Genomic DNA, 72,089 nt, shown 5'->3' with positions numbered 1-72,089 from the left:
ATTATTTATAGTTATTTATTATATTATAATCTATGATTTTGTGTTTCAAACTTTATCATACTAGACTCTTGTTTGGACAGATTTAAGTGAGTTATTGCTAAGAATTACAGGCCTACAATATAAAACGCCAAATTTCCATGCAAAACATTGCACCACTTTGAGCATCAAAAATCTGAAATAATCATACCGCCAGGGAGGTTAATCTGTTAAAGGTCTAATGAAACAGCAGGTTGACTATTGTGTGTGTGTGTAAGGCTACTTTCACACTGAGGCAGTTTTCAGGCATTTTACGCTAAAAATAGCGCCTGTAAAGTGCCTGAAAACTGCCTGAAAACTGCCTCCCATGCCTTCACACTGGGGCGGTGCGCTTGTGGGATGGGAAAAAAGTCCTGCAAGCAGCTGCATACAGGGCTCCTACTCTGCCCCTACCCATTGGAATGAATGGGCAGCACTTTGGAATTGCCTGAAAAGCGATTCGGAAGCACCGCAACACGGGCAGTTCGAACCCTTCGGCAGCTAGTGGGGGTTAAAAGCGCCCTCCCCACTAGCGTCCAAAGAGCGTCGCTAATGGACTCTCCACCCCAGTGTGAAAGCAGCCCTAATGGATTCAGGCTCCAGACATCAGGTTCCTCCTGGTATCAGCAGCAGTGACACAGCACAACCACTGGCAAAGTGCATTCCTGAGAAGGGTGTCGTATTGCATTGAGCAGAGGAGATGAGTTTTGAGAAGCAGCAGAAGTAACATTTTCATTGTGTGTGTTAATGGATTCAATATTATTATTATCATTATTATTATTTCTATAGCGCCAACAGTTTGCGCAGCGTTTTACAACATGGGGGCAGACAGTACAGTTACTATACAAATCAATACAGGAGGGATCAGAGGGCCCTGCTCGTTAGAGCTTACAATCTCCCGCAACAACCAACTTTCCGAATTACGATTCGTTATCACAAATATGTATATATATAAATAACGAATTATCCAAAAAAAGAAACAATAAAAAAAAAATTGATTCGTTATAACGAATATCTATACTGTACAGAAATAACAAATTATCTGAAAACAAAATAACGTAACATAACAACTATAACAGAACAAAATGTTGTATTTTACGAATGAAAACTAAACAAAACTAAACAAAATTTGCCGCCGTGCACAAGTGTTCGAAATACTGTCCCATGTAATTGATTTTTGTGAATCCCATTTTGTCTATAGATCATAGAAATCGGAATGCATATATTCGGATAATTCTGAAAGTGTGTGATTCACAGAAAAAGATATGATTCCCTTAAAGTGTAAGTTCACCTTTTCAGAAAAAATAAAATAAAATGTGAACTCACACTCTCTCTCCACCCTTCCAATCCCTGCTAAAGTTACCTCCACGAATGATGAGCTGTCAGAGGAAATATGAAGTTCCTGCTTTTCTTCCCTTCTTTGTGCAGGGCTTCCAAGATGGGTCAGAGTGATTCTTATTGGGGAATATTTCATGGCTGACTCTAAACTGATGAGCTGTAAAGGCTTTTAAAGTGTTGCCTATGGAGAATTTTAGGTACTATAGTTTTTTGCAATATCACAGGTGCAATAAATTTTAAGACTTGACATAGTTTGACTCCGGATAAGAAAACCTCGTCATCATAAATAGCGTTGCTTTCATTTTTGTATTTAAAAAAATCAGGATGCCTACTCATTAGTCAATCAGTACCTTGACAATCATTATAATTTCAAAGACTGGTAATTTTGCTTTAGAATTATAGTAACTAAAAAAATTATATGTGTACAAACAAACAATTCTTTATAACTTTTCTTTGACTGTAAATCATGAACAATGAGTGTAAAGCAGAGAAAATATCAAGGCCCGTTGATACAATGATCCTGAAATAAGACAATCCAAATGTGTGTGAGAATGAGCTCTTGGTATAATTTACTGTGTTATTTTCTATAATTCAATAATAATAATAATTATAATGCTCAGTGAGCTTTTATATATATATATGTATATATAAATATATAAATATTCTTGTGTCCTTGGAATTAATGACTAGTTATCCCTGGCGTACAATTTATATACTCCTCAGATACAATAATCTTGATTGCTGAAATTGTTTAGCATTTTTTGTAATTAACTATGGGATTTTAAAACTGGTTTGAATTGACTATTCATTTCAGTAGGAGGTCAGCAATAGCAGCCTTTATATTTTCTCAAAGAAAAAAAAAATGTAATTTTTTTTTAAATTTTATTTTATACTTTTTACTATACTTCATGTTTTCTAACATATTCTAGCATCATATGCAGACTGAAGTTCATCCCTTTGATCTGCAGGTAAATGAAGACCCCTGCAGTAGATCTTAAAGACAGCACATCCAATGCATGAGAGAATAGCAATCACTATTCAACAAAATAGGTTATTGCAAATTAGAATTCAAGTATGTTCGGATACAGACATACAGTCCATTACAGTTCAGATAGAGACATATTATGCAATTGCAGAACATCTAGTACTCATCGGAAAAGCATGTTGACAGAGTTCCCGAATATAAATTTTCATGGGATTGTCAGTTCCTAGAACAAGAAGATCCACAAATATGTGCAGCATGCTAGAAAGAAGCTAGGGGGTCTATGGCATAAGGGGATCCTCAAACTTTACTGCTCACCCTTCCTAAATACCAACTTGGACCCCCAACCAACGGATTGAGATGAACGTTTCTAATTGACTTGTGTGGTGGCAGGTCTCCTCATTCGTTTTTCATACGACTCACGTTACGATTTCATATGCTATGACATCTCACTACTCATATCACTTGCCTGATACGTCTTTAGGTTTCATAGGCCTGAGTTTACGTTTTTAATTTGCCTGATATGCCTCAGGCAACTCGGCCTTGGTAGTTCTTGAGACTGACACATTTTCAGTCCTGCACAATGTATACTTTGTCATTAACCACGATCATTGTTAGGAGGTTGTTAAAATAAAAAATAATAAAAAAGACAGAGATATTCCGTTCCTTAGAGATAGTTTGGGGTACATTAAGTTATAACTCTTGCTTATGACAGTGTTGTTTTCGGTTGCATAGGTCATGTTACAGGCAGCGAATATCGAAGACTTTGCCTCCATCTCTCCTTCTCTGGCCAGGGGTTCTGAACAGGGTAGCACGCCCTCCTTAAGAACCTGAACCGTCCCAAGACGGAACTGTGACGCAGGGGAATTTCGTACCCGGCTTCGGCTCGCAAAGCGGAACTATTAAGATTATTGTTACTCTGTACTTCAGGCTCTAATACTGAGCAGGTTACCCTACAGGCTGTCACCTCGTCCCTGTCACAGATTCACGCCACCCTGAGCTCGCTGGTGACCTCCTGTCAGGAGTTGCCGGCTGGGTTGAGGCTTTGAAGAGCCAACCAAGTCCAGTCCCAGTGGATCCTGCCTTTCCAGGGACATCAACAGGTTCCAGGACTCCCTTGGTACCAAGCCCCGGGCCTTTATCTTTAGGTAAAGTGCAAGTGCTCACTCCGTTAACCCGGCTCACTTAATTCCTGGGAATTTCAAAAAAGATATTTCGGACGGCAATGATGTTTATTTGGCAACCCTCTTAATTGCCGTTCACGATGTAGCCGACAAGTCGTAAGCTTGTGGTGATGTTTCCATGATTTTAACTGCTTCCCTACCGCCTCATGACGATATACGTCGGCAGAAGGGCACGTACAGGCAGAATCAAGTACCTGTACGTTGCCCTTCAAGAGGCGACTTGCGGGAGCGCCTCCGCCGGGAGCTTAGTGAGCGCGATCGCGGGACACACTTAACCCCTACAGCGCCACCTAGTGGTTAACCCCTTTACTGAAAGTCACATTTACACAGTAATCAATCCATTTTTAATTGCACTGATCGCTGTATGAATATGAATTGTCCCAAAATCGCACCAAAATCGCAGTCACAATAAAAATTGTTGATCGCCGCCATTACTAATGAAAAAAAAAATTAATAAAAATGCCATAAAACTATCCCCTATTTTGTAGACTCTATAACCTTTGCGCAAACCAATCAATAAACGCTTATTGCGATTTTTTTACCAAAAATATGTAGAAAAATACACATCGACCTAAACTGAGGGTAAAAAAATGTTTTTTTATATATTTTTTGGGGATATTTATTATAGCAAAAAGAAAAAAAACAAATCTTGCTATTTTTTTGTTTATAGCGCAAAAAACAAAAAATAAAAACCGCAGAGGTGATCAAATACCACCAAAAGAAAGCTCTATTTGTGGGATTAAAAAGACGTCAATTTTGTTTGGGAGCCACGTCGCATGACTGCACAATTGTCAGTTAAAGCAACGCAGTGCCAAATCGCAAAAAGTGCTCTGGTCTTTGAACAGCTAAATGGTCCGGGGGTTAAGTGGTTAAAGACCAGGGACCACAGGCTCAACCGAAAGTTTCCATCCCAGAGTTTGTCCTGGCTTTCAGTTGTTAGGGAAATTATTTGTTCAGTGAGCCCCCAGAAGAGGGAGGAGCTGGATCTTTACCTCTATGAGGTAGTGGAGTTAGGTCAGAAGTATGGTGGGTCAGTTTTACGATTATCATTGTTTTTCCGCTGCCATTTTGCTCAACACTAGGTGGTAACAGTCTGGAGCAATTTTGACACTAAGCTGTTTTGATAGCATTTTGCTGGGCTGAGGTTGCCAGTTTGTGTGACATGACTCTCATCCTCTCATACCACATACTGGTGCCCAAATACTGAATTTCCCATTCTACCAGGTACGTCCAGGACAAGCCTTTTCCAGAGTGGAATTGCAGTCACTGCTAGGCATGCTAAATTTGCCATGTGATCATTCCCCAGGGTAGATCGGTCATTTCTCGTTGTTGGCCTTGTTCCCCTTAGCCCCTGACTCAGACTCTCGGGTCAAGTTAGATTCTGCGGCTCTATCTGACTTGCATGTGGGACAAGTTCCTTCAACACTGGAACAGGGTCGCCATGTTCATCCTTGCAGAGTCGGTTTTCTCCTCAAGGTTGAGTGATACAGCAGCCACTAAGGGCTATGCGGCTATTTTTGGCACTCACTGTCAGCTCGGCCATGGCCAGGTGAGATCTTGGATAATCCAGGATTTGCAGAGATATCATCTTTGTTTGAGATTCACCCCATAGTGTTGGCAGAGCAGGCGTGGGGTTGCTTTTGGATAGGTGAACTGGTGGTTTTCTCCACGAACAACGATCGGGCTACCTCAGAATTGTTTAACAAGGTAGATCCAGGTCTTTTACTCATTATGTCTTTTGTATATAGGCTGATTTGGCTGTCCCTTCAGTTTCATTTCCACATACACTGTAGGTTCATCTGTGGTGTAGAGTATACAGGAGAGGATGCTCTATCTCATTTTGAACCACCCACTATTTTCCCAACAGGTCCCAGACTCAAACATCTGTGTCACACTGTCCCCGCTTTTCTTGCTACTAACAATGGACTAGATCCCCACTGGGCCGACGCTTATGACACGGCCTGGGATACCTTCCAGGCTTTCCAGTCTAGGTATCCTAGGAGTGATTGCCACAACATTCTATATCTACTTGCTTTCTGCCACTCACAACTCAAGCTGTCCTATAGCACTATCAAGACATATCTGGCAGGTTTCCAGCATTGTTGCCTTTGCGGGACCCTAATAGGCCATTTTTGCAGCACTTTCCATCAAGGCCATTCTCAAGGAGATTCAGAAGAGTAGCCCCCCTACCACGGTTAGCGGACTCCCCATTACAGGGCATATTTTCTGGAGCATGTCTGGTTTACTCTCCAGGTCTCCTTTCGGGCTGCTACCCAGCTTGGTCCTCAAGGCAGTCATGTATCTGGTTTTCTATGGTTTCCTCAAGCCAGGTGAGTTCACTCGTATGGGGACAAGATCCCACATACTCTTGATCTACCAGTTAGTTAGGTACCCCGATCATTTCCGGTTGCATCTGGCCGCTTGCGAGATGCAGCAGTCAGGAGCCGGTACTGACGTTAGATTTTTCGAGACCATCAATACCTAGACCCGGTCACAGTTTCAGATCAGCTCATGATGATTACTGCGAATAAACCCAGGCATAGTCCACTTTTACCTTTCCCTAGTACTCCCCTCTTTACGGCACAGTTAATGAAACATTGCCACACCCTACTGCCAAACCTAGGTTGGACCCCAAAGCTTATTCCGGACATTTTTTCAGGGTGGGGGCAGCTTCCGCTGCTTCTCACCAAGGGGTCCTTGTTCACGTAGTTAAGAAGTTAGGTAGGTGGAATCCAGCATGCTTCTCCATATTTATCCTGGTTTCACATGTGGAGATGTCACGGGCATTCATGCATTTGGCTTTTTTGCTGCATATGGTGACTTTCAATAAATCTGTTTTGCCAGCTCATCCTACTGTCTTTATTTTTGCCCCCTTTAGGCATACTGACCACGTGACTATGGCACACCCCAGGTCACTTCCTGTTTTCCCTTCATGCCTTACCTAATACAGTCTACTAGAGACCCCGAGTACAAATGGGAAGGCTGACCGCAGGTCAGCCTGAATTCGTAGGAGGAGTCGGGCCGTATTTAAGCCCGCCCTCTAGTCTCCAATTCCTGTTGACTTTTCTCTCGTGTCCCACCTGCCCTTTCCCCTTTCTTTCTATTTCTTCTCATTTACTTATACTTGGGTATGCCCCCTTTAGGCATACTGACCATGTGACTACGGCACAACCCAGCTCACTTCCTGTTTTCCCTTCATACCTTTCCTAATATGGTCTACTAGAGTCTCCGAGTCCAAGTTAAATTGTAATGCTGCACAGTGTTCTGGACGGTGGTCTGAGGTGGTCTATAATTCACAGTGCTCTGGACAGTGGTCTGAGGAGGCCTGTAATGCTAAACAGTGCTCTGGATGGTGGTTTGAGGAGTTTTGTAATGCTGCACAGTGCTCTGGAGGTGGTCTGAAGAGGCCTGTAATTCACAGTCCTTTGGATGGTGGTCTGAGGAGGCCTTTAATGCTAAAGAGTGCTCTGATGGTGGTTTGAGGAGACCTGTAATGTTGCACAGTGCTCTGGATGGTGGTCTGAAGAGACCTGTAATTCACAGTGCTCTGGATGGTGGTTTGAGGAGGCCTGTAATGCACACAGTGCTCTGGACAGGATGCCTGTAATGTACACACTCACAATGCTCTGTTCTAGATGGTCGTGAGTCAGGAGTCTCTTTATGAGGCCTGTAATGCACAGTGCTGCTCTGGATGGTCATCTGAGGAGGTCTGTAATGCTGAACATTGCTAACTGCTAAGCACGCTACAAACTTGTTCACTTGCTGGGAGCGGAAGCACACCTGGGCACTACACAGGTGGAGCTCCAGGGAAAAACAAAAGTTCACATGGGTAAACGTCCATTCCTCACATTTTCATCATAGTTTTCGTCAGCTAACAAAAATATGGTGTACTTTTCGTTTCGTTTTCCTCACTGTAAAAAGTCTGCTGACAAAAATGTTGATGAAAACACTGGTCTAAAGATGGGTCAGAGTCATTGCAATAGACAAACATCAGGGTCTTTAATTTCACCAAAAAGACGAGTTTTGTGGGTCAAACTTGCCACTTCCTCAGTGTGGAGGTGATACACAGATGTCTGGAGATACTGTACAGTTACATTTACATATAGCTATCAATGGGTTTTTCCAACTTGCTTCAAGGATATCACACCCCTGATGTATCCTTAAGGATCAAAAACGTAGACTCCCAGAGCATTGAGAGTGATCAACTTTACCCTGAATATTCTCCACTCACATCCACAGAAGGTTGTGTATTCTACAGGGATAGGTTACTGTAACCATGTCAGATGTTGTTGTCTAACTTTTTTTGCACTCTGGGAACAAATATTTTCCCTACACATACTTATTACACTATATGGGCTCACCTGTCTCCTCTCTCCCTTGTTTTTTTACCCTGGATTATTCTGTGGGTCCTCTCCTTGCCCTTTTGGCTCTACCTTATGGACCCCTGGGGACCACTGCCTGATGAATACTCCCTTGAAAAGTGCAACTTTCCTTGCAAGGTGAACAGCCTATTGTCTGGTATACAGTGCCTTGAAAAAGTATTCATACCCCTTGAAATTTTCCTCATTTTGTCACGTTACAACCAAAAGTTGTATACCCCGGATACCCCTAACTAAAGTCTAGTGGAACCAATTGCCTTCAGAAGTCACCTAATTAGTAAATAGAGTCCACCTGTGTGTAATTTAATTTCAGTATAAATACAGCTGTTCTGTGAAGCCCTCAGAGGTTTGTTAGAGAACCTTAGTGAACAAACAGCATCATGAAGACCAAGGAACACACCAGACAGGTTAGGGATAAAGTTGTGGAGAAGTTTAAAGCAGGTTTAGGTTATAAAAAAATATCCCAAGCTTTGAACATCTCACGGAGCACTGTTCAATCCATCATCCGAAAATTGAAAGAGTATGGCACAACTGCAAACCTACCAAGACATGGCCGTCCACCTAAACTGACAGGCCGGGCAAGGAGAGCATTAATCAGAGAAGCAGCCAAGAGGTCCATGGTAACTCTGGAGGAGCTGCAGAGATCCACAGCTCAGGTGGGAGAATCTGTTCACAGGACAACTATTAGTCGTGCACGCCACAAATCTGACCTTTACGGAAGAGTGGCAAGAAGAAAGACATTGTTGAAAGAAAGCCATAAGAAGTCCCTTTTGCAGTTTGCGAGAAGCCATGTGGGGGACACAGCAAACATGTGGAAGAAGGTGCTCTGGTCATATGAGACCAAAATTGAACTTTTTGGCCTAAAAGCAAAACGCTATATGTGGCGGAAAACTAACACTGCACAATACCCTGAACACACGATCCCTACCGTGAAACATGGTGGTGGCAGCATCATGTTGTGGGGATGCTTCTCTTCAGCAGGGACAGGGAAGCTGGTCAGAGTTGATGGGAAGATGAATGGAGCCAAACACATGGCAATCTTAGAAGAAAACCTGTTAGAGTCTGCAAAAGACTTGAGACTGGGGCGGAGGTTCATCTTCCAGCAGGACAATGACACTAAACATACAGCCAGAGCTACAATGTAATGGTTTTGATCAGGGGTGTCCAGACTTTTTTCAAAAAAGGCCCACATTTGATGAAGTGAACATGCGTGAGGGCCGACCATTTTGCCTGACTTGGTCTAAGTGTGTTCGTCTGAGCACTAATACACTGCCCAACAAGAATTCTCTTGCCTTTGTGGCTGTGTGTGGTGAAGAGATAAGCTCAGGCATGTTATTTGGATATACCGTATTTATCGGCTCATAACATGCACCTTTAGTTTAAAAAGGAAGTTTCAGGAAACAAATCTTAAATTTTAAATAAAGAACTGTGAAACAAAATAAGGGTCAGTGCCCATCAATTCAGCCTAATCAGGGCCCATCTGCAGTCTCAAAAGTTCCATGAATGCAGCCCCACCATTGCCATGAATGCAGCACCCACCATTGCAGTGAATGCAGCACCCACGTTGCAGTGGATACAGCGCCCAAGTTGCAGTGAAGGCAGCACCCACCTTGCCATGAATGCACCAAACCCCATTATAATTAATGCAGCAAACCCCGTTGACAAGAATGCAGCACCCCGTTGCCATGAATGCAGCACCCTTATAGCCATGAATGCAGCACCACCATTGCCATGAATGCAGCACCCCCATTGTCATGAATGCAGCAGCCCCATTGCTATGAATGCAGCACCCACATTTCCATGAATGCAGCACCCACATTGTCATGAATGCAGCATCCACATTGTCATAAATTGCGTACCCACATTGTCATAAATGCAGCACCCACATTGTCATGAATGCAGCACCCACATTGTCATAAATTGCGCACCCACATTGTCATAAATTGCGCACCCACATTGTCATAAATGCAGCACCCACATTGTCATAAATGCAGCACCAACATTGTCATGAATGCAGACTCACCATTGCCATCAGTGCAGCCTGATTGATGCCCATCTGCAGCCTTTGAGTAGACAGGGAGGGACGCGGGACGAGTACCAACAGACATACAGGAGAAACTCCTGTTTTCTCGGCAGCCTCTTTAACAGAAAGACCCCCCTCCTATGATGGACAGAACAGTTGTCCAATTGCAGCGCAGGAGACGAGACTTACTTTTACAGAGGCCGCCGTGTAAACAGGAAATTCTCCTGTATGTGCGGCACTCGTCCCGTCCCCTCCAAGGCAGCCAGCATATATATCTTTTGTGGCCCCCGGCACCCGGGGATGCATTGGGGGCCACAAAAAATATACATGTCAAAATTACCAGGCGTGCCGCCCGAAACCGAAACACGGGCCGCGATTGGCCCACGGGCCGGACTTTCAACCTGCCTGGTTTAGATCAAAGCATATTTATGTGTTAGAATGGCCCAGTCAAAGTCCAGACCTAAATCCTATTGAGAATATGTCGCAAGACTTGAAAATTGCTGTTCACAGACACTCTCCATCCAATCTGACAGAGCTTGAGATATTTTGCAAAGAAGAATGGGCAAAAATGTCACTCTCTAGATGTGCAAAGCTGGTAGAGACATCCCCAAAAAGACTTGTAGCTGTAATTGCAGTTAAAGGAGGTTCTACAAAGTATTGACTCCATACAAATGTACCCCACACTTTTCACATATTTATTTGTAAAAGATTTTGAAAACCATTTATAATTTTCCTTCCACTTCACAATTATGTGCTACTTTGTGTTGGTCTATCACATAAAATCCCAATAAAATACATTTACGTTTTTGGTTATAACATGACAAAATGTGAAAAAATTCAAGGGGTATGAATACTTTTTTCAAGGCACTGTACACTACAAGTTTTTTTTTTCAGATAGAATGAGCTCCAGTCGGAGCCCCTGTACTAACTATGCAAAGATATTACAGCAATCTTCCCCGCTGAGCTGGAACGACATATACATAGACCAAATGTCAGACTTTTTTTTTTTAAATGGCCGACGTCTCCCGACATTCAGCCCATGTGTATGGGGCTCATTCGACTTTAATAATTCAATTCCTCAGAGTCTACAGTGAAAGCCATTTTCCATTTCAGTGTTGGCTCTGAATATCCTCTGCCATCCAGTCTTCTTTGCCCTGATCCAACCTAAGATCTTTAGATTAGATTAGAAAATTTATTTTTCAATTTCTACTGCATAAATTGGTGGGGTGGGTGCTGCATTCATGGCAATGGTGGGGCTGCATTCATGGCACTTTTCATGCTGCAGATGGGCACTGATTAGGCTGCATTGATGGGCACTGACCCTTATTTTGCGTCACAGTTCTTTATTTAAAATTTAAGATTTTTTTCCTGAAACTTCCTTTTTAAACTGTATGTTTAGGGTGGTTGTCCCGCTGGAAGATGAACCTCCGACCCAGTCTCAAGTCCTTTGCAAACTCTAACAGGTTTACTTCTAAGATTGTCCTGTATGTGGCTCCATTCATCTTCCCATCAACCCTGTCCCTGCTGAAGAGAAGCATCCCCCCAACATGATGCTGTCACCACCATGTTTCACGGTGGCGATGGAGTGTTCAGGGTGATGTGCAGTGTTAGTTTTCCACCACACATAGTGTTTTGCTTTTAGGCCAAAATTTCTACTGCATGAATCGTTCCAATACATTGAATGTTAAGTGTTATGCTGTGTACACACGAGCAGACTTTTGACGGACTGAACTCTGAAGGACTTTTTGACAGACTTTCGATGGAGTTCCGACAGAGTCCCGACACAACGGACTTGCCGAAACACGATCACACCAAAGTCCGATCGTTTCGAACGTGATGCTGTACGACCGGTCTAAAATAAGGAAGTTCATAGCCAGTAGCCAATAGCTGCCCTAGCGTCGGTTTTAGTCCGTCGGACTAGCATACAGACGGACTGATTTTTCAACTGGACTCGAGTCCGTCGGAAAGATTTGAAATATGTTCCAAATCTAAAGTCCGTCTGATTTTTTGACAGCAAAGCTCTGATGAAGCCCACACACGATCGGATTGTCCGGCGGATTCGTTCCGTCGGACCTTTTGCTGTCGAAAAGTCCGGTCGTGTGTACACGGCATTGCAGGTAATCAGGAGTATATCCAAGTGTTAAAAAACATAAACCAATTTAAAAATTCCAAGGATTTACTAATGTCAAATTACAAAATCCCAAAAGTATAATAATTGTACACACAGGATATGTATTCCTTAATGATGATGACACAGTAAAAGTATAAAAGATCAGTGAGCTTTGCTATCTTCAGAATTATGGGCATTAATAACATAACTGAAGCTTAATGTTTTTGTTTAATTGACCTATTTCTTTTATCAAGGTCCACAGCAATTTTTACAATTGTAGTTCAGACGTGTTTGATCTCCTCTGTTCAGAATTAATGATTGAGATGTGTTTGGTTTACAGATATATTAATATGTACTACAATTCTTTGGCTGATGTCTGATAGTTAGATTAATTGTATTTACTGCACATTATTCTCAGGATGGAGTCTGAAAAGAAAAGAAAATACCATCTATGATTGAGCATTGTCCTCTCAATGGAGCATTGTTTTTATTTTCTAAAATACAAAGCCATTGTCTATATTGTTTGGCTTTGTGATGACAGTAGTGCGGCTTGCTTGATTCCCAACCATTTCTTATTGTATAAGATTTTATCCCTAATGCAGGATTCTCTTTCTGCCTACAGGGCAGGTAAGGAATAACTCCTATCTACCTGTAAAGCAGAGTATTAGGATAAGGCAACCTTTCTCAACCTTTGTACACTGGAACAACCCCTTCAAATATTTTTGAGGTCTTGAGGAACCTGTGCTAAAGTTATTCTGGCTACATTTCAGGGTATTAAAGCATGAACAAATCAATAAAAGAATCAGGAAATTGGCATATCTAGAATATTCAACACCTATGCTCTATATGTACTGTTAATAATAATCATTACAATAAACGAATACAGTAATAATGGCCCAAAAAAGAAACAGACTGTAAAAAGGGTTCTTTATGTTCTGTTGTCAGTAGGAAAGTGGAGAAATGTCTCCTTACATTGGTGGTCAATGGAGAAGTGCCCCTTCACAATGGTGATCATTAAGATAAAGCCCCCTTGCACTGGAGGTCAATGGAAAAGTGTACAATAGAATCCTAGAATTCCTCCAGCGATTGCTAGGGGTTCAATGAGCAGCGACAAATTGATCTCTTTTACAATGACTACCAATGTAAGGGGGCTATTCCATACTGACATTTAATGAAATGTGCCCTTATCAGCCACTTTATTAGGTACACCGGGTTGAACCCCCTATTGCTTTTAGAACTGCCTTCATTCTTTGTGGCAAAGATTCAGCAAGGTGTTGGAAACATTCCTCAGAGATTTTGCTCAATAGTGACATGATAGCATCTCACAGTTGCTGCAGATTTGTCGGCTGCACATCCTTGATGCGAATATCCCATTCCACCACATTCCAAAGGTGCTCTATTGGATTGAGATCTGGTGACTGTGGAGGCCATCGGAGTACAGTGACCTCATTGTCATGTTCAAGACACCAGTGGTGAGATGATTTGAGCTTTGTGGCATGCTGCAAGTATTGTCACCCCAGCGCAGCTTCCACTCATGTGCACTGATTGTGCATGTAGGTTTTTTATTAAAGGGTAACTCCACTTTTGTGGGGACAAAAAATATTAAATGAATTAAATATAATATAGTGTATACAATTGCGAGTCATATTGTAATTGAATGTTGTTACAAATTACCTTTCGTTTTCAATCTGCAGCCGCTGTAATCTTCTGCAAATTTAATGCAATATGGGTACCTGGAGGTGTTCTGTACACAGAATGTGTACTGATTACCTGCCAGAAACATAATTTCCTGCTTGTGTGATTGGCTCACCAATTTTCCCAGATGTCTGCACTAAGATACAAGTCAGATTTCAGGCATCACCTACAACAAAAATTAAAGTTTTGGCGAGATACTCCCAATAGGAACACAGCTAAAGGGATACAGGCCCAGCAGATTTCCTCATTAGGGCTTTGCAGCTGCTGCAGCTGATTGATGATTATGAAAGCACTCCCATTAGACACACTTTCCCACATAGACACAGAGAAACACACAGGGATTTCTTCAGAATAACAAAAGCTAGGAATCTACAACAACATTTGTTAAAATCCTTGCAATGTACAGATATCACCCAGAGTGGAATGTTTTTTATCAACAAAACTGGAGTTACTCTTTAACCACTTTGCATCTGCGCTATAGCCAAAAAGCGGCTACAGAGCGGACCTCGAATGCCGGGAGGGCGTCCATGTACGTTCTCCCATTCTCGTAAGTGCTCTGTAATTGCCGAATATTTGGGACTCAACTGATCACAGAGAAGGGTAAAGGGTCGATCACAATGGGACCTTTACCGTGTGATCAGCTGTCAGCCAATGACAGCTGATCACGGAAGTAAACAGAAGCCAGTTACTGGCTTTTTTGTTATCTTCATGCTGTCAGCGTGAAGAAAAAAATAAAGCCAGTAATCGGCTTCTGTTAGAGGGACATCGGTCCCCCAAATGCCCAGCAGTGCTAATAATCAGTGCCCTCCAGTGCTGCAAATTCATGCCCACCAGTGCCATCTATCAGTAAACATCAGTACTACTAATCAGTGCCCTCCAGTGCCACCTATCAGTGCCCATCAGTTCCTCCTGATCAGTGCCCACCAGTGTCGCCTATCAGTGCCCATCAGTGACGCTTATCAGTGCCACCTATCAGTGCTCATCAGTGCCACATATCAGTGCCACCTATCAGTGCAGTCTCATCAGTGCCTCTTATTCAGTACCCACCAGTGCCACCCATCAGTGCAGTCTCATCAGTGCCTCTTATTCAGTACCCACCAGTGCCACCTATCAGTGCCCATCAATGCCGGCCTATCAGTGTCCATCAGTGCTGCCTATCGTTGCTCATCAGTGCCGCCTATCAGTGTCCATCAGTGCCACCTCATCAGTGCCCAACAGTGAAGGAGAAAAATTACCTGTTTGCAAAAATTTATAACAACATATGAAAACATTATTTATTTATTTTTTTTTTATATATAAAATCGGTCTTTTTTTTTTTTTTTGTTTCAATATTTTTATTGAAGAAATAGCAGGTTACAAATAATTCGACATTGAATTACACTGCATATACACTTGTAATACATCGTTACAAACAAAAGCAGGAACATGAACCAAAAGGTTATATCTATAACTCTCAAAGACACGTATATACGTGGCACAAAGTTTAGGACTGAAACTAAGGCATAAGGCCTGGAGTTATTCTTAGGGACCGGGTGTTAAACCTGTGCCACACGCACCCCCAGCGGGAACTAACTGTGCACGGGCGAGGTTGGAAATGCATAAAATCGGTCTTTTTTGTTTGTTTAGAAACAAATTAAAAAAAAACAGTGGTGAATAAATACCACCAAAAGAAAGCTGGGACCATGGACGCCCTCCCAAAATTGGAAGCCCAGGGCTCAAATGGAAGGGTGGCTTGGTTGAGGAAAACTGGGTTACAGTCATGTGACTTCCTCAGGGGTCCCCTGACGGTAACGACACATGTTGGGTGGGGATTCTAAGCAGAGGATCGCAAGCCACGCGGAAGCCGCGTCCCCACTGGTTTTTAATACCAAGCACTTTGATATCTTTTAAAATATAAGTGCAAACTTTTATGAATAAATTTGGGATTTTAATATACTACACCATGGGAGCTTCTTTGCCTTGAATGAGGTTATCGACAGAAGTACGATTTTTGGATTTGAAGGGCCACACACACTTTATCTGAAGCAGTGCTTTATCGTAGAAAAATACAGAGGAAACAAGAAAGTGCTCAGGAGAGGAGCCTGATTGTATACTCCAGTAAGGGAAAGTGAGTCTGGACTTGGAAACATGTCAAAATTGGAGGAGAGCACAGCGGGGAAAGGTGGTGGAAGTCATTGTGCGTGTGTGTATATACACATGTGTGGATGGATTAATAATAATTGATACACAAAGGTATATGGAAAAAAGAAGAGCTGATTCACAAGGGTGGACTAGTATATAGTATATATGCATTGTGCAGTATCAATGTGGAAGAACACTATTGTTACTGTGTGAAATATACACACATTGTTTTAGTTTTTTTTTATATTTATATATACATATTTATGTTGCTATATCTGTATATTTGTATGTACACATCTGTAATTAGGAATAAAGTGTTATACATTTGATGAGTTGTTGTTTAGGAATATCAATATTTGGCAAGGGTAGGCGCAACCAACAAAGTATATCTATTTATTCCACTGTATATAACATATGTTTTCACTGTGGTAGACCACCCGGTTTTATCCTTATTCATTTGTAATATTTATATTAGTTTACATCTGCTTTAAGTGTGGTAACCCATAATCGTTTTACTTTGTGGAGGTCAGACCCATACAAGAGATATTGTGATTGGGTTCTATGGGTCATGCTTTAGAGTTAGGTGATATTTACCCAGGCCAACATCATTTGAACTGAGAATTGTGATTTTTTTTGTTATGAAAGCTTACCTTATCTAAGAAATCCTAAGCATTTTAGCTTTGTTCTTATGTTGCAGTCAATCAAATTATATAATGACTAACAAGCCATATGCCCCGTACACACGGTCGGATTTTCCGATGGAAAATGTCCGATCGGAGCGCGTTGTCGGAAATTCCGACCGTGTGTACGGGGCATTACACTTAAATATCATGCTTTTATTACTGGTGTTTGAATTCAATACACCTATATTTGAAAGAAAAGGGCATTTGTGCAGATCTATTCCATGAAGTATGCTTCCCATTCAACACTTTCAAACAATATCAACATTCATTAAAAAACAGTGAACAATATCGCAAGTTTCTGAACTAACTATATACCCCTTGACCTGACTTAGCGTTATGCCGCGTACACACGGTCGGACTTTTCGACCAGACTTGTCCGACGGACTCCGACGGACCAAATCCGGCGGACAATCCGATCGTGTGTGGGCTTCACCTGACCTTCAGCGGACTTTTCCAGTCGCAAATCTGATGGACTTTAGATTTGGAACATGCTTCAAATCTTTACGTCGTAACTCCATCGGACCCAGAAATCCGCTCGTCTGTATGCTAGTTTGGCGGACAAAAACTGACGCTAGGGCAGTTATTGGCTACTGGGTATCAACTTCTTTATTTTAGTCTGGTGTACATCATCACGTACGAATCTATTGGACTTTGGTGTGATCGTGTGTAGGTAAGTCCGGTCGTTAGAAAGTCTGTTGAAAGTCTGCCAAAAGTCCGTTGAAAGTCTGTCGAAAGTCTGTCAGACAGGCTGTCAGACTTTTGTAGCTGAAAAGTCCGACCGTGTGTACGCTGCATTATTCAACTTATCCATTGAATCCCTACTAAAATCCCACCATAAAGTGATTACACACACCCTACTCACTGCAAGACATAACATCACTAAACCTGGAAAAACCCCCAGAACCCCAGTCCTGTTCGATGTCATAAAAGTGGTTCAAACTGATCACACGGACAAACTACTGTTAACAAAAGATACTCATATCTTAAGCAGAGTCAACTGTAGTACTCCTGGTCTACACTCAGAGATTACATCCTTTTAATCACACGTGCAAGGAACTCTTCCCCTTCCCACTTTCCACGTTCCTTACCCTTCCTCCAACCTCCATGTCCTAATGTTACCCCCACCAAAATGTTGGTTTTGTGCATGACCCTATTGTATTTATCATGAGCCAATAGGCCAAGGTTGAAGATAATACTTCTTACACTAATTGTTTACTAGTACCTGTTTACTACCTTATTTTCAATATAATTCATTAATGCTTGTACGAACCACCTTGCTTTATTGAATATGCTTGTATTATTGGTATTTGCACAATAAAATATATTGAAACAGAAAAACAGTGAACAAGTACTATAGCTCTTTGAAATTTTATCTGTCTATGCAGCCACTGAAATGATCCTGAATAATGAAAATGTGACAGCGGCAACTGAATTTTTTCTTCTGGGGTTCCCTGGACTTGGTGTATTTAGGTTTCTTTTCTTCACTCTTATATTTTCTGCATATACTGTGACAGTTTTCCTTGATGTTATGATTATAGTGCTAGTGTCAACCAGACAAAGTCTACAGTCCCCCATGTTTGTGTTCCTCAGGAATTTCTTATTGTCAGAGGTGTGCTTTGTGAATGTAGTAGTCCCCAATATGCTACATATCATATGGATGGATGGAGCCACCATGTCTGTCGTTGGATGCATCACTCAGAGCTACTTATTTGTGTCTTCAGGCACTTCTGAAATTTATTTCCTCACCGCAATGTCTTATGACCGATACTTGGCCATATGTAAACCTTTACACTATAACACAATAATGGACCACACCCTTCAATATTTCTTGGTTACCTTTTGTTGGATCTTAGGTTTTCTTTTGACAACAATCACCCTGGGTCTTCTGGTCACACTTAGGTTCTGCGGTCAGAATGTCATTGACCATTACTTTTGTGATCTTGCTCCTTTTGTGGATATTGCGTGTTCAGATACTTCTGGTTTGCAAATTGGTATATTTATACTAACCATCCCTATGGTTGTTGTACCATTTATTTTAATCATTGTAAGCTATGTATCTATCTTTGTAGCCATCCTTAGGATGCCATCTATCAGCAGCAGGAAGAAAGCTTTCTCTACCTGTAGCACTCATCTCTTGGTGGTGGGTATGTTTTATGGAGCCGTGTTAATAGATTATTTGACGCCAGTTGGAGAAAACTCTGTGGCCATCAACAAAATATTATCTGTTATATTTACTGTGGTGACGCCATTGTTCAATCCAATAATATACAGCCTGAGAAATCAGGATATGAATGCTGTCATATGTAGTTACATTTACTGGCGGAAATAAACATAACGATGCTTACAAATATTATCAGAATAAAAATAGTAAAATTTGATTAATCGGGTTTTACATAACTATAATAGTGCAAAGTTTTTTAAATAAAGTCCAACATATTTTTAAATGATAGCAAACTAAATAAATTTTCAACATTTAGATTTGTAATAGTTTTTAAATAGCTTAATTTTTTTTTAAATTCTGAAAGACAGCGTAGAACAAGAGACTAAATTGGTATGTATACTGTCATATTATGTCATACTGTAAAACTGTTTGAACAATTGAGAAGAATGTCTAACTCAGTATTTCTCAACCAGGGTTCCGCAAGAAGTCTCCAGGGGTTCCAATGCAAATCAACATTGTGGCGGATGTGTACCACCAGTCAGTACTGTCAGCGTGCATTGAAAACCGATGGCTCCTCTGTAGTTCAGGCTCCTGTGAACTCAAAGGGAGGCACCGGTAGCAGAGCACAAGCGGAAGCTGAGGGGGGAGGTGTTACTTCCTATTGCACCACTGTGGGAGGGAGCATAGAGCATAAGCCCATGGCTGGATCACGAGGTGAGATCCCTTAATGAGTTTGTGTAGCGGTGCAATGCAGAGTGCAGAGAGCTGGATCACTTTGTCTGTAAGGCAGCAGTCAATACAGACTAGGGTTTGAGAAGAGAGAGGAAGCACTCGGCTAAAGCAGGAGGTGTCATCCAGTGTATGCACAGGCTATATGCTGTGCACTGGTAAAGTCAAGGTATCCATGAGAAACAAAATTGGAGAATAATGAATAAACTACGGTAATAAAACTTACTTCCATATAAACCATGGAGTAACATTTATTGTGTGGCCATGGATAAAGTACAAAGTCCAGATAAATACACAGTCATGTGTGAACAACACAGTCTAATTTAAAAGGTAAAAGCCCAAGTCTCATCCAACCCTAAACACTAAATGGAGGGCCCAGCACTTGTGATGGAAACAGGCTCAAGGTTCACATACCAGCCAGAAGGCTCGCGGGGATCAGCTGTAGGTGTCCCGCAGGAAAGGCACACATGGGTGTGTAGTAAGGCTGGAGCCCACCAAGAGGATGGCTGATCACAGGATGGAGATAATAATCAGGGCAGGGCAAGGGAGATGACATGGCCACTCTGGCAGCCCGTATCAGAGGAAAGGTAGGGACCAAAGGGGCTCTCTCTCCAAGCAGATCCCAAAAGAGATCTATATACTTGTTTTAAAGCTATAAGCTACAGCTTAGAGGTGGAGCAAAATTGATTAAAAAAATCATAAGTCTGACTTGGGTTTGTGAATACATTTGCTGAGCATGTTTGCCTGTAGACATGTGCAGTTCGTTTCATTCTGAATAAATATTCGGACAAATTTTTCTTTATTCGGAGATTCGGATATATCCGAATACACTAATTACAGTATAAATGCTCCAAATAACAAAAATAAATTTGTCCGAATTTGCGAAATTCTAATTGAAATTTAGATTGAATTTTACATCGAATTCCATTCAAATTCAAACTGTAAACATATTTCCGAAATCAAAGACTGATATCAAGGACTTATGCCCTGTACACACGATAGGATTTTCCGACAATAAAATCCATGTTTTTTTTCCGACGGCTGTTGTCTTAAACTTGTCTTGCATACACACGGTCACACAAATCTTGTCGGAAATTCCGAATGTCAAGAACGCGGTGACGTACAACACGTAAGATGAGCCAAGAAAAATAAAGTTCAATAGCCATTGTGGCTCTTCTGCTTGATTCCGAGCATGCGTGGAACTTTGTGCGATGGAATTGTGTACACACAATCGGAATTTACGACAACAGATTTTCAGAATGTAAGAACCAGCTCTCAAATTTTGTGTGACGGAAATTCTGATGGAAATTGTCCGATGGAGCCTACACACGGTCGGAATTTCTGACAACAAGGTCCCATCGAACATTTTCCGTCAGAAAATCCTATCGTGTGTACAGGGCATTAGAGTACCATTGCAAAATAATGCTGTTTTTGTTATGCAAAAGGTGATTTAAAGAGTCATTTTAAACATCTGATGAAGATTTTTCTTTTGTTTGTTCAGTTTGCCACATTCAAATCGAAAACAATCTAATATTTTCGATTCGACTGATTTGAAATGTATTGATTCAAACATTTCAAATAGAAAAAAATATATATACATTTGAAGGTAATTCGGAAAACGATCAAACAAATTCAGAACACGAATTGATTGAATCAACCAAATTTAACGAAACAAAATAACTAGATTAACTAATCTTAACAAAATACATTTTTTTGTCTATTTGCCTGGGTAGGCAGAGAATGACAACAAGAATATGTGAAGGCGTATATTTTGGTGAAGGCATTAAGAGTTATTCTTTAGTTTTTTAATTGTCAACTGTTAATTTGGATTTTTTAAAGGACTGGTTTAGTGAAAACAAAATATGTAAAAAAAACTTTTATTTCCATTAAGTAATAAGGTCTTGCTGTTAAAGCTATTGAAAAAAAAAACCCTACAAAGTAATGATAAACAAAAAGGAAAACATTTTCATTCTAAACCAGCTCTGGGCAAACCTTTGACTACTGCACTGGAGCTAGATTGGGTACATGGGGTGTAGAAGCAACATGACCCTGTATTTCCTACAGATATGCTCTGCTGAGTACATTTCTTTATGATAAGGGAATATATTATTTGACAAACCTTGGCTAGGGGGGCTGGATTCATGTCCTCCCAGACATCTCCAGCTAAACCAGTCACATGCAGGATCTGCTGAAATCACTGCTCAAAGTTATTCAATATGCAGATTCCACATACAAATAGCCTTTTCACCTACAGGTTTTCAAGCAGAATAGCACCTTTCACCTCCATTCACCAAAACTACTTCCTGCCTTTTTCTGATTCCTTCAAGCCCATACAATTCCTGCCCCAACCTTGCTGGACTTTCTAAATGACCAGTATGGCCCCCATTCTCTGCAGCCTTGAGCACAGATGAATCAGTGCTTCTGTCAGCAGTTTACTTCCTGGGAGTCCTCTAGACCAGTAGTTGTCAACCTCAGTCCTCAAGTACCCCCAACGGCCATGTTTTGGGAACTTCCCTTAGATAAAATAGCTCTTATCAATACCTTGTGATTGATATTGATTTAAAGCAGCTGTGCAAAGTAAAGGAAAACCTGAAAACATGGCCGAGGTATTAGAGGACTGAAGTTGAGAACCACTGCTTTAGATCAGATCCAGCTTCCACGTTCTTTCATATTTAGCTGTTTGATATTGCGTTACCCCATTTCATAGCAGCTCAGTTGCTTAGCAGAGATAACCTCACAACTCATACAGTTGTGATGTCACACTTACCTTCTCCTGTGACCACAACACAGAACGTGTGTGATCCTGCACTTATAGTGAGGGGAGGTCCATGACAGTCCATGACCCGGCAATAAAGATTGAATACCTCCACACAGACCCTTCTATTTCATGGGAACAGTAGCAGCCCATCTAATGCACCCAGATGGATCAGCAGAACCTTTTTCAGCTGCCACCACCTATAAGCCTCTGCATGCATAATACTGCAGACCCCAGACCCTGCATAAGGTTTAGGCTATAGTTCTGGCAACAAACAAAGGACATTGTCATCTGCCTTGTCTGAACCACACCAATGGGAAAGGAAGCAGGCAGTGGTCACTGCCCTGCAAAGTTGCACCCAGAACCTACAAGCTGTTTCTAGACTCTCCTCTCCAGTCAAAGAACTCTGTAGTATAAAGGAATAAAAGAAAACTTATTCCATTTGTCTACTGCAAAGAGATTGATCCAGGGGCGGACTGACCATTGAGCGACTAGGGCACTGCCCGAGGGCCCTGGGCCACTAGGGGGCCCCATCAGGGTTGCCAGCCTCAGTAAAACCAGGGACAGTATGTATAAATCTGTGTTTTTTTTACATCTGTCTGTGTATACTGTGTGTACATGTATGTGTATACTGTGTGATTGTATACTGTGTGTGTGTATACTGTGTGGCCCCATAATCTCTGATTGCCTGGGGGCCCCATAATCTCCTATTGCCCGGGGGCCCCATGAGTTATCAGTCCGCCCCTGGATTGATCCTCAAGTAGGAGTTATGCCTAGAAGATAAAAAGGTATGATCTTTATCATTTGCGTGTTGGCATCGTCATACATCAAAAACTTCCACAGAATAGAAAGAGGATGCAAATATGGTCTGCATTCAGGAAGCAATTTGAGGAGTCCATAGAGTAGTCTGGTGTAAGGTTGAAGTCCCTGCAGAGGATGAGGGATCCTTGTTTAATAGAAGCATTTTTACGAAAGTGTTTTCACAAGAAGCTGTGCTGATAGGAGTTGGGTGCATAGAGAGTCACTAGAGTATATATGGTTTGGAGTTGATTTAGCACAAAAGAATGATGTATCTTCCATCAAGGTCTAAGATAGAGTTCAGTAAGGTGAAGGCTATAGAGCTGTAATGGCAATTAAATGGCAGGCAATATAGAGGTGTGCAAAAAAATGTATGTGAGCAGTGAGGAGTTACGTTGGCCTGAAAGTGGGTTTCTTGTATGCAGAAAATAATAAGACTTTATCTTTAGCAACTAGTAATCCCAAGCATGACAACATGTTAAAATCTCATAAAAGTGTTGGGGTTACTAGTGGCAACTGATAAAGTCCTGTTTTCTGTTCTTTTCAGTTTTTTCACGTTTTACAAGGATGCGGTGCCATGATATACAGGCTATGTCTCTAAATTCTACTTAAAAACTCAGACACTTACAATGTTACACTCACTTGTTTTGTGAAATATCTCCCCCAATGTCCGGTTTCGTTCAAAAAACGTAGTTTAAAAATGTGTGGATGGAAGGTTTCATCTTGCGTGTGGGTATGTGAAGCCCACAAGCATAAACTTCCTGGATACAGTGAATGCTGAGCTACCAGCATTCACCGCTCGTTTCCACGCATGCTCAGTCTTTATGGCGCGGAGCGCCGTAAGCCTCCACGTTGCCATCACAACGGGCAGCGTCGTCTAAGTTCCCACCCCATTGTGATGGCAACAAAGAGAACAAACACAGATGAAGGCCGGCGTCATCGCGTCACTTCCGGTTTTGGGATCTCGCGAGATTTAGCGGCGGCCATCCGCACTGACTCCTGGGAATACTGACACTTAACTCCCAGGAGACAGTGCACCACCGGGGATGACGATGATACATACCCATACCCGCGGGGGTCAGACACAGGAAGTAACATACAAAAGAAGGCTAGACAGGTACCCAGTAAGAAAACATTTTTTTTAAATTTCATTTGAACATCTGTGACATGCGAGGATGGGATTAAGGTGAACTTAAAAATTGTGTGGACCTCCGCTTTAATATTGTATGCAGAAAATATCACACTGCAAGGCCCAGGCTTCCTTCCAGAGGGAGAATCTCTTGGCTGGATGGTTTAATCCCTGAACATTTAGGAATGTTAGTTTAAATCTCATGGAAGTGTAAAGGATTCGTTATACTGAAATATTGGTTGTTATGTTTCGATAGTTGGAAAGGCAGAGATGGGGGTCTGTGTGTGGAAGCATAAAATTGTCCAGAATGTCTTGGTATGCTAACGCCTTTAGAGTTCCCTTCACTGGAACTAAGGGGCCAAGCCCAACCTCTGAAAAACAACCCCACATCATAATCCCCCCTCCACCAAATTATTTGGACCAGTGCACAAAACAAGGTCCATAAAGACATGGAAAAGCAAGTTTGGGGTGGAGGAACTTGACTGGCCTGCACAGAGTCCTGACCTCAACCCGATAGAACATATTTGGGATGAGTTAGAGCAGAGACTGCGAGTCCTTCTCGGCCAACATCAGTGCCTTACCTCATATAGTATCTCACAAAAGTGAGTACACCCCTCACATTTTTTGTAAATATTTTATTATATCTTTTCATGTGACAACACTGAAGAAATGACACTTTGCTACAATGTAAAGTAGTGAGTGTACAACTTGTATAACAGTGTAAATTTGCTGTCCCCTCAAAATAACTCAACACACAGCCATTAATGTCTAAACCGCTGGCAACAAAAGTGAGTACACCTCTAAGTGAAAATTGGGCCCAATTAGCCATTTTTCCTCACTGGTGTCATGTAACTTGTTAGTATTACAAGTTCTCAGGTGTAAATGGGGAGCAGGCGTGTTAAATTTGGTGTTATCGCTCTCTTATCGCTCTCACGCTCTCATACCGGTCACTGGAAATTCAACATGGCACCTCATGGCAAAGAACTCTCTGAGGATCTGAAAAAAAGAATTGTTGCTCTACATAAAGATGGCCTAGGCTATAAGCAGATTGCCAAGATTGCCCTGAAACTGAGCTGCAGCACGGTGACCAAGACCATACAGCGGTTTAACAGTACAGGTTCCACTCAGAACAGGCTTCGCCATGGTCGACCAAAGGAGTTGAGTGCATGTGCTCAGCGTCATATCCAGAGGTTGTCTTTGGGAAATAGACGTATGAGTGCTGCCAGCATTGCTGCAGAGGTTGAAGGGGTGGGGGGTCAGCCTGTCAGTGCTCAGACCATACGCTGCACACTGCATCAAATTGGTCTGCTTGGCTGTCGTCCCAGAAGGAAGCCTCTTCCAAAGATGATGCACAAGAAAGCCTGCAAACAGTTTGCTAAAGACAAACACACTAAGGACATGGATTACTGGAACCAAATTCTGTGGTCTGATGAGACCAAGATAAACTTATTTGGTTCAGATGGTGTCAAGCATGTGTGGTGGCAACCAGGTGAGGAGTACAAAGACAAGTGTATCTTGCCTACAGTCAAGCGTGGTGGTGGGAGTGTCATGGTCTGGGGCTGCATGAGTGCTGCCGACACTGGAGAGCTACAGTTCATTGTGGGAACCATGAATGCCAACATGTACTGTGACATACTGAAGCAGAGCATGATCCCCTCCCTTCGGAGACAGGGCCACAGGGCAATATTCCAACATGATAACGACCCCAAACACACCTCCAAGACGACCACTGCCTTGCTAAAGAAGCTGAGGGTAAAGATGAAGGACTGGCCAAGCATGTCTCCAGACCTAAACCCTTTTGAGCATCTGTGGGGCATCCTTAAATGGAAGGTGGAGGAGCGCAAGGTCTCTAACATCCACCAGCTCCGTGATGTCATCATGGAGGAGTGGAAGAGGACTCCAGTGGTAACCTGTGAAGCTCTGGTGAACTCCATGCCCAAGAGGGTTAAGGCAGTGCTGGAAAATAATGGTGGCCACACAAAATATTGACACTTTGGGCCCAATTTGGACATTTTCACTTAGGGGTGTACACACTTTTGTTGCCAGCGGTTTAGACATTAATGGCTGTGTGTTGAATTATTTTGAAGCTGTACACTCACTACTCTTCATTGTAGCAAAGTGTCATTTCTTCAGTGTTATATTATAAAATATTTACAAAAATGTGAGGATGTACTCACTTTTGTGAGATACTTTAAATGCACTTCTGGAAGAATGGTCAAACATTCCCATAGACACACTCCTAAAGCTTGTGGACAGCCTTCCCAGAAGAATCGAAGCTGTTATAGCCGTGAAGGGTGGGCCTTCTCAATATTGAACCTCACGGACTAAGACTGTGATGTCATTAAAATTCATGTGCGTGTAAAGGCAGACATCCCAATACTTTTGACAATATAGTGTATGTTTATCATCACCACAGTTGTAAAGAGTGTTATCTGAGCTACCATAGTCTACCAAATCCAATCAGCCTGGCCATTTTCTTCTAAACATTTTTATCAACAAGGTGTGTCTATCCACATACCTGCTGCTCACTGGATTGCCTTTGATTTTCTCATCATTCTAAACAAACTGTAGACATTGTTGTCGGTGAAAATTCAAAAAGTTCATCCAGTATAGAAATACTCAAACCAGCCAATCTGGCGCTAGAAATCATGAGTTAAAAGCCCTGAAACCACATTAATCCCAATGCTGTTTTTTTTATATACACAGTAATTGGAGCTTTTGATTAGCATTTTTTAATGAAGACCTGTACACCTAGTAGTACATTTTGAGTCTAAGATCAGATCAGTGGTAGTATGGCTAAACTTATTGAATATGCGGGGACAACCTTTCCTATGCTATGGATGCTTTGGATTAGTTGAGTCAAAAAAAGTGGGCTGAAGGGGACCTGTTCCAAAGTTGTCATCATAAATGTGTACTAGTCAATCATATTGGATTGTAATGTTTATTTACAAACCATGCTTCTTTAAACATGACATATTCATTTAATTATTATAAATGCATTTGAAATATTTTTTTTTATGTAGTCACATGTCTTATTGGTGCTAATGTGACCACTCTACTAGGTCTGTCTGGAAAGTATCCAGCCAAGTAATATGAAACATAGAAACATTTATTGAAGAAGACACAAGATACAAGAAACGTTGTACATAGGACAATGATGTCCCAGTCCCTTTTAAACTCGGAACCTTGAGACTTCATACAGTTCTCTTCATCGTATTGCATCTTTCTAAAGAACATTGAGGTAGTACTCCTTATAAATTGGCTGGTCCGGAGGACCTTTTGAGGAGGTCTTGATCTTTCTGTGACTTTTGCCACGGTTTCTTCAGGCATGGAGAACCAGGTAATTTCCATTGGGACGACTGGGCCTTTATTTCTGGATCATAGCCGTAGACCCATGATTCACCTCAGGTTATGACTTTCAAATCTAGTTCATTGGTAACAGATGTTCAAGCTTAACCCAAACTCTGATGCAGATTTGTTGCTCTACTTGCTCAGTCATTTTGAATGCTACGGCCATACTGTACACATGCTCGCTCAATGTACACACCATTCTAGCTCTACCGGATGGTGGCGGAGTCTGCTACTGACCAACGCCAGGTATCCCTGCAAGGAGCCACTGTTAATCAGGTTCTGCAGGACTGAGCAGAGGGCTTAGTGGGCAAAGCTGACAATGGGTGGTACAGTCATACCAGGTATTGCCATGGCATCCTACAACTCCTAGCAACAAGATCAGATATACAAGCTGACCACGCCAGCACAGATCTGCTTGTGTGCTCAATGTGGTCAGATTAAAAGAGGAAACAAAGGCAACTGGCAGGATCACCAGGTAATATACAGCAAATGAAGAAAGAAAAACATAACAGGGTACATATACAAAAAATTATATAAATGCAAAAACAAACATATGTAATGCTTATTTTTGGAGTAACATACACTCGGGTGGCAGAGGGGATATGGCCCCAAAATTAAACCAATGTGTGCTCAGCAGATGGAGAGAAATCCGGAGCAGCTCTGCAGAGAAAAAAAGTCAGCCTCCGGGTTTTATTGCCAAAGCTTAAGCGCTTGCGGGCTGCCCACCATACATTTACTGCGGAAGGATGGCAGCTCTGTGCCAGATTACGTTCCTAGTATGTTTATGTTATCTGACACTTCCGGGTTCGGGGCTCCCGTGAGCACCACGGGTGGCAAGCTACTGCTGTGATTATACATAGCGGGAGTAAGCTGGAGTAAGCAATGTAAGCCGGCGCCTGCCGAATACACAGGACACAGGCAGAACAGCAATCTGCCTATGTAAACAAGACAGACCGCCATTCTGTCAGAAGGGAAGGTATTGATCCTGTGTTTCTGCAAAGCAGGAATACAGACCTTTGCCTTCCCCTAGTCAAAGCACCTCCCCCACAGTGAGTAAGCACAACCTAGGCATACATTTAACGCTTTGATCGCCCCTATTGTTAACCCCTTCCCAGCCAGTGTCCTTAGTACAGTGACAGTGCATATTTCTTAGCACTGATCACTGTATTAGTGTCACTGGTCCCCAAAAAGTGCCAAAAGTGTCAGTTAGGTGTCCAATTTGTCCGCCGCAATATCGCAGCACCACTATAAGTAGCTAATTGCTGCCATTACTAAAAAAAATAAAACATTTAGGCTCAGTTCACACTGGAACCCGCTGCGGATCGCACAGGAGCGCTGTGCATCCCTGTTCCCCATTTCAGGGATGAATCAGGGCCGAATCTATGCCTGAATTAGGCCCTGAAACGGAGCCAGAGGCGCACAGTGTTTCTGTGCAGTGCGCTCCACGGCCGCAACGGAGATATGTGAACCGGCTCCATAGGGAGCCAGTCACATTCTCCTGCTATGTGAATTGGATGCGAGAAAAAAAATAAATCCCATAGTTTGTGGTTTGTGCTATAACTTTTGCACAAACCAATCAACATACGCTTAGTGGGATTTTTTTTTACCAAAAATATGTAGCAGAATACATATTGGCCTAAATTTATTAAGAAATTAGATTTTTTAAATATTTTTATTGGATATGTTTTATAGCAGAAAGTAAAAAATATTGTTTTGTTTTTTTTTCAAAATTGTCAGTCTTTTTTTGTTTATAGCGCAGAAAGTAAAAACCACAAAGGTGATCTAACACCACCAAAAGAAAGCTCTATTTGTAAGGAATTGTATTGTGTCGCACGACTGCGCAATTTTCAGTTAACCACTTGCCGCCCGCCCTATTACAGAATGACGGCGGCAAAGTGGTTTGATATTCCTGATCGGACGTCATATGACGTGATCAGTAATATCTAGCCGCTGCGCGCCCCCGGGGGCGCGCATCGCGGCGATCGTTGTTGCGGGGTGTCAGTCTGCAGCAGCGATCTAGGTAAAGACGGAGACTCTTTACCATGTGATCAGCCGTGTCCAATCACGGCTGATCACGATGTAAATAGGAAGAGCCGGTGATCGGCTTTTCCTCACTCGCGTCTGACAGACGCGAGTAGAGGAGAGCCGATCGGCTGCTCTCCTGACAGGGGGATCTGTGCTGATGGTTTATCAGCACAGCCCCCCCTTGGATCCTACCCAGGGCCACCAGGGATGCCGCCCAGGACCACCAGGGAAGCGATCCACACTGGACCACCAGGTATGCCCCTAGACCACCAGGGAAATGTCACTGTGTGCCCAGGCAGCTGCCAGTCAGTGCCCACTGCAATGCCTACCACTGCCAGTGCCACCAGGGATGCCCATCAGTGCGTCATTTTAGTGCCGCGTATCAGTGCCCATCAGTGCCACGTATCAGTGCCCATCAGTGCCCAGCAGTGCGGCCTATCAGTGCCCATCAGTGTCCAGCAGTGCCGCCTATCAGTGCCGCCTATCAGTGCCACCCTATCAGTGCCTAGCAGTGCCCAGCAGTGCCACCTTTCATTGCCCAGTGTCGCCCATCAGTGCCAACCAGTGCCACCCATCAGTGCCCATCAGTGCCGCCTATCAATGCCCATCAGTGCTGCATATGAGTGCCACCCATCAGTGCCGCCTACCAGTGCCCATCAGTGCCGTATTTCAGTGCCCATCGTCAGTGCCCGTCAGTGCCCGCTCATTGGTGCCACCTCATCGGTGCCACCGTATCAGTGCCTGTCAGTGCCTGTCAGTGCCGCCTTATCAGTGCCCATCAGTAAAAGAGAAAACTTACTTATTTACAATTTTTTTTTAACAGAAACAAAAGCAAAACTTTAATTTTTTTCAAAAATTTCGATCTTTTTTTATTTGTTTAGCAAAAAATAAAAACCACAGAGGTGATCAAATACCACCAAAAGAAAGCTCTATTTGTGGGAACAAAATGATAAAAATTTAGTTTGGGTACAGTGTAGCATGACCGCGCAATTGTCATTTAAACTGCGACAGCGCTGAAAGCTGAAAATTGGTCTGGGCAGGAAGGTGTCTAAGTGCCTTGTATTGAAGTGGTTAAATTAACGCAGTGCCATATTGCAAAAAAATTATTTAATTTAGTTAATTGAACAAGCTGAAGTTAGAAGCTGATTAGCTTCCATGTACAGCTGCACCAGATTTTGCACTCTCCAGTTATAGTAAATCAACCTCAGTGCTTCCAAGAGGATTCTTCAGGAAGGCAAGTATTTATTGATCATAAGAACATGTTGAAACACACCATTAACATACTTTAAAGCGGAGTTCCACCATTTTTTTTTTTAAATTCAGCAGCTATAAATACTGCAGCTGCTGACTTTTAAAATATGGACACTTACCTGTCCAGGGCGCCCGCGATGTCCTCACCCGAAGCCGATCTGTCCCTCGGCTCTCGGGTTGAGGCGCCGCCATCTTCGGTAAGGGAATCAGGATTGCCTTGCGGCTCCACAGCCTGGTTTCTTACTGCGCATGCGTGAGTCACGCTGCACGATCCCACTGGTCCCTGCTGTCTTCTGGGACCTGTGTTTCTCGCAGAAGACAGCGGGGGGGGACGGAGGAGGCGCCGGATATGGCATATATATCTGCGGATACTGCGGCTATCTATGCCTGGAAGTGGGAGCAAATACCTGGATTATACAGGTATCTGCTCTCCCCTCTCCCCCTGAAAGGTGCCAAATGTGACACCGGAGGGGGGAAGGATTACGAAAAGCGGAAGTTCCATTTTTGGGTGGAACTCCGGTTTAAGCTCAACTGCAATACAGTACATGCAAATTGAATTGCCAAAGACCTGTGTGAAGTTAAAAAGCAGATTTTGGTGCAATACTCACCTGCACTGTTCCCTTCAGACACCGTCGGTCCTATCACTAATGTTGTTTGAAGTTCTAACTTCACAGATTTTGCAGAGACTTTGCAGTACGTCTATGTAGGGTAAATCTTTTTATTTAATTCTGTCTATTTGAAAAGCTACTGTCTAAGAACAGGCATATGAAGCTGGACACTGCCATGGAGTACATGTAGCAATGCTAAAAATGTAAAAAACATGCATAATTGTTAGCTCTGTCTAAGAGCTGAAGTGAAATAGAAGGGATGATTAACTCAGCCTAATGATTGGCTCTTGTAAATCTACTGACCAGTGGCAAAGGATATGTACTGTCGTTCCTTATCTCTGGTTGTGAACCTGCAACGTTTTCAGCCAAAGGTTTTCCATTCACAGACTTCATGAATCCCAGGGACTGACCATGAACCTATGCCAGCAGCAAACCATAACCTCATCCCATCTAGTGCCGGTGATCTTCTGGACTGAATAATGCCCAGTGTCCCTTAGTGGGCTGTCCACCTTTTTTTTCTACACTTTGTTTTTCACACCTTTAAGGTTATCAAGGTACCTAACAGAGCTTGGATTTCTTTATTTTTATACTGTATATAAAGGGATTGACTAAAGGTGTTACCACTGTGTACATAATTGATATCATCTTTTTAAAATTCTGTGAGGTAGCAGGAACCAGAAAGATCATATTCAGGCTTCCGTAAAACATACTTACTACTGAGAGGTGAGAACTGCGGGTGGACAATGCCTTCTTCCTCCCAATACAAGATGACATGTCAAAGATGGCTAATAAAACACAAGTATAGCTCACTAAGACCAAAATAAATGGTATGACCATAATGGGAAATGAGAGGACGTTTGGTTTTATCTGCATAGCCCAAATATCTGAGCAAGCAAAGTCTACAAATGGAGAAAGACCACAGAAGTAATGATCAATGTGGTAAGGCCCCCAGAATTTAAGCTGAGTAAGAAGGCTCATTGTGATCAATGTTGTTGAAAAGCCAAACATCCAGCAAAAGGTAACCAGAACATACTGAAGATTTTGGTTCATTATTTTGTTACAGAGCAAAGGCTTACAAATGGCCATGTACCGGTCATAGGACATTGCTGCAAGAAGATAGCTTTCCGTACTAGCTGAGGCACAATAAAGATGACTCTGAGCGAGACAACCAGGAATAGATATGAAGGCTCCCTTCAGCCATATGATCCTCAACATATTGGGGACAATGAGGGTCACTACTAACATTTCTGAAAATAAAAATTGTTTGAGAAAAAAGTACATGGGGGGAGCCAAAGTTTGATTTGGTTGAGAGCTATATGATAGTTAAAGTATCAATAACGTTTGTTGCAGTATAAGCTGCAAGTATGAAAGTGAAGATAACAATCTTGAATCTGCCCATGTCTGGAAAACCCAGAAGAAAAAAATATGCTATTTCTGTCCCATTTTGTTCTCTCGTCATTGACTTTATGTGATCACAGAAACAAAAAAATCATATTTTAGAAATGAAAAAATATCACTTTGTATGATATTGTGTCATTAAAAATGTTGCAAGAGTACAAATGTGAAACTATTGACAAGGCATGATAAACTCAATGGATTAGAGGGCTAAAGTGAGAGGGATTCATCTGAAAGAGTGCTGCATTATGTCTACTGAGTATAATGTAATAAAAATGGAAATTGAAGTGCCACACCACTGCTATAAAGTCCAGATACAATTTTGTTCCAATGAAATTCAGAAGGACAATCCAAAGAGTATATGGAGATATATGGGGGAAAATGTCTCTGCGTCTTATGGAGCCATGTATGCTAGGCACCGCCCCCCCCTTCCCCCCAAGAGGATGTAATGACATGAGGTCAGTCTGCATTTATGTGCAATGGTCATGGCAATGGTCAGGCTAAATTTATGTGCAATGGTCATGGCAATGGTCAGGCTGCATTTATGTGCAATGGTCATGGCAATGGTCAGGCTGCATTTATGTGCAATGGTCATGGCAATGGTCAGGCAGCATTTCATGGGCACTGGTAAATATTTTAGGACACCATTTGGTTCAAAATATTTTTTTTCTTGTTTTCCTCCTCTAAAACCTAAGACCTCTTATGGTCAGGTGCGTCTTATGGAGCGAAAAATACGGTACTTTTATTTAATTTCAACTAGCTACTGTTGCTGGCATGCACTCCTTGCACCTGAACTTTTTCCATTGTAAATTGAATGGTTTGTTTTACAAGGTGAGGGTTTACATATACTTTAAGGACGGCTTTATGTGTTTGTGGTTCTGCAATGTATCATCATTAACCATTTTGATTGGTAACCCAACATATGTCTGTTGTTGCGCACCAGAGGGGGAACCATCTGTTTGTTGCGGTGGTGTTCATGAAAATATAAAAGGCTCTTCTACATGTCTATTTTTCATGTTAAAAAAGGAAGTGAAGGTCAACTTGCTGGATATGTTTTTAGAAAGTTTATAAAGCAAGTGTTACCTGATAACAGAGGCAACATTTTTTAGTTGACATTTGAAACATCTGCCAATGTTCTAATGACTTACTGTAACATTTTATACCTATAACTACAATTAATACTTCTACTCACCTGTGCCTAATTCTGGCAGATCCACACGGTGTGACTTATTTTTTGCGATATGGGGCTGCAGGCGGGGGACCCGCGGGCACGAGAGACAGAATGGGGATCTGTGTGTGTAAACACACAAATCCCGGTTCTGTTAGGAGTGGAGAGATATATTGTGTGTCCCTATTAGGAACAGCGATATGTCTCCTCCTCTAAAACACACACAAGTGGGAACACATTTAACCCCTTGATCGCCCCCTAGTGTTAACCTCCATTTTTAGCTCTGATCGCTGTATAAATGTCACTGGTCCCAAAAAAGTGGAAGAAAAAACTAAAGTAGATAAGGCGCTGTTCTTATTGTTTGGAGGGGCTAATTAGAATCACTGACATTACCAATTAGTGGAATGAGTTGGGTTAACAATAGGGAGAGAAAGGTAGATTACAGTTAGTGCTACTCTACTAAGTGCCTGCTAATATATACTGCTAGTTAAACCCCTCTTTAGGGTAAGCAAAGGTGCCTGCTTAAACAACTTAATCTCCCAATTTGAACAAAAAATAAATAATTAATTGTGAAAATGAAAATAAAAATAAAAATAAAAATTAAAAATAAACTTAAACAGGTATGGTGATACTAATAAATTAATTAGACATCAAAGTGTATATAATACAAATCCAAAATAGTGGTATCTATACGTATTTAGATACTATGTGTACTGTGAACACAATCTACCATGCCCTATTTATCAACATAAATAAAATGGAAGTATTTAATGAATGATAAAAATTCACCTGTATGTAAACTTTCAGACTGCGAATATGGCTATCCTAACATAATAGTGCAATTTGGATAAATTCAATAAAGTGCTATGTGCTACTAAAAAACGACTGTACTGATATTAATGAAACCAATAATCCAAAATTATTTGAAATCAATAAAGTGCTCTTGTGCCAGTGAAAAGTCCACATTTGATTTGATTCATTATCCCCTGAGTGATCACACCTTATTCGTGCTCCTATTATGGCTGCACTCACCAGATACTTCACCCCCTCCTGGGGTCTGAGGCATCCACAGCATATGCCACTGTGTAGCAATTTAGGGTATATCTCGTCCTTCTTGTTGGTTACGGAACGATCCCATCATATACCAATCATCATAAAAAGAGAGAGGGAGCCCAATAGTGTAATACTGTAGCAAACAGTTTATTGCACAAATAGTGGAAAGGTACTCACATTTAATTGGAAAAAAACAAGCATATGTTGCTGACACCAGCGCCTGTGACCGGAAATGATGCAAGGACGTATGCTGACTCCGCCCTACACGTTTCGCCACTCTGAGTCATCTGGAGCATGCATAGTGCCTGCCTCATTCCCTATTTATAATGCTCTGTAATTTGCATGTCTCTATGATAATTACGGCCACCATTTTATCTAATTAGCCCTCCAAACAATAAGAACAGCGCCATATCTACTTTAGTTTCTTCTTTCATTTCTCATTTACTCCACCTAGTGGTAGTAATTTGGTAGAGGCAGCAGTTCCATTAATCAGTTCCAACCCTTGAGCTGGTACTTACTTCTTTGTGCGGATACAACTCTTTTTCTTTCTGGTCCCAAAAAAGTGTCCAATCTGTCCGCCGCAATGTCGCAGTCCCCCCCAAAAAAAATATTTGCTGATCGCCGCCATTACTAGTAAAAAAAAACTAAAATAATAAAAATGCCATAGATCTAACCCCTATTTTGTAATTTATGATTATTCCATACTTTTCCCCTCCCTATACACAAATGTGTCCTTTTGTATTAATCATGCATATTTTATACAAAAATATTCATTTTTTTGAAGGGCATGTGTATATAATATTTTAATTTTATTGATTAATTTATTGGTATACGGTTTGTGTATGCATATCTCGCTATTTATATAGACACATTGTACAAATTACTTCCAATGTAGAGTTCTCTATATTTATGTATGGAGAGAAATTCTCTCTCTCCCCACCAGATGGCAGCACTCACAAGGCACATAAAAGGCTGTTTTCAGCCAAAATCCCATTGGCTTGAGAAGGGGGGTGTCTATGACGAAGTCTGAAGTGACGAAACGCGTCTGTACGTGGCTACACAGCAACGCTGAGATGGTAACTCCATGTGTACAATGGAAGCTATGAGTAGATTGCAACACCTGGCATGTTTGGAACAAGGCGATTTTGAATCTTTTTGAATCTTTTATGATGTAAGTGTATTACTTTTAATACTTATTACTTTAAGGTGTTTTTACACTATTGGAGGCTCTGTCTTCTCCGCAGGATGTGGAAACCTTGCAAAAAGATCTGAACAAATTAATGGGGTGGGCCACTACATGGCAAATGAGGTTCAATGTAGAAAAATGTAAAATAATGCATTTGGGTGGTAAAAATATGAATGCAATCTATACACTGGGGGGAAAACCTCTGGGGGAATCTAGGATGGAAAAGGGCCTGGGGGCTCAGCAATGGCAGCAATAATACCAAGCTGCTGCTAACAAAGCAAACAGAATATTGGCATGCATTAAAAAGGGGATCAGCAAGGGCGTGGCCTGGGCGAGACCCGAGATGGCCGCATAAACGGAGCTCTCCCGCAGACCGAGAAATAATCTGCCTTTTCTCGGGACCCGGAGCCAGTAATACTGAGATGGGGAAGCCCAACAGGAGTGCCTCCACCCCCCCGCACGGGGACCCAAACGGACACGCAGCTCAGCCACAACATCCCGGATATCTTCCGGACCCGGGGCTCAGGCAAGTCCGCAGCTTCACAGGCCTCACAGGCCTCACAGGCCTCTGCACCACACTCACCGAGTAGCGGCTCTGACATGCAGGCAGACAAGGAGGACACAGGCACCGAGAGATCTTTCCTCCCTGTGAGCCTCCCTGACCTACAAGCTGTAGCACTGGATATTAAAAGTTCCCTAGCAGAAGCTATATCAGACCTAAAAGCTGATGTGCAAGCAATAGCTCACCGCCTAGATACTGTGGAACAAACATCACAGTTATACACAGCAGCCATTAAACAAGTGCAGCACACATATGATGCTCAACTACCACATCTTCTAGAACTCCATCGCCACGTAGAGGATCTTGATAACTGCGGTCGCAGGCATAATGTACGTGTGAGAGGGGTCCCAGAGGTGATCGAACCAGCAGCCATACCGCAGGCTATATGCTCCATTTTCAATGATCTCCTGGGACGCCCAGCAGACTCCCCTATTGAAATGGAGAGAGCCCACCGTGCACTGCGACCCCCACCCAGAGACTCTGAACCCCCGAGAGACGTCATATGTTGTATTGTGAACTTTCCACTTAAAGAGGAAATTCTCAGAAAAGCAAGAGAAAGAGGGCGTATTCTGTACAACGGCGCTAAAATCAAACTTTTTCAAGATCTGTCCCAAATTACATTGCAAAACAGGCGAGCATTGCGCCCGCTTCTGGAAGCTCTCCGCTCATGTAATATCCAGTACAGGTGGAAGTTCCCATTTGCTCTGTCTGCTTCCGCCAGGGGCAGCTCTGCACTGCTACGCACACCAGAAGATCTGCATTCATTCTGCGACCAGCTTGGCCTACCTCAAATTGAATTGCCAGAATGGTATGCCTTCTATTTTCCAAATGAACCCTGGTGCCAAGTTTCAGCTATCCCATCACCGAAAGCCCAAAGACACCGCTCGAGGCGCCGCAGACTGGATCCTACTTCACCTGAACCTCGCGCCATGCACAGACACCTGAATCACCGAAGTCCAGGAACCCCACGCAGAGACCGGCAGGATTCTTAAAACAACGCAGTGACACGCAAGTACCGCTCTAGGGGTACCACCACTACTGTTATCCGAAATGTTTCTTCCCTTCCTGTTTTGGGGGTTTTCTTTTCCTTTTTTTTTTTCCCTCGCACTTCTTGTACACAACTAACATTACTTAAGCAACCCGAATCTCCCCCGTGCCTTTGTAAGATACATAGAGGTACAGTGTTCTACTTGTTGAGCCTACCCAGAACTGCGCAATGGAGAAAATTGACAGTTTTCGACCTACTCACTCTTGACACCTTATTTTTCAGCCAAATAAGGACCTAAACTCAAGGACTTGATCCTAATAAGATGACTACCTCCAAACAAGTGAAATTTTTTTTTTTATTTTACTAAGAGAATATGCTGGTATATGGTGGGGAGGGGGCGGGTGTGGCACTGACCCTATTCCGGACAGTCTGGCACATCATGGCAATACAACCTCCCATAATATAAATCTATATTAGCAAATCTAAATTAGCAGGCATTGGGCCGCCTATGGGATTGGTACCCCCAATCTGCGGATTATTCAAATTCCAATCTTTTAGCGCCTCCAACGTGAGATACTGCAGCGCTTATGCCATATAGCATGCAGGACCATGCCATTTTCGGACAGGGCTTTAAGCCGCGCCCTTTCCCTCCACCAACGATGGGAATAGATGCTAACATAAACCATGATACAATTCGTCTTAGCAATATTAGAGTGTCAAAGCTTTCAGTTGTGGGTTTTTTTTTTTTTGTTTTTGTTTTTGACAGCAAGACTAGACGGAAATTAACCTCTTGCTAATGACTAACCCCTTTCTCCTGAAGAACAGTGCACACAGAACAGTCAGATATCTTTAGAGTGAAATATAAAAGGAAAATGTTGGTTTGGTCTTTGGTTATTAGTTTAGAAATATTACATAACATCAACAAGAGTTGGGGGTGGATAATTCGGGTTTATGTGGCAAGAAATTTGCGAAATAATGTTTCTACTGTTTACAGTAAATTTACAGTCAATTTTATGTTGCTGGTTTATTATTTGTTATTGGCCTTGTTATCCCATGGTTCAGGCTTCCGGGACTCACCTTTAGATCATATACACTTTTAAGTCCTTGGTATTGCGGGATCTTGTCGGTCTCGCCCATACTATCGTTCCCTGAGCGGCAGTATTTATACTGCTTTAGCTACCCTACCGGCTCTATTCCCCTCATTTATCTAGGTGATATAGATTTGCTATTTTCACCTCCGGTATCTACTCTTTCACAACTTTACTTTTTTCTCTTCATTTCTCCTAACTAACCCAGTTCTCTCTCTTTTTTTTTTTTTTTTCTTTCTCTTCCTCTTCTTTTTTTTTTCCTCGTTCTAACCTTCCTTCCCTTGTGTTTGAGACACCCGACCCGCCTCTGCTCCCCCCTAGATAAGCCCTCGGCGGAGACTTTGAGTCTCTCCTACTCCTTGACATACCAAACCCTTTTAGGACTTCGCTACAATAAATCATGCAGAAGATTCCAAAAAAAGAATCTCCCCAAACACTAAAATGCGTTTCGCTCAATGTGAAAGGGTTAAATATCCCAAAGAAAAGGTCACAGGTCTTGTCTGCACTCTCCAAGCATAAGGCTCAGTTCATTTTCCTTCAAGAGACCCACTTTAGATCCGACTCTATACCCAAACTTACCAATCACCTGTATCAGACAGCAATTCATTCGACTAATGTTTCCGCGAAAACTAAGGGAGTATCCATTCTGATTTCCAAATATGCCCACTTTAATATGACAGATTCCCTCATAGACCCAGAGGGTAGATACCTTTTTATCAAAGGTCAACTCCCCTCCAAACCGGTAACACTAGCCAATATATATTGCCCAAATGAACATCAAGTCTCATTTATGAGAAAAGTATGCAACCTACTGTCCACTTTTAAAGAGGGGGTGATCGTCCTGGGAGGGGACTTCAATGTACCGCTGAACCCTGACATAGACACCTCATCAGGCACATCCACATTGACTTACAGGGCCCTACATCAGATCAAACTGCAACTAGAATCCCTAAATTTACATGATACATGGCGCACATTATTCCCTACAGAAAGGGATTATACGTTCTATTCTACCCCTTTTCAGAAGTACTCTAGGATAGATTACTTTTTTCTCTCCCAAAGAGATTTAACCTACCTTACACAGGCATCGATAGAGCCAATGTTCCTGTCGGATCACCATCCGATCTCATGCACTTTGACCTTCCCCGAAACAGAGTGCAGAACTAAAACCTGGAGATTAAATCCCTCCCTACTGAAAGATCCTCAGAATCTTTCTAGACTCAAAACACAAATTCAGCAGTACTTCACCGAAAATGACACACCGGATATCTCACCAACCTCATTATGGGAGGCTCATAAGTGTGTGGTCCGGGGGAGAACTATTGGCTCTAGCAGCGGATGCTAAACGGAAACATCAGGAAACAATCCAGACATTGACAGATAAAATACACAGACTAGAAACGCTTCACAAACACTCGCGTTCTCAAACAGCATTGCAGGATCTCTTACACACTCGCTCCCTCTTGCTAGAGGAACTGGGGAAACATACAAAACGTCAATACGCACTCCGTCAGAAAGTATTTTACGAGCACGGTAATAAAAGTGGAAGACTTCTAGCAAGGGCAGTGCAAGCCTCTAGAAATTCTCTCACAATTCACCACATACGCGACTGACATGGTTTGTTGCATGCAACCAATGAGGACATAGCTAAAAGTTTTGAACATTACTATTCTGGGCTGTATAACCTAAGGTCAGAAGACGCAAACCCAATATCCCAGGAAACAAGGAGGGCAGAAATTGATAATTTTTTAACCCAATTTAGCCCACGTACAATTACTGAACAACAGGCGAAGGAGATGGAGAACAGGAACTACAGATCGCCATGAAACAGATGAAACCGGGCAAGAGCCCAGGCCCTGATGGGTTCTCACTACAGTATTATAAATGTTTCATGGACGTTCTGTCTTCCAGGATGCTCTCTACCTTTAATGCCCTCTCAGCACCCAACGTACCCACAGGACACATGTTAGATGCACATATAACAGCCATCCCTAAGGAAGGTAAAGATGTCACGGAAGTATCAAATTACAGACCAATCGCTTTGCTTAATGTGGATATAAAGCTATACGCAAAGATCCTGGCCAATAGATTGCTACCCCTCCTTCCCGGCCTCATCTCCTTAGACCAGGTGGGTTTTGTCCCAGGCAGAGAGGCTAGGGACAACACTATACGTGCATTGAACGTTCACCACTGGATGACATCATCTAAAACACCAGGATTTTTTCTGTCGTTGGACGCGGAGAAGGCGTTCGACAGAGTGGCCTGGGACTACATGCGCGAGGCCCTGAAAACGATAGGTCTTCGATCCGCATGCTGTCTCAGATTCTAGCATTATACTCTAACCCTACCGCGCATGTGCGGGTGAATGGCCACCTGTCGGACGCCTTCACCATAGGCAACGGCACCCGCCAGGGCTGTCCCATGTCCCCCCTGATATATGTCCTTACCTTGGAACCTTTTTTAAGCAAACTAAGATCAAACGCTGATATTAAAGGAATTCAAATAGGGGACAGGGAATTCAAGGTAGCCGCTTATGCAGACGACATCCTGCTATCACTCAGGTCACCTCTCATTACCCTTCCAAACCTATTGAAAGGCATAGAACACTTTGGGGCTCTGTCAAATTTTAAAGTTAACTACGCGAAATCACATGCATTGAATATATCACTCTCCACACAGGACACAGAATGCTGCCAGAGCTCTTTCCCATTCCGATGGGAGAGAGATGCTATCACATACCTGGACATCCGGATTACCACTAAACTGGCAGGCCTGTACAAATTCAATTTCCATGTACTTCTGAATAAAACGAAATCAGATCTAAAGGACTGGACAGGACTAAATGTCTCTTGGTTTGGCCGCTCAGCCTTGCTTAAAATGACTATTCTCCCACGCTTTCTATACTTGATGCAAACCATCCCCATACATCTCCCGACAACATTTTTCACGACATACAGACAGGCCTGTTCACTGTTCATTTGGAAGAACTCTCCACCACGCATCAAATATACTCGACTGACCTGTATTAAGACAAAGGGAGGAATAGGCTTACCCGATCTTTACAAATATTACTTGGCCTGCCACCTCACCAGGATTGTAGACTGGAATATCCACCAAGATAAAAAGTTATGGGTGTATATAGAAAACTCCTTCACACAATTCCCAGTACAAGATCTCCCCTGGCTCTCGCCTAAACACTGGCCAATAGTACTATTGGCACACCCACTTGTTTACCCATCTTTGATAGCGTTTACACGGGCAGGTAAATTAACACCTCTCTCCTCGGTTCCGGGGCCCTTAACCACGTTAAAAGGAAACCCAGATTTCCCACCAGGTAATGCAGGCACATTTCTGAGCCATGAATGGCCCTACAAAGATATGAGGGCGCAACGCTTTTTCTTGAAAGGCGACCCCTGCTCCTACGACAACCTGGTTGATGTTTCTTTAACCAAATCTTTCCCCTTTTGGTCATATAGACAAATATGCAACTTCCTGACTACACAAGCAACACATTCCACATGGACAAGACAGCTCACATCATTTGAATCCCTCTGTACAAGAAATTTGCCACAAAGGCATTTAATATCCCTCATATACACAATGTTATCTGAAGAGACTAACATTAACAGAGATCCCGCATGCCTTGCATGGGGTAAGGAACTTCAGATTTCTTTATCTGAGGAGGAGTGGGAAACTATACACGAATATGCACACAAAGGTTCCATGAACGTAGCCATCCAAGAAAACTGTTATAAAATCGAAACGCGGTGGTACAGAACTCCCTCCTTACTCCACAAATTTTCACCATCTATACCCAACACGTGCTGGAGATGTGGTAAAGCAGAAGGTACTATGCTCCATGTCTGGTGGGACTGTGATTTGATTCAACCATTTTGGAAGAAGGTGCATGACATCATCTCACAGGTCACCACGTATACATTAGATTATGCTCCAGCACAATATCTGTTGCACCATACCACGCTGTCTAAAAGTGCCTATTACAAATCTCTGGCCATGCACATGGTGAATGCAGCGAGACTGTGTGTTCCGACACACTGGAGATCCATTACCCCACCAACAATTAGAGAATGGTTCGCTAAACTTTATGAAAACGTAATCAAGGAGACTTTGGCCGGGGTGGCGGGGGGGTGCAGAGGCGAAGGGACTCAATACTTTCATTTGTTAATATATAATTTGCGGACTCCTCTTTACAGTGTCCCTCTCTCTCCCTTCTTCCCCTCTTCTCTGCTCTGCTCTCCCCTTATTCCTCCCCTCGCTTCTTATTTATTCATTTATTTATTTACTTTTTCTCTCTCTCTGTCTCTATTTCTTTCTCTCTCTCTCTTTCCCCTTCTTTCCCGCTCTCTTTCTCTCTTCCGCCCTCTTTTCAGTCTTTATGCATATTTTCTTACTAACGTTTTCCCGTGTTCGTTTTCGAACTCGGGCCCCTGATATCATTTATGTACCAGACAAAGCAGGGTAACTGAATATATCTATAGAACAACGACTAAACGCATTATCAATGTGCCAAAAGGAGTTTAGGCTCCTATAACTCCCTGTTTGTTGTGCATCCTGTCTCCCTCTCTGGTACAGGCGATCACCTAAATAACTTTGTTATTAACAATATTTTTGTTTTCTTGTATGTGATATACAATAGGCATGTGCATTTCGTTTCATTCCGAATCGAAATTCGGACGAATTTTTCATTATTCGGAAATTCGGATGCATCCGAATTTCCGAATGACAAAAGTAAAGAATTTAAACGAATCCGAAAAAAAACGAACGAATTCGAATCGAATTCGAAAACATATTCGAATCGAATTCGAAAACATATTCGAATCAAATTCGAAAACATATTCGAATCGAATTCGAAAACATATTCGAAAACGTATTCGAATCGAATTCGAAAACATAATCAAATTAAAAAAAAATAGAAAACATTTTTCTAAAAAAAACAATAAGGTAGAATATAAAATAATAAAGCAATAGAATATGTATAATATATATATATATATATATATATATATATATATATATATATATATATATATATATTTATATATATATATATATGTTTTTTTATGCTTTTCTTTTCTATTATTCTATATTCTATAATAGTATTTTCAATTCAAATTCAAATTCATTCTATACGAAATTCGAATTTCGGAACATGGCTTCTGAAGTTTGAATTTCGTATAGAATGAATTCGAATTTGAATAGAAAAGATTAGAACAGAAAATAATAGAAAAGTATAGACTATAAAAACAATAGAACAGAATAGAAGAAAATATAATATATATATTATATTTTCTTCTTATCTGTTCTATTGTTTTTCTAGTCTATTCTTTTCTATTATTTTCTATTCTATTCTAATCTTTTACATTAAAATTTGATTTCAGTCTATATGAAATTCGAATTTTGGAAGATGTTTTATATATATATATATATATATATATATATATATATATATATATATAATTTTCTATTCTGTTTCATTGTTTTTCTATGCTATTCTTTTCTATTCTATTCTAAACTTTTCTATTCGAATTTGAATTCATTCTATACGAAATTCGAATTTCGGAAGATGGCTTCTGAAAGTGGAATTTCGTATAGAATGAATTCGAATTTGAATAGAAAAGATTAGAATAGAAAATAATAGACTAGACAAACAATAGAACAGAACAGAATAAAATATAATATATATCATTTATTCTATTCTGTTCTATTGTTTTTTTAGTCTTTTCTCTTCTACTCTATTCTAATCTTTTCTATTCAAATTCGAATTCATATTATAAGAAATTCAAATTTCGGAAGATGGTTTTATATATGTATATATATGTGTGTATATGTATAATATATATATATATATATATATATATATATATATATATATATATATATATATATATATATATATATATATATATGTGTGTGTGTGTGTATATGTATAATATATATATATGTATATGTATAATATATATATATATATATATATATATATATATATATATATATATATATATAAAACCATCTTCCAAAATTTGAATTTCTTATAAAATGAATTCGAATTTGAATAGAAAAGATTAGAACAGAGTAGAAGAGAAAAGACTAGAAAAACAATAGAACAGAATACAAAAAATTATATATATTATATTTTATTCTGTTCTATTGTTTGTCTAGTCTATTATTTTCTATTCTAATCTTTTCTATTCAAATTCTAATTCATTCTATACGAAATTCCACTTTCAGAAGCCATCTTCCGAAATTAGAATTTCGTATAGAATGAATTCAAATTCGAATAGAAAAGTTTAGAATAGAATAGAAAAAGAATAGCATAGAAAAACAATGAAACAGAATAGAAAATTTTATATATATATATATATATATATATATATATATATATATATATATATATATATAACATCTTCCAAAATTCGAATTTCATATAGACCGAAATCAAATTTGAATATAAAAGATTAGAATAGAATAGAAAATAATAGAAAAGAATAGACTAGAAAAACAATGGAACAGAATAGAAGAAAATATAATATATAATATATATATTATATTTTCTTCTATTCTGTTCTATTGTTTTTCTAGTCTATTCTTTTCTATTATTTTCTGTTCTAATTCGAATTCATTCTATAAGAAATTCAAACTTCAGAAGCCATGTTCCGAAATTCGAATTTCGTATAGAATGAATTTGAATTGAAAAGACTATTATAGAATATAAAATAATAGAAAAGAAAAGCATAAAAAAACAATAGAAGAGAATAATACAAAAAAATTACCGTATTTATCGGCGTATAACACGCACTGGCGTATAACACGCACCCCAAGTTTAGGAGGGAATTTTAAGGAAAAAAAAACTTTTAGGAGGTAAGTTTAAGGGAAAAAACTTACATTTAAATGCCCATCATTGCAGCCTTCTCAGTGCAGCCTTGCCCCAGTGCAGCCATGTCAGTGCAGCCTTGTCAGTGCAGCCTTCCCAGTGTCCATTGCAGCCTTATCCCAGTGCAGCCTTGCCCCAGTGCAGCCTTGCAGCTCGCAGTTTGAAAATCCTGTGATCCCCTGCGATCCTGAGCTTCAAAATCGCCGACCGCGATTTGAAAATGGTGCCGCCGGCGCCAAAATACACAGAGCCAGTCCTCGGCTCTTCTCGGCGGCTCTCGTTTACTTTCGGCTCCACTCGTAGTCCCGCCCGGGATGGGCGTGACTGTGAGCGGAGCTATCCGAACCTAGCCGAGTACACTCGGCTAGGTTCGGGCAGCACTCGAGTGAAGCCGAAAGTGGCCGAGAAGAGCCGAGGACCGGCTCTGTGTATTTCGGCGCAATTTTCAAATCGCGGTCGGCGATTTTGAAGATCTGTCAGCTCAGGATCGTAAGGGATCGGCGTATAACACGCACCCATGATTTTCCCCTGATTTTAGGGGAAAAAAGTGTGTGTTATATGCCGATAAATACGGTATATATATATTTATATATATATATTTTTTATTTTTATTTTTTTTCTATGCTGGTCTATTGTTTTTCTATTCTTTTCTATTCTTTTCTATTTTATTCTAATCTTTTCTATTTGAATGCGAAATCATTCTATACGAAATTTGAATTTCCGAAAATGGTTATACAGAAACAGAATGAAATAGAATGAAATCGAATTCTAATAGAAAAGACTAGAACAGAAAAACAATAGAACAGAATAGAAAAAAAAAAAAAAAAAAAAATATATATATATATATATATATATATACACACACACATTTTCCGAAATTGGAATTTGGTACAGAATGAATTCAAATAGAAAAGATTAGAAAAGAACAGAAAATAATATAAAAGAATAGCATAGAAAAACAATAGAACAGAATAGAAAAAAATATAAAATATTCTATTCTAATCTTTTCTATTCGAATTCATTCTGTACCAAATTCCAATTTCGGAAGATGGTTTTATTTATTTTTATATATATATAAAATATTTCTTTCTATTCTGTTCTATTGTTTTTTTATTCTATTCTTTTCTATTAGAATTTGATTTCATTCTATTTCTATGTAACTATTTTCTGAAATTCGAATTTTGTATAGAATGAATTTGAATTCAAATAGAAAAGATCAGAATATAATAGAAAATAATAGAAAAACAATAGAACAGAATAGAAAAAATATTTTTTATATATATATATATATAAAACCATCCAAAATTCGAATTTCGTTTAAAATTAATTTGAATAGAAAAGATTAAAATAGAGTAGAAAGAATAGACTAGAAAAACAATAGAACAGAATAGAATAAGATATAATATATATATTATATTTTATTCTGTTCTGTTCTATTGTTTTTCTAGTCTATTCTTTTCTATTCAAATTCAAATTCATTCTATACGAAATTCGAATTTCAGAAGCCATCTTCCGAAATTCGAATTTCGTATAGAATGAATTCAAATTCGAATAGAAATGTTTAGAATAGAATAAAAAAGAATAGCATAGAAAAACAATGAAACAGAATAGAAAAAAATATATATATTATATTTTATTCTCTTCTGTTCTATTGTTTTTCTAGTCTATTCTATTTCTATTCTAATCTTTTCTATTCGAATTCGAATTCATTCTATACGAAATTCTAATTTTAGAAGCCATCTTCCGAAATTCGAATTTCGCATAGAATTAATTCGAATTCGAATAGAAAAGTTTAGAATAGAATAGAAAAGAATAGCATAGAAAAACAATGGAACAGAATAGAAAAAAAATATAATATATATATTTAACCATCTTCCAAAATTGGAATTTGGTACAGAATGAATTCGAATTCAAATAGAAAAGCTTAGAATACAATATATTATATTTTTTTCTATTCTGATCTATTGTTTTTCTATGCTATTCTTTTATACTTTCTATTCTATCCTAATATCCTAAATTCTATACGAATTTCAAATTTCGCAAAATGGTTATATATAGTTTACTTTTTCAAATTCAGTTATTGTTTTTTTCGAATTTTATAGTTTTTTTCGAATGTGGTAGAGATTTTTCGAATTTGACAGTTTTTTTCGAATGTGGTAGAATTTTTTCGAATTTAATATTTTTTTCAAATGTAGTAACATTTTTTTTGAATTTGATAGTTTTTTTCGAATGTGGTAGAATTTTTTCGAATTTAATATTTTTTTCAAATGTAGTAACATTTTTTTTGAATTTGATAGTTTTTTTCGAATGTGGTAGCATTTTTTCGAATTTGACAGTTTTTTTCGAATGTGGTAGAATTTTTTCGAATTTGACAGTTTTTTTCGAATGTGGTAGAATTTTTTCGAATTTGACAGTTTTTTTCGAATGTGGTAGAATTTTTTCGAATTTGATAGTTTTTTTCGAATGTGGTAGAATTTTTTCGAATTTGATAGTTTTTTTCGAATGTGGTAGAATTTTTTCGAATTTGACAGTTTTTTTCGAATGTGGTAGAATTTTTTCGAATTTGACAGTTTTTTTCGAATGTGGTAGAATTTTTTCGAATTTGACAGTTTTTTTCGAATGTGGTAGAATTTTTTCGAATTTGATAGTTTTTTTCGAATGTGGTAGAATTTTTTCGAATTTGATAGTTTTTTTCGAATGTGGTAGAATTTTTTCGAATGCGGTCGAATTTTTTCGAATGCGGTCGAATTTTTTCGAATTCGAATATGAAACGAAACGAATTCCGAAAACGAATGTAATGAATGCAACGAATTTAACTAAACGAATTAAGTTAAATAACGAATCGAAACGAAACTAAACTAAATGAATTTTTTCATCCTGCACATGTCTAATATACAATGTTCAATTTGTAAACATTCACTTATATTTGATATTCAATAAAAATTTATGGAAGAAAAAAAAAAAAAGGGGATCAGCTCCAATGATAAAACGATAATTCTCCCGCTCTACAAGACTCTGGTCCGGCCGCACCTGGAGTATGCTGTCCAGTTCTGGGCACCTGTCCTCACCAGTCCTCAGGAAGGATGTACTGGAAATGGAGTGAGTACAAAGAAGGGCAACAAAGCTAATAAAGGGTATGGAGGATATTAGTTATGAGGAAAGGTTGCGAGCACTGAACTTATTCTCTCTGGAGAAGAGACGCTTGAGAGGGGATATGATTTCAATTTACAAATACTGTACTGGTGACCCCACAATAGGGAGAAAACTTTTTCGCAGAAGGGAGTTTAACAAGACTCGTGGCCACTCATTAAAATTAGAAGAAAAGTGGTTTAACCTTAAACTATGTAGAGGGTTCTTTACTGTAATAGCTGCAAGAATGTGGAATTCCCTTCCACAGGCGGTGGTCTCAGCTGCGGGCATTGATAGTTTCAAGAAACTATTAGATAAGCAGAATATAAAGAAAGTAGCCGCGCTTAGGACAAATAAAAAATACAAAGTACAAAATATAAAATGTACAATACGATAAAAGTAGAATAGAAAGTGAGAGGAATTAGGTAGCTGCCTCCCCTAATAGAGCTCCCCTAAGAAGAGCTCCAGACAATAACAGGAATAAAAAGAAAATGGGGGTAGATCCCAACCGTATTCCTTGGATTCCTGATATCTCGGATGTAACCAGTAATGTGTACCTTTCCTTCTTTAGTCTAAAGGTGAACACAGAAGGAAAGGTACACATTACTGGTTACATCCAAGATATTAGGAATCCAAGGTATACGGTTGGGATCCACAGTATATATACCCTGGTGGATTGGCACCCTAGAACACAACAGCTACACGCATTACCCCTGCAGGGGTGATGGGATGAGGTGAGTGGGGACCCTTGAGGGGGAGCACTTAAGTCACCTGGATATACCTTGCAAGTCACTTATGATGATTTCTGCCATCTCAACCACACTACCTGACCAATAATCATATGTGGACTGTTTTCTTCTATATACCTTCACTATATAACCGTGTATACATGGTGTTTTGGATTCTGGACACTAATTAACCTTTGTATTTTTATTTTTATATAGTTTTTATTACTTTTGTTTTTTTTTTTTTTTAAATATATTCTTTATAATTTTTATTTTATTTTTATTATTATTTTTTGAATGCAACACCTGTGGACACATATATTTCTCAGTGTTCAATAGCACATTTTATGCAATTCCCCTTTTTAATGTGTTGAGAGACTTTAGGTCTTTTACATTTTTTTGGTGATATCTATGCAATACATGCACTTAGCATATTATATTTGTAAAGGTACCCTTGTGATACTTTATTTTTATTTACGTATTTGGATGCACTTAGCACATGCACTTTTAGGGCAGACCCTTGGTTTTGCAATTTAGGATCAAATTAGTTACCACAATCATTACTCTTACCATTCACATGACCTTCTAGGTGTGGTGTTTATCACTATTTTTATTACCTCTGTCCTTCACAATAGATATTGGGTACACGATTTGAGGTTACTGGTTAAAGTACATGTAGGGCTAGTCCCCACTAAACCTTCAAAATAGCCCCTTTTCCTTGTAATGTATGGGTAAGCGCCACATACCCCCATTTTCTTTTTATTCCTATTAGATAAGCACCTGAAGGACCACAACATACAGGGATATACAATATAATACTGACATATAATCACACACATAGGCTGGACTTGATGCACTTGATGGACCTCACCTACTATGTAACTATGTAACTATGTGTAAAAGCGGCTCTTCAATAACATCTAATAAGGTGATATTTTCCAGACACGAAAGTGAATGGCAACAACATCTAGTGAGCTTTATTCTTAAGGGAGTGGAATTGGCACACATCACTTTGGTGAAGGATTTTGGTGGATCAATGAGATTTTGTTTGACAATTTTTTCATCACTTTAACTTGTACTGTATTACCATATTGATTTTTTGGATATGCCATATGGACACTTTTCAATATGTATGAGTGTTTTATGTTGATCATTTCACAATGTTAATATTTAAGAGTTTTGTAGATTAATTTAGTGCCCTACTGTGGAGTTATTTGTCTCTCTCTCTTTTTTACACTTGTTTCACTTCATTTGCATATTTAATGAATATTAAGTGACATCACAGATAGGCGATTTTCATTGCGCACACATATACATACTCACAGGCACCTGTGATCTGTATCTCTCTCTCTCCCTCTCTCTCTCTCTCTCTCTCTCTCTCTCTCTCTCTCTCTCTCTCTCTCTCTCTCTCCATGTTTGGAGTTTGCTTCCACTTCCCCTGCAAGGCTTGCCCTGACACAGTGGACTGTCCTCTAATACAGAGCTGGACTTTTAATGGACTTGTGTTATATCCAAAACATCCAATAGGCTGCACCACTATCCCATGTATTTTTCTTAAAGTTAATAAGGGGGCTGGAGGACCTCAAATATGAAGAAATGACTAGAAGCACATTCTCTATGGAGAAGAGACGCTTGAGAGGAGATACAATAGCAATATAAAAATAAACTGTTCAGTCTCAGGGAATGTAAGAAGACATGGGGCCACTCAATGAAACCGGAGGAGAAACTGTTTTACCTTAAACTACGTAGGGGGGTTTTCACTGTCAGGGCGGTAAGGATGTGGAATTCACTTCCACAATCGGTGGTGTCAGCAAGAAGTATTGATAGTTTTTATTAAAAAAAAACTTGGATGTGCATCTTAATGAGCACAGTATACAGGGATACGGGAAATAATAATGAACACGCACACCTACACAGGTTGAACTGGATGGACTGTATGTTTATTCAACCTTACCAACTATGGTGACTATACATTACTATATTACTCTTTACTCCAAAAATTGGTGAAAATCATCATACCCATATCAAGTGTAACCTGACATTATGTCAATTTTTACAATGAATTCCTGAATTATATTTATAGACAGAACATTATAAAATACTAATAAATTGAGACCGTTTCAAAATAGCTTAAGATAATAAAATTATTATTTAATTTTAAAATAATAATCCGTATTTGCATACTTCAAAAGTCTAAGGTGTTGTAAGGGCTCTGATGTCACAAAAATTATTCCAGATGTTACATGATATATGGACATAGCTAAGTGATTAGTTCACATGTTGATGTTTTTAATTCATAAGGGACACTGTCAAGAATTTAAAAATGGTCTCTCCATGTCTGCTTAAGATTCCATAAAACAACCATAAAAGTGTAAAAAATAAAACAGATACATTTAAAGTAAACACCATTTTTGAAAAAAATGTTATTAAAAATCCCCAGAAAAGATGTAATTTCATGCTTTTAAAAGGTCCGTGTATTAAAATCGACATAAATAGTATAAACTCAATGCTGATGGAATACTTTATCAAAAGTCAAAATCATTTTATGCTCTGTTTAAAAAAAAGGAAATCCAAAGCAGATGGTGTTATCAATCTTTTTGTTTTTTAATTCTTGTTATGTATTGGTTGCTGAATAATTAATGCACGTATGACTGCTCGAATATCCTGATTTCTTATGCTATATATGAAGGGATTAAACAAGGGGGTCACCACTGTGTAAACTACTGATATCATCTTGTTAAGGGTTTGTGAGCTTGATGGAACCATATAAATTATTATTATTAAGTAGGGATGAGCTTCGAGTTCGAGTCGAACTCATGTTCTACTCGAACATTGGCTGTTCGCAAGTTCGCCGAACAGCGAACAATTTGGGGTGTTCGCGGCAAATTCGAATGCCGCGGAACACCCTTTAAAAGTCTATGGGAGAAATCAAAAGTGCTAATTTTAAAGGCTTATATGCAAGTTATTGTCATAAAAAGTGTTTGGGGACCCGGGTCCTGCCCCAGGGGACATGGATCAATGCAAAAAAAAGTTTTAAAAACGGACGTTTTTTCAGGAACAGTGATTTTATTAATGCTTAAAGTCAAACAATAAAAGTGTAATATCCCTTTAAATTTCGTACCTGGGGGGTGTCTATAGTATGCCTGTAAAGGGGCGCATGTTTCCTGTGTTTAGAACAGTCTGACAGCAAAATGACATTTGGAAGGAAAAAACTCATTTAAAACTACCCGCGGCTATTGCATTGCCGACAATACACATAGAAGTTCATTGATAAAAACGGCATGGGAATTCCCCACAGGGCAACCCCGAACCAAAATAAAAAAAAAAAAAATGATGTGGGGGTCCCCCTAAATTCCATACCAGGCCCTTCAGGTCTGGTATGGATATTAAGGGGAACCCCAGCCAAAATTTAAAAAAAAAATTGACGTGGGGTTCCCCCTAAATTCCATACCAGACCCTTCAGGTCTGGTATGGATTTTAAGGGGAACCCCGCGCCAAAAAAAAAAAAAAAAACGGCGTGGGGTCCCCCCAAAAATCCATACCAGACCCTTATCCGAGCACGCAACCTGGCAGGCCGCAGGAAAAGAGGGGGGGACGAGAGTGCGGCCCGCCCCCCTCCTGAACCGTACCAGGCCACATGCCCTCAACATTGGGAGGGTGCTTTGGGTAGCCCCCCAAAACACCTTGTCCCCATGTTGATGAAGACAAGGGCCTCATCCCCACAACCCTGGCCGGTGGTTGTGGGGGTCTGCGGGCGGGGGGCTTATCGGAATCTGGAAGCCCCCTTTAACAAGGGGACCCCCAGATCCCGGCCCCCCCCCTGTGTGAAATGGTAAGGGGGTACTTACCCCTACCATTTCACTAAAAAACTGTCAAAAATGTTAAAAATGACAAGAGACAGTTTTTGACAATTCCTTTATTTAAATGCTTCTTCTTTCTTCCTTCATCTTCTTCTGGTTCTTCTGGCTCTTCTGGTTCTTCCTCCGGCGTTCTCGTCCAGCATCTTCTCCGCGGCGTCTTCTATCTTCTTCTCCTCGGGCCGCTCCGCACCCATGGCATGAGGGGGGAGGCTCCCGCTCTTCTCTTCATCTTCTTCTCTTCTTCATCTTCTTCTTCATCTTCTTCTTCTTCTTCTCTTCTTCCTTCTTCTGTTCTTCATGTCTTCTCCGGGCCGCTCCGCAGCCATGCTGTGGCATGGAGGGAGGCTCCCGCTGTGTGACGGCGTCTCTTCGTCTGACGGTTCTTAAATAACGGGGGGCGGGGCCATCCGGTGACCCCGCCCCCCTCTGACGCACGGTGACTTGAGGGACTTCCCTGTGACGTCACGGGGAATGCCACAGGGAAGTCCCGTCATGTCACCATGCGTCAGAGGGGGGCGGGGTCACCGGGTGGCCCCGCCCCCCGTTATTTAAGAACCGTCAGACGAAGAGACGCCGTCACACAGCGGGAGCCTCCCTCCATGCCACAGCATGGCTGCGGAGCGGCCCGGAGAAGACATGAAGAACAGAAGAAGGAAGAAGAGAAGAAGAAGAAGATGAAGAAGAAGATGAAGAAGAGAAGAAGATGAAGAGAAGAGCGGGAGCCTCCCCCCTCATGCCATGGGTGCGGAGCGGCCCGAGGAGAAGAAGATAGAAGACGCCGCGGAGAAGATGCTGGACGAGAACGCCGGAGGAAGAACCAGAAGAGCCAGAAGAACCAGAAGAAGATGAAGGAAGAAAGAAGAAGCATTTAAATAAAGGAATTGTCAAAAACTGTCTCTTGTCATTTTTAACATTTTTGACAGTTTTTTAGTGAAATGGTAGGGGTAAGTACCCCCTTACCATTTCACACAGGGGGGGGGCCGGGATCTGGGGGTCCCCTTGTTAAAGGGGGCTTCCAGATTCCGATAAGCCCCCCGCCCGCAGACCCCCACAACCACCGGCCAGGGTTGTGGGGATGAGGCCCTTGTCTTCATCAACATGGGGACAAGGTGTTTTGGGGGGCTACCCCAAAGCACCCTCCCAATGTTGAGGGCATGTGGCCTGGTACGGTTCAGGAGGGGGGGGGCGCACTCTCGTCCCCCCCTCTTTTCCTGCGGCCTGCCAGGTTGCGTGCTCGGATAAGGGTCTGGTATGGATTTTTAGGGGGACCCCACGCCGTTTTTTTTTTTTTTTTTTTGGCGCGGGGTTCCCCTTAAAATCCATACCAGACCTGAAGGGTCTGGTATGGAATTTAGGGGGAACCCCACGTCAATTTTTTTTTTTTAATTTTGGCTGGGGTTCCCCTTAATATCCATACCAGACCTGAAGGGCCTTGTATGGAATTTAGGGGGACTCCCACATCATTTTTTTTTTTAATTTTGGTTCGGGGTTGCCCTGTGGGGAATTCCCATGCCGTTTTTATCAATGAACTTCTATGTGTATTGTCGGCAATGCAATAGCCGCGGTAGTTTTAAATGTGTTTTTTCCTTCAAAATGTCACTTTGCTGTCAGACTGTTCTAAACACGGGAAACATGCGCCCCTTTACAGGCATACTATAGACACCCCCCAGGTATGAAATTTAAAGGGATATTACACTTTTATTGTTTGACTTTAAGCATTATTAAAATCACTGCTCCTGAAAAAACGGCCGTTTTTAAAACTTTTTTTTGCATTGATCCATGTCCCCTGGGGCAGGACCCAGGTCCCCAAACACTTTTATTGACAATAACTTGCATATTAGCCTTTAAAATTAGCACTTTTGATTATTCATGTTCGTGTCCCATAGACTTTAACGGCGTTCGCGTGTTCGAACGAATTTTTTTCCTGTTCGCATGTTCTGGTGCGAACCGAACAGGGGGGTGTTCGGCTCATCCCTATTATTAAGGACCCATAATACATAATTACTACGGAGAGGTGAGAGCTACAGGTTAAGAAAGCTTTCTTCCTCCCAGTAATAGAGGACATACGTAGAATGGCTATGATAACACAACTGTAGCTCACTAAAATCAAAATAAATGGTATGACCATGATAGGGAATGAGAGGATGAATATTTCCATTTCAAGAGCTGAAGTGTCTGAGCAAGCAAGGTCAACAAAGGGAGCAAGATCACAAAAGTAATGGTCAATGATGTTGGGTCCACAAAATTTAAGCTGAGTTAGAAGACTTATTGTTATCAATGTTAATGTAAAGCCAAGCATCCAGCAAAAGATTACCAGAGAATACTGAAGTTTCTGGCTCATAATTTTGTTATAGAGCAAAGGCTTACATATGGCCAAGTACCGGTCATAGGCCATAGCTGCAAGAAGATAGCACTCTGTACTACCTGATGCACAGTAGAGATAACTCTGAGCAATACAACCAGGAATGCATATGAAGGCTTCTTTCAGCCATATGATCTTTAGCATATTGGGTACAATAAGAGTTCCCACCAACATTTCTGAAAACAAGAAATGTTTGAGAAAAAAGTACATGGGGGAGGTAAGAATTGTTCTGGTTGAGAGCAATATAATAATCAAAACATCAATAAAAAGTGCAGAAGTATAAGCTAAAAGTATAAAAATTAAGATAACAATCATTAATCTACCCAAGTCTTGAAAACCCAAAAGGAGAAATTCTGTTATTTCTGTCTCATTCTGTTCACTCATGATTGGCTTTCTGTGATTACAGAATCAGAAATCACGTTTTAGAATATATTTTAATTTTGTTTATTGTATTATTAAAAATGTTGCTACAGTACAATTGGAAAACTATTGACCAAGCTCAAATAAATCAGTGGGCCAAACTGAGCAGAATACAATTTGAAAAGGGCTGGATTATGTATACAGAGATTCATACCTAATTAATTCCAATAAAAAAAAAAACTTACAATAATTTGATAATTGAAATTACAGTAAAAATTGCCACCTACAAGGTTTTAATGGTAAACTGTTTTTTTTTTTTAATTTTATCAATTGGAGGGCAGAAGGGGCTTCATGAAATTTAAATTCTTCAATTACTGCAGGCCAGAAAAAAAGGGACAAGAAGGCCGTATGTGGCCCAAAAAACACATGTCTGCTAGATACAATTTGCAGTGAAAATGTTTGCCTTCTTTGAAAGCTAACCATTCTTTTTTTTGTTGTTCATTTTTATTTATTAGTGGGACTGCTTCAGCAGTCCCACTATTGTTATTGTTATTCGTTTTTATTTATTTTTAATTAAAATGTAATTATTATTACATACGGTTTTTTGACTCTTCTGCATACTTTCAGCTATTAAAACCATTCAACTTTTAAAATGTTCAACTCTTTCAGCTAATGATGGGACTTCTTCAACTGAAGTGAATGAGAGCATGCTTCAAATCCTTAAAATCTTCTTTCAGCTCCTTCATACTTTCACCTACAGATGCCAAACAAACTTTAAAATGTTCACAAAATATTCTGCTATCTGGCTATATCTTTTCCGTTTGATATCTTTTACAGTTTTTGTGAAAAAGCTGTTTAAGTTTAGTGATCATTTCAGGAAATGTTATCGATTAAACAGAGGGTGTATTGGGCTGCTTAGAGTGGATTATGTCATAGCTAGAGCACAGAGTGTCAGAGGAATAATAGGAACCTTATCTGCCAGTATCGGCGCTTCCCTTGCGCATGCATGGTAGAGTAGTGTAGCGGCGCATACGGGTGCACAATCCAACAGGCCGGAGCACGTGGGTGCATGATGCGGCGCATCTACGTGGGCAGCGTCGCTCTGAACGTTTCCAGTCTTCACGGCCTACCTGGATGCTACCTTGGATTCCTCCTGCTCCCGCACCTTCCACGGTCCCTTCCTCTTCCTCTGACAGTGAGCCCATGCAACTGGGTCTGGTTCAGTCTCCACTCACCCCTGATGAGAGACTGCGCCGGCGCCAAGCCAACCTTTGCCTTTACTGTGAGGAAGCAGGCCATTTCTTACGCAACTGCCCTGTGAGACCCAGTAAGTACCATTTGCAGTACGCTATGAACTTTCAAGTTGCTGGTTCAACTTAATCTCACCTTGTCCTCCCGGTCTCATTACAGGTGGTGGAAGAGAAGGTTCGGCTGCTGACCATCATTGACTCTGGAGCATGCAGCTGTTTCCTGGATTCCTCCTGCTCCCGCACCTTCCACGGTCCCTTCCTCTTCCTCTGACAATGAGCCCATGCAACTGGGTCTGGTTCAGTCTCCACTCACCCCTGATGAGAGACTGCGCCGGCACCAAGCCAACCTTTGCCTTTACTGTGAGGAAGCAGGCCATTTCTTACGCAACTGCCCTGTGAGACCCAGTAAGTACCGCTTGCAGTACGCTATGAACTTTCAAGTTGCTGGTTCAACTTAATCTCACCTTGTCCTCCCGGTCTCATTACAGGTGGCGGAAGAGAAGGTTCGGCTGCTGACCATCATTGACTCCGGAGCATGCAGCTGTTTCCTGGATGCATCACTTGCCCAAAGTCTGCACATTCCTCTTCAAGACAAAAACAGTTCCTCCAAATACACTTGGCAGATGGGTCCCTACCTAGTTCGGGACCTGTCACTCAAGAGACCAGACCCATTCTCACCTCTCATCTCATCGCTTTACGACTGCCCTATTAATCTCTTGCCTGGTTCCGATATCCCGTTCGGCCCCATATTCCACCTGTCTGAGTTGGAAGCCCTCCGCTCCTACATCGATGAAAATCTTGAAAAAGGATTCATCCTTCTTCTTCCCCAGCTGGAGCGGGTATCTTCTTCGTTGAAAAAAAAGATGGATCTCTAAGACCATGTGTGGACTATAGGGAACTCAATAAAATCACTATTAAGAAACGATACCCGCTCCCTCTCATCCCTGAACTTTTTCAATGTTTCTGAACTGCCCAAATGTTCACCAAACTGGATTTACAAGGGGCATACAACCTTGTTCGGATACGTGCCGGAGATGAATGGAAGACAGCTTTCAGATCCAGGTTTGGTCACTTCGAGTATTTAGTGATGCCCTTTGGGCTCTGCAATGCCCCGGCTACATTTCAGCACCTAGTCAATGACATCTTCCGTGAGTATCTGGATAACTTTGTTATTATCTATCTTGATGACATTTTGATCTTTTCCACCACAGTAGAATTACATGGAGCTCATGTAAAGAAGGTACTCTCAGTTCTCAAGAAACACGGTCTGTTCTTGCTTGAAAGGAGAGAAATTCGAGTTCGAAAAAACTACCATCCAATTCCTTGACTTCATCATCACTACTGAAGGGGTGGCAATGGAGCCACAAAAGGTTAAAGCCATCCAGGAGTGGCCAGCCCCCTCAGACAAAAAGGGAGTTCAGCGATTTGTTGGCTTTGCCAATTTTTATCGCAGGTTTATTAAAGCGGGGGTCCACCTATCTATCTTTTTTTTTTTTTGGAGTTCATTCACAAACTTTTCTTCTCATGATTATCTACTCACATGTTCTGTGTAATAAGTCCACCTGTGTCCGATTTCATTGTAAAGAATAACTTATAAAATTCACTGAAGGCGGTTTCCATCTTCATTGTGGGCATTTGAAGCCCACAAGCATGTATTTCCTGGATGCGGTGAATGCTGTGCTCCCAGCATTCACCGAGATGTTGTGATGACGCTGTTGCACAATGCATGCTGGGAAGCCTGAGACTAGCTCCCAGGGGACTGTGGGAGGTCTGGGAGAGGCTAGAAACACGCCTACTCCCATGGGAGGAAAACCAGGAAGTGCTAAGAAGATTAGAAAAAAAAAGGTAATTACGCCGATTTAAATTTTTTTACACAGCATGTCAGCATCTAGGCAAGGAAGAGAATGCATAGAGATAATGTTCAAAATTTGGGTGGAACCCCGCTTTAAGGGGTTCTCTTCAATCATCTCTCCCATCACCCAACTGACCCGCCAGCAGATCAAGTTCCAATGGTCCCAGGAAGCCCAGGATGCTTTCCTCAAAATAAAGAGACTTTTCACGTCAGCTCCCTGAAGCACCCTGATCCAGTCCTACCTTATGTACTGGAAGTTAATGCCTCGGAGTCAGCCACAGGAGCAATCTTGTCCCAGAGAAGTGGCCCAAAAGCACTTCTCCATCCAGTAACCTTTGCTTCTTGCAAATTAAGCCCTCCTGAGAGGAACTAAGATGTTGGTGACTGGGAATTACTAGCCATAAAATTTGCTCTAGAGGAATGGAGATACTTACTGGAGGGTGCTTCCCAACCCATCATGATCTTCACGGACCACAAGAACCTGGAGTATCTCCGAACAGCCAAGCGTCTTACACCCTGACAAGCCCGATGGGCATTATTCTTCTCCAGGTTCAATTTCCACATCTCCTATTGACCTGGCTCAAAGAACGGGAAAGCGGACACACTCTCCCGTATGTTCCCGGAAGCTAATGAGTCATAAGAACCCAAAACCATCTTATCCCCTCATAATTTTCTCCATCTTATCCAGCCTAATCTTCAATCTGCCATTAAACAGGCCTCTAGCCAATGCACAGAATCCGAAGTACAGTGGGGCAAAAAAGTATTTATTCAGCTACCAATTGTGCAAGTTCTCCCACTTAAAAAGATGAGAGAGGCCTGTAATTGTCATCATAGGTATACCTCAACTATGAGAGACAAAATGTGGAAACAAATCCAGACAATCACATTGTCTGATTTTTAAAGAATTTATTTGCAAATTATGGTGGAAAATAAGTGTTTGGTCACCTACAAACAAGCAAGATTTCTGGCTCTCACAGACCTGTATCTTCTTCTTTAAGAGGCTCCTCTGTCCTCCACTCATTACCTGTATTAATGACACCTGTCCACAACCTTTAACAGTCACACTCCAAACTCCACTATGGGGAAGACCAAAGAGCTGTTGAAGGACACCAGAAAAAAAATTGTAGACCTGCACCAGGCTGGGAAGACTGAATCTGTAATAGGCAAGCAGCTTGGTGTGAATAAATCAACTGTGGGAGCAATAATTAGAAAATGGAAGACATGCAAGACCACTGATAATCTCCCTCGATCTGGGGCTCCATGCAAGATCTCACCCTGTGGGGTCAAAATGATCACAAGAACGGTGAGCAAAAATCCCAGAACCACATGGGGGGACCTAGTGAATGACCTGCAGAGAGCTAGGACCAACGTAACAAAGGCTACCATCAGTAACAATATATAAAAGAACCGCGCTAAATACAGATCATTATTGAATAATTAAAAAATACCATCAGTAACACACTACGCCGCCAGGGACTCAGATCCTGCAGTGCCAGATGTGTCCCCCTGCTCAAGCCAGTACATGTCCGGGCCCGTCTGAGGTTTGCTAGAGAGCATTTGGATGATCCAGAAGAGGATTGGAAGAATGTCATATGGTCAGATGAAACCAAAGTAGAACTGTTTGGTAGAAACACAACTCGTCATGTTTGGAGGAGAGAGAAAGCTGAGTTGCAACCAATGAACACCATACCTACTGTGAAGCATGGGGGTGGCAACATCATGCCTTGGGGCTGTTTCTCTGCAAAGGGAACAGGACAACTGATCCATGTGCATGAAATCATCCTTACTAAAACCGGTGGTCCCCACTCTTTTTCTGGAAGAGAAGAACTACCACCTCCACCAGTTGAGGTTGAAGGTGAAGAAGAGTTTGAAGTGGAGGAAATCATGGACTGTAGAAGGAGGGGCGGATGGATTCAGTACCTAGTTAAATGGAAGGGGTACCCCCGGAAGATAACTCCTGGGAACCTTCCAGTAATGTACATGCACCTCGTTTGGTGCGAAATTTCCACAGGAGACACCCAGGGATGCTAGCTAGGTTGGGCAGCCGGAGGCTGCCCCTTGGGGGGGGCACTGTCAGAGGAATTATAGGAACCTTATCTGCCAGTATCGGCGCTTCCCTGTGCGCCTGCTTGGTAGAGTAGCGCAGTGGCGCATACGGGTGCACAATCCAACAGACCGGCGCACGTGGGTGCACGATGCAGGGGATCGACGTGGGCACATGTGCACCATAGCGTGCACAATGTGAGATCCCCCTGGCGGGCCTATAAAAGGCAGCTCTGCCCCTTGCTTAATTCCTGGTTTGTCTCTTCAGCTCCAGTGTTCCTGTTCCTAAAGTTCTGTTGCTTGCCTGTGCCTGCCTGCTGTGACCCGGATCGTCTTGACCACCTCTAAATCTCTCCTCTACTTGACCTCGGCTTGCCTAACGAACTTCTCTTCCTGCCAGATCTCCATGTTTGACCCCCGGCTACTCTAAGAACTTAAAAAAATATCTTAGTTCCTTCTCTATAAATTGCACTCATGCCCACAAGATCTACTTGTCATACACAATTTATACATCAAAACGCAGGTATTTTTGTCTAATTTCAGACAATGTGCTCAGTTTTGTGGTTTGCCTTTTACTTTTGGCTGGTTGAGTTTCCAAATGACAAGAGTTCTAAACTTTCTTCCATTGACTGTCCTGTATAAAATTCTTCACATTTCCTAGCAAAACGCACAGCCAACTTCTTTTTTAAATTGCTGACATGCCCACATTTTTAAGTTTATCAACATAAATTTTATACCGATACGTTCACAAAGGCCGTGTGTCTCTAACGGTGAAGTCTCTGTTTCCATAGTATGTACTGTTGTGGATTTATTAAGGCTAGTTTGAAGGGTTCTCTCACGCTGTCTCTCACTCATTAGGTTTGGGGATTAATGATTAAAAAGCTTTTAAAAAAAACCTTTAAATGTTCCACATCTTTCATACATTAGTGGTGTTGTTAAACTTTTTTAATGAAATTCATGTTTATTTTAAAACCATTCCTACTTTTCCAACTATTCTCACTTCTTTAACTTTTTCTTATGGATTTAAGCTATTCATCCAGTTGGCTTTAGCAATTCAGCTTTTCAGCATTCCCACTCATTTCTCCAGGAAATTAATTTTCTAGTTTTTAATTGTATTATTCCGTACGTTTTTTGGCTCTGCGTAACTTCTGCATGCTTTGAGCTATTAAAACCATTCAACTTTTAAAATGTTCAGCTCTTTCAGCTAATGATGAGACTTCTTCAACATTTTTTCTACTATTTATACTTTTTAAAATATTAAGCTTTTTAACACTTTTTTTTAACATTGAAGTGAATGAGAGCATGCTTCAAATCCTTAAAATCTTCTGCTCCCAAAAGTTTCAGCTCCTTCATACTTTCACCTACAGATGCCAAACAAACTTTAAAATGTTCACAAAATATTCAGCTATCTGGCTATATCTTTTCAGTTTGATATCTTTTACAGTTTTTGTGAAAAAGCTGTTTAAGTTTAGTGATCATTCCAGGAAATTTTATCGATTAAACAGTGTGTATTGGGCTGCTTAGAGTGGATGATGTCATAGCTAGAGCACAGAGCCTTAAAAAAATATCTAATTATCTTATGATCCACTTGTCATACACAATTTATACATCAAAAAGTTGGTATTTTTGTCTAGTTTCAGGCAATGTGCTCAGTTTTGTGATACGCCTTTAACTTTTGGCTAGTTGCGCTTCCAAATGACAAGAGTTCTACACTTTCTTCCATTGACTGTCCTGTATAAAATTCTTTACATTTCCCAGCGAAACGCACAGTCAACTGCTTTTTTAAATCGCTGACATGCCCACATTTTTAAGTTTATCAACATAAATTTTATACCGTTCACAAAGGCCGTGTGTCTCTAAGGGTGAAGTCGCTGTTTCGATAGCATGTACTGTTGTGGATTTATTAAGGCTTGTTTGAAGGGTTCTCTCACGCTGTCTCTCACTCAGGCAGCTAGCAGATAGTGAGGAGATGTTTTTGACAGTGTGTTCAGGGGACAGACAGCTAGCAGATAGTGAGGAGGATGTTTTTTTACAATGTATTCACCACTCATTTTCTCCAGGAAATGCATTTTCTAGTTTCTTTACTAAGATTTGTTCATAATTATTGTATTACGTTTGAGATCTTAGTCAGCAAATAAACATGATGTCCCTGAAGCTGATGTGTTGAAAGCAGAAAAAATAGGAAATTTGTTGTATACAGTATGGGACTGCATAGCTGCAGGGTGCCCACGCTGACCTGTGTCCTAAGCCAAAAGTGCCTACAATAGATATGTGAACATCAGAACGTGACCATGGAACAATGGAAGAAGGTGGTCTGATGAATCACATCATGAGAATGGCTGGGTGTGTGTGAGTCATTTACCTGGGAAAGAAATGGTATCAGAAAGCAATTTTGGAAGAAGGCAAGCCAACAGTATGATGCGTTGGGCAAAGTTCTGCTGGGAAACCTTGGGTCCTGCCATTTATGTGAATACTCCTTGATACATACTACCTTCCTAAACATTGTTCTCTTCATGGAAACGGTCTTCCCTGATGGCATGGACCCAAAGAATGGTGTGAGGAACACAACAACGAGTTTAAGGTGTTGACTCCAAATTCTTTAGATCTCAATCCAATGAAGATTCGGTGGCATGTGCTGGAAAAACAGAGCCAATCCATGGAGGCACCACTTCACAACTTATAGGACTCTAGGCTGGGTTCACACTACCGCACGGTGCGGCTCACAGCAGTGGTCCGGTGCATCCCTGTTCATCGTAGCGCATGAATTCCATATGTGCGGGAAAAATGTTTAAATTCTCAAATCTTTTAATTTGAAAACACAGGCCAATAGAAGGAGGATTAGGAAATTTGCCATAATACAGTGAACAATAGTTACTATAAAAAGTCCTTACAAATCTAAAACCGAAAATGGAATGTTGTTTATAAATATCAAGACTTCTAGCTTCTAGCTGCAAGGAATCTCAGCTATTTATTCAGTCTTTATGTGGAAGCTGGATGAAAAAAAACACAAGGAATTATTTTCCCAATGGTCATAATTGTTGTGTTGATTAGAGGCTGTGAAACTTTTATTTATTTAGGAATACATTTGTGCAATTTCTTTAGGGATGTATACCTGCTGGTTTTACCACAGCTTTCTCTTTATTTTCTTTTGTCAAGCCAATAAACATAAAACAGTGGACTAGGATAGCAAAAAACAAAAACAAAAAACAATGAAACAAGATGACCTAGAACCCAAATCTTACCATCAGGTGTTTATAATATAAAACGTCTATGGCTGCAGCACTCACCTTCTATTCACTACTGTCCCCCACAATAAATCCTTTCTACCACTAGAAGTTCTTAGTGATTTGGGTTTACATACCTGGATCCAAGAAGACTTAGGACATCAGGATGTTGTGGACCTACCCTTGTTCACTTACAGAGTAATGATGCAGAGTGCAACACCAATAGACATAGGTTCAATTTCAAAGAGGAGCATCACCACAGGGTGGCACTGTGGATGTGAAAACATAATCAACAGTGCCATGTCCTGAATTGGAAGTATACAAGAATGAGTGATGAAACTTTGTATCAAGTAATGAAACTTGATACAAAGTTTTTAAAAAACAACAACTCAACAGTGCAATTAAAATTGCTAGCAACATAAGCTAGACAAACTACCACATAAAGACATCCTCACCACTACCCTAGGGCCATATTGTACCTCGACCTAAATAGAAAGGGTGATGTATAGATAATAGTCCTGGTGTGGATTGGTGTCGTGCATAGAGGAGCTTGAAAGCTCAATACTCTACATGTTTTGCGCTGAATGCGCTTCTTTAGGAGCTTCAGGTAGGTACTATAACAGTAATGGCAGATTCTGGGGAGCACTGCACTGCTCAGGAAGTGTAGACCGGAGGATATAGTATCCACAACCGCAGTAAGCAACGTGGTATAGCAGTATAAGGTCCAATTAATACCAGAGCAAAAAGGGGAACAAAAAGAACTACACTGTACTGTCAGTTGGACAGCAATATGTCAATATTATGTGGGGTCCTGTGGAAACCCCCAATGTCAGTGAAATGCTATTCCCCAGCATGTCTCACAGACTCCGCCACTAACTCCATTTCACTACTTCAGCCCTGGAAGAATTGGCCCCTTAATGACCAGAGAAAGTTGTACAATTTGGCACTGCGCTGTTTTAACTGGTAATTGCATGGTCATGCAATGCTGTACCCAAACAAAATAGAACTTTCTTTTGATGGTATTTGATTGCCTCTGCAATTTTTATTTTTTGCGATATAAACGGAAAAAGACTGAAAATGTTGAAAAAAAACATTTATTTTTTACTTTTTGTTATAAAAAAATCCAATAAACTCAATTTTAGTCATACATTTAGGCCAAAATGTATTCAGCCACATGTAAAAAAAATGTCAATAAGTGTATATTTATTAGTTTGCGCTAAAGTTATAGCGTCTACAAACTAGGGTACATTTTCTGGAATTTAAGCAGCTTTTAGATTATGACTGCCTATCTCAATTCTTGAGGTGCTAAAATGGCAGGGCAGTACAAAACCCCCCCAAATGACCCCATTTTGGAAAGTAGACACCCCAAGGAAATTGCTGAGAGGCATGTTCAGCCCATTGAATACTTTATTTTTTTGTCACAAGTGATTAAAAAAATGACAAAAAAAATTACACAAAGTTGTCACTAAATGATATATTGCTCACACATGTCATGGTTATATGTCGAATTACACCCGAAAATACATTCTGCTGCTTCTCCTGGACCCCGAAAACCAATCACCACCTTTAGGCTTTCTAAGGGCGTAAAATGGTGATTTCACTTCCTCATTACCTATCACAGTTTCGGAGGCCATAAAATGTCAAGATAGCACAAACCCCCCCCCCCAAATGACCCCATGGTTATATGTGGAATTACAAAATACATTCTGCTGCTTCTCCTGAGTATGGAGATACCACATGTGTGAGACTTTTTGGCAGTCTAACCGCGTACAGGACCCCGAAAACCAATCACTACTTTCAGGCTTTCTAAGGGTGTACATTTTTTATTTCACTCCTCACTGCCTATCACAGTTTTGGAGGCCATGAAATGCCCAGATAGCACAACCTCCCCCTCCAAATGACCCCATTTTGAAAAGTAGACACCCCAAGCTATTTATTTGCTGAGAGACATGTTGATTATTTTGCAGCTCTCGCTTTTTGTCACAAAGTTTTGAAAATTAAAAAAATAAATAAATATATATATATATATATATATATATATATATATATATATATATATATATATATATATATATATATATATTTTCTTTCTTCATTTTCAAAAACAAGTGAGAGCTGCAAAATACTCACCATGCCTCTTAGCAAATACCTTGGGGTGTCTACTTTCCAAAATTGGGTCATTTGGGGGGGGGGGGAGTGGTTGTGCTATCTGGACATTTCAGGGCCTCTGTAACTGTGATAGGTAGTGAGGAGTAAAATCACCATTTTACGCCTTTTGAAAGCCTGAAGGTGGTGATTGGATTTGGGGTCCTGTACGCGGCTAGGCTCCCAAAAAGTCCCCGACATGTGGTATCCCCATACTCAGGAGAAGCAGCAGAATGTACTTTGGGGTGTAATTCCACATATAACCATGCCATGTTTTAACTATATATAATTTAGAGACAACTTTGTGTAAAAAATAAATAAAATTGTAATTTTCCCAAATTATATTTTTTTAAAGCAAAGGCACTACAGATTAAAATGGTGGGTGTTGCAATTTTTTTTCACACAGTATTTGTGCAGCGATTTTTTTTAAACGCTATTTTTTTTGGAAACTTTTTTTAATGCACTAAAACACACTATATTGCCCAAATGTTTGATGAAATAAAAAAGATGATCTTATGCCGAGTACATGGATACCAAACACGACATGCTTAAAAATTGCACACAAACATGCAGTGGCGACAAACTACATACGTTTTTAAAAATCTTTTTTAAAAATCCTTTTTCAGGTTACCACTTTAGATTTACAGAGGAGGTCTACTGCTAAAATTACTGCCCTCGGTTTGACCATTGCAGTGATACCTCACATGCATGGTGCAATTGCTGTCTACATATGACATCAGACCAACTCTTGCATTCGCCTTTGCGAGTGAGCATGGGGGGACAGGGGTGCTTTCTTTATTATTATTTATTTTGCTTTTTTTATTTTATTTTTAAACTGTTCCTTTCATTTTTTTTAAATCATTTTTATTGTTATCATAGGAAAATGTAAATATCCCCTATGGTAGCAATAGGTAGTGACAGTTACTCTTTTTTGAAAAGATTTGGGTCTATGAGACCCTAGATCTCTCCTTTGCCCTCAAAGCATCTGACCACACCAAGATCGGTGTAATAAAATGCTTTCCCAAATTCCCAATGGCGCTGTTTATATCTGGCAAAACCTAAGTCATGAAATTCTCGTAGCTTCCGGTTTCTTAGGCCATAGAGATGATTAGAGCCATTCTGGTCTCTGATCATCTCTATGGTCAGCTGGCGGAACCACCGGCTGCATTCTTGGGTTCCCTGTTGGGACAGGAGAGCCCGAGAAAACCATGGAAGATGGTGAGAGGGGGGACGTTACCTCCCACTGCTTATAAAAGCAGTCTAGAGGCTAATTAGCCACGAGGATTGCTTTTACATGAAAGCTGACCACTAGCTGAAAAGAATGATACCAAGATGATACCTAAACCTGCAGGCATCATTCTGGTATAACCACTCAAAGTCCAGCAACGTACCAGTACGCTGCTGGTCCTTGTTGGGCATATATTGTAATGTTCTTTTTTTCATGCAGCCTGTAGGCTGAACAAAAAAAAGAGATTTATCGGTGGGTATGCTTACCATTAGAATACCGCCCTTCATCCACCCACTTCTAATGATGGGCATACATGCACCATTTTTTTTTTAACTGTGGTGGTGAAATCACCTCCTACAGCACTGGAGTTGCTGATTTTGCTATCGTGAGAGCAAATGCTGTTGCTGTTAAGATAAATAAATCAGTGCTGCAGCTGAATGGCGTACCTGAAAAGCAAACAATGGTAAAACATTAACTCAATAAAACAACTTGATTTTTTTTAACGCAACCTGTGCCTAAAAAACAAATGCCGAAGCATGGGGGCAATCCGACCCTAATGTTAGGAGCAAATCGCTCTTCCACCCCTGTCCTAATGCTTAATAGTTACATAGTTACATAGTAGGTGAGGTTGAAAAAAGACACATCAGTCCATCAAGTCCAACCCATGTGTGTGATTATATGTCAGTATTACATTGTATATCCCTGTGTGTTGCGGTTGTTCAGGTGCTTATCTAATAGTTTCTTGAAACTATCAATGCCCCCCGCTGAGTCCACCACTTGTGGAAGGGAATTCCACATCCTTGCCGCTCTTACAGTAAAGAACCCTCTACGTAGTTTAAGGTTAAACCTCTTTTCTTCTAATTTTAATGAGTAGCCACGAGTCTTGTTAAACTCCCTTCTGCGAAAAAGTTTTATCCCTATTGTGGGGTCACCAGTACAGTATTTGTATATTGAAATCATATCCCCTCTCAAGCGTCTCTTCTCCAGAGAGAACAAGTTCAGTGCTCGCAACCTTTCCTCATAACTAATATCCTCCAGACCCTTTATTAGTTTTGTTGCCCTTCTTTGTACTCGCTCCATTTCCAGTACATCCTTCCTGAAGACTGGTGCCCAGAACTGGACAGCATACTCTAGGTGCGGCCGGACCAGAGTCTTGTAGAGTGAGAGAATTATCATTTTATCTCTGGAGTTGATCCCCCTTTTTAATGCATGCCAATATTCTGTTTGCTTTGTTAGCAGCAGCTGGGCATTGCGTGCCATTGCTGAGCCTATCATCTACTAGGACCCCCAGGTCCTTTTTCATCCTAGATTCCCCCAGAGGTTCTCCCCCAGTGTATAGATTGCATTCATATTTTGCCACCCAAATGCATTATTTTACATTTTTCTACATTGAACCTCATTTTCCATGTAGTTGCCCACCCCATTAATTTGTTCAGATCTTCTTGTAAGGTTTCCACATTTTGCAGAGAAGTTATTGCCCTGCTTAGCTTCGGCATATATGCTCTTTTTTTAACTGTGGTGGTGAAATCACCTCCTACAGAGCTGGAGTGACGACTTTACTTATCGTGGGAGAAAACGCTGTTGCTGTCAGAATAAATAAATCCGCGCTGCGGATGTGTATGCCTCATCGGACTTATTTTTTCGAAAATTCTAATGGACCTAGAAAAAGAACATGTTCTAAATATTTCCAACGGAACCAATTCCTATCCCATCATTGCACAATGATTCAAATAAGGGTCTGTTCAAATTAATAGATTCCACTCACATTTAAATCGTAGCTAGAGCACTTGTGATACAATGGTCAGAGCTTTATTTATTTCAGGTACTTATATAGCGCCATCAATTTACGCAACGCTTTACATATACATTGTACATTCACATCAGTCCCTACCCTCAAGGAGCTTACAATCTAAGGTCCCTAACTCACATTCATACATATACTAGGGACAATTTAGACAGGATCCAATTAACCTACCAGCATGTCTTTAGAGTGTGGGAGGAAACCGGAGTACCCGGAGGAAACCCACGCAGGCACAGGGAGAACATGCAAACTCCAGGCAGGTAGTGTCGTGGTTGGGATTCGAACCAGTAATCCTTCTTACTGCTAGGTGAAAGTGCTATCCATACACCACTGTGCCGCCCACTTTTTCAAGGGTCACGTGACATGTGACGCAACGCAATGGCATCGAAAGTGTTAGTCAGCACAGCGGATGCTGTAGGAGCAGTCTTGAAGCTCTGACCATTGTATCACAAGTGCTCTAGCTATGATTTAAATGTGAGTGGAATCTATTGATTGTAGAGACCCTTATTATTTGAATCATTGCGCAATGATGCAGTTTTTTTTTTTCATTTTTTACATGTGAATCATCATTTTAACATGTGAATCATCATTTAAACTGTGTATCTGAATGGAGTAACAAGCAAGTCTAAAGGCATTGGATTGGACTTTTTGTTGCAGGACTGACCCCGATTAGCAATTAGAAGGCAATTATTTACTGCATATTCACTTGTCACACATATTTATTCATTCAGGAGTTATGCGATCCCCATTTTTGGTGTATTATTCTACATATATTCACTATATTGATTGTGTAGCACTTATCACTATATTGTTTATTTATTATGTTTTAGTTTTGTTACATGCATTTAATATTAATGTTTCTTTAGTAGGGTGGGAAGTTGAAACAAGCGCACTAATATATATATTTGATATTGGACTCTTTATGGACAGATCGAGGGGTCTAAAAGACCCCAAATCCCTCCTTTGCACTTCAAAGTATTCAGATCGCCAAAAATGGCGCTCCTGAATACTGTCATTTTTTAAATTAGCACCATTGGCAGCCAAGTAAACCGGAAGTGACATTGCTTCCGTGTTTTTCATAGGAGACTGGAACAAAGCCATTTCCGGCTATGTTCCAATCTCAGCCTAGCTGGCGGAAGTGCCAGGTCCTTTCTCCCGGTGGGACAGGAGGCCTGGGAAAAGCGGTGGAAGGCGATGTAAAGGGGTACGTCCCCCCCCCCACCACTCCTTTAGGATACCAGCCAAGCAGCTTTTAGCTGCATCGGTTGTTATCCCTAAAGAGCTGACCGCCAGTTCTAAAAACGGTACCGGGATGATGCCTGTATCTGCAGGCATTACCCCCAATTACCCCCTTCAAGCCGAGGCCGCATATGTGTGTACGGTTGGCGCTAAGGGGTTAATATGCAGATTTTGGTGCAATACTCACCTGCACTGTTCCCTGCAGACACCGTCGGTCCTATCACTAATGTTGTTTAAAGTTCTAACTTCGCAGACTTTGCAGAGACTTTGCAGTACGTCTATGTAGGGTAAATCTTTTTATTTAATTCTGTCTATTTGAAAGCTACTGTCTAAGAACAGGCATATGAAGCTGGACACTGCCATGGAGTACATGTAGCAATCCTACAGAATGGATGATGCGCTAGAAGGGATGATTAACTCAGCCTAACGATTGGCTCTTGTAAATCTAATGACCAGTGGCAAAGGATATGTACTCTCGTTCCTTATCTCTGCTTGTGAACCTGCAACTCTTTCAGGAAAAGGTTTTCCATTCACAGACTTCATGAATCCCAGGGATTGACCATGAACCTATGGCAGCAGCAAACCATAACCTCATCCCATCTAGCGCCGGTGATCTTCTGGACTGAATAATGCCCAGTGTCCCTTAGTGGGCTGTCCACCTTTTTTTTTCTACGCTTTGTCTTTCACACCTTTAAGGTTATCAATGTACCTAACACAGCTTGGATTTCTTTATTTTTTATACTGTGTATGAAGGGATTGACTAAAGGTGTTACCACTGTGTACATAATTGATATAATCTTTTTAAAATTCTGTGAGGTAGCAGGAACCAGGTAGATCATATTTAGGCTTCCATAAAACATACTTACTACTGAGAGGTGAGAAATGCGGGTGGACAATGCCTTCTTCCTCCCAATACAAGATGACATGTCAAAGTTGGCTAATAAAACACAAGTATGGCTCACTAAGACCAAAATAAATGGTATGACCATAATGGGAAATGAGAGGACATATATTTCTGTCTAAGAGAAAAGTGAAAAAATAACCGCTCAACGAAAATTTTTGATTAATAATATTGACCTTCTATGCTGCAGAGTCCTATATGTGACACAAACACACAAATTTGAATAGGGAAAAAGTTGACTCGCGCTTAAAACCAAAAAAAACGAACACGTGTATGGCTGAAAAGAATACAAAAGTGAACA

At 40.8% G+C, this 72,089-nt stretch overlaps 1 protein-coding gene across 1 annotated transcript; it reads right to left on the bottom strand.

The window, feature by feature from the left end:
• Positions 1 to 52,127: 52,127 nt before the first annotated feature.
• On the bottom strand, positions 52,128 to 57,547 carry LOC141134164 (olfactory receptor 11A1-like). Its single transcript, XM_073623748.1, has 4 exons — positions 57,492 to 57,547; positions 56,069 to 56,139; positions 55,358 to 55,921; positions 52,128 to 52,294 (listed from the first exon to the last, which is right to left on the bottom strand). Exons 1-4 carry the CDS (start codon positions 57,545 to 57,547, stop codon positions 52,128 to 52,130), a joined length of 858 nt encoding a protein of 285 aa, XP_073479849.1.
• Between the last annotated feature and the right edge of the window lie 14,542 nt (positions 57,548 to 72,089).

The sequence above is a fragment of the Aquarana catesbeiana genome, linkage group LG03 (genome assembly GCF_042186555.1).
Source record: "Aquarana catesbeiana isolate 2022-GZ linkage group LG03, ASM4218655v1, whole genome shotgun sequence".
In the NCBI taxonomy this organism is placed as follows: domain Eukaryota; kingdom Metazoa; phylum Chordata; class Amphibia; order Anura; family Ranidae; genus Aquarana; species Aquarana catesbeiana.
This window is presented reverse-complemented; position numbering and strand designations above follow the sequence as displayed.

Bases quoted from the DNA above. Each gene is read 5' to 3' on its own strand.
- LOC141134164 (XM_073623748.1), bottom strand. From the start codon at position 57,547: ATGGTCAGCAGCCGAACCTTCTCTTCCACCACCTGTAATGAGACCGGG. The intron at 56,140-57,491 runs GTGAGATTAAGT...CTGTAATCACAG, and splicing joins AATGAGACCGGGAGGACAAG to AAAGCCAATCATGAGTGAAC. The intron at 52,295-55,357 runs GGATGAGCCGAA...TAATAATAATAA, and splicing joins TTATGGGTCCTTAATAATAG to TTTATATGGTTCCATCAAGC.